Source organism: Biomphalaria glabrata, chromosome 4 (assembly GCF_947242115.1).
Source record: "Biomphalaria glabrata chromosome 4, xgBioGlab47.1, whole genome shotgun sequence".
Taxonomy (NCBI): Eukaryota; Metazoa; Mollusca; class Gastropoda; family Planorbidae; genus Biomphalaria; species Biomphalaria glabrata.
In genome coordinates this window covers 22,721,693-22,789,282 of record NC_074714.1, presented here as the reverse complement: position 1 = coordinate 22,789,282, position 67,590 = coordinate 22,721,693, and the positions used below count along the sequence as shown (strand labels likewise).

The window sequence follows — 67,590 nt, the reverse complement described above, 5'->3', positions numbered from 1 at the left end:
ATTGACTAGCCAAAGCCGAGCCTAATACAATAATAATATATCTTGTTATATTAACAGAGGGGATAGTGGCAAGTGAACTCGCTGGCACCTTTGAGGCCCTAAACATCCTTAAGAAGATTCTCGTTGTCTGTCAGAGGGCGGTATCCAATGCTGCTGACCGGCTACATCACCAGAGAATTCCTCAGTGGACACTGTGCTACATGTAAGGGACTGACAATGAAGTGTATTTCATCTCAACGAAACTCGACCGTGCCAGGAAATACAAACGAGTTCATTTCTAACAATAACAATATTGAAATATAAAAACAAAATAATGAAGAGGGGTGGAAGGGCTTTCAGTATCGTTCAATTCAATGGCTATCGTCTGCTAATCATTCTCTTGCTGCCCTTCTAGTTTTTTATTTGTCCCCTCCAACGGCGTAGCAAGGGATTTTTGGTCCCGGTTGGGGAGGGGGGATTGGCCTCTTTAGGAGCCCATGCATTTTGACATTCAACATCATGGCATGACATTATGTACTTATACATATATGTCTAGTGTGTTGAATACATGCAACATGGTCACTAATTTACAAAACAAGACGAATAGCAAGATAACATGGCATTGGCTTAATATTTAATGTAAAAAAAAAAAATGGGACACTCAATTGGGGGACCCTCAAGTTGGGGATCGGGGAGGACTTTCAAATTTGTATCCCCTCCCCTAGCTTTGCCACAGTTCCACTCCCATTTTTGTGTGAAGTTTCTAGTTCGATCTATGTTCTTGCATACGCATGTCATGATCTGCCAAGACGCTTTTCTGATTCGTAAGGTCAGCCATTAACACTAGATCACAGTATACAAGTTTTGGACTGAATTAATTATAAAATGTTTTGGACACAGTGTGTACCTTTTCCAATAAATTGTATAGCATATAAGAATTATGTTATGTTACCGTTACAAAGTCAGTTTGTTGAAATATAATTTGCTCAAAGTCATGTTAACGGTTTCCGGTTAGAATTGCTCTAGACGAAAATAACCCTTTTACATAACATGACATTTTGCCAAAGTGAATTATTGCGGCTTATGTAAATATCGATCTGTGGCATGACCCTCCTCCCCTTCTCGCTTTTTTTTTTTTGCTATGTGCCACGCCCAACTGGCGGTAAGGTCAAAATATAGAATAATGTCCGGCCCAGGGCAGACAGTTGTGTAAACAAAATAAAACAAGCGAGCAGATAAATAAGAAGAGGTCAGAGTAGAGGGCCTCAATGCGACATGTGTTATCGTGTTCCCTTGTCACTGAGCGCATTCCATAGTTTAATTAACAAGGTAGTGCTATAATTTATAGTTTGATAATCGAGTCACCAAGGGAAGTAAAAAGTAACGAGGCTATTACTTGCTGAGTCAAACAGGACATCAGTATGAGTAGGTGAGCTAAAAATAGACCAGCAGCTCTACCATGACATTATGCTGTGACATGATTGCTCATATGGGGGATGTGCTTAGTTGTGGACCATGGTGCACGTTTGTTCATGGTTCTAGCAATATAAGGCAGGTCAGAGGGGAGTGCTGTATTTCACTTGTCTACGCAGTCCTAGCTGTGATTTAACACTGGCTACTGGCTGTCCATATGAAAAGATGACATTCTAATCTCCATCCGCCTCTAATTACAAAATATTTTTCACATATTTCAAGTATTATTCTCTCCCTTCCTAGTTGATATTGATGTGATTCTCTCCCTTCCTAGTTAATATTGATGCGATTCTCTCCCTTCCTAGTTAATATTGATGCGATTCTCTCCCTTCCAGCGTACAAGCTAAGCTGCTCTTTTTTTCCCGAAATGCGACGCTAGTACCAAATGTAGATCCCACAGTCCTTGTAGGTTATTTATTTTAAAATTAATTCTTCGGATAAACTGTATTTATTATATTCGCTACCGTTTTTCTTTTCAATAGAACAAACAAACAAAAACTTTTCAAATATGAAATATTACAACTTGGTCTTATTTTACAAAGTCACATTTGTCATTGTGAATGTCCATCGTGTGCCCACACAAGGACTCATAGTCAGGTGTATTCGACCAATAAATTACTAACTGTTACTAAATGGTATTAATTGACTGTACCATGTTTGCCTATAGTTGATGTCATTCTTCCAAGGAATATTCCCTCCGCCCCCAACCACACTGCTAACTAAAGCAGGGGAAATAACTCTTTTTTTTTCTCCCCTTATGCTTAGGGCAAACACTACTACAAGAATTATTTCCACTTTAGAATTTCTTGCAATAAGTTTGTGATTAATGAAGACAAAAATGTTACTATATATAATGGCTTGCGATAAATAGTGATAGGTTTCAATTCTTTTGTTATTAATGTAGTCAATGGTGTTGAAACATTTCATTTACAAATGTAACTAAACTATAGACTATAGACTTTAGATGTTATTGTTCTATAAAGCCGCACAGCTCATATGGTGATTCTTCCATTTGCAACCTTACCTACATCAGAACGGATTGTAAGAACCCACCAATACTATCCTCACGGATCTGCTAGAGAATACCAGCTACGACCTCAATAATACATTTCATTAAAGACAGACCAGTTACGGACTCTATGGCCTTCCTCGCCTACATACGGGCCAGCTAGAACCCCATGAATACTATTCTCACTTTCTGATCTACCCAGCTTCTACGATCCCAATAATATTCTCACATAAGAAGACCTACTGGCTTCCATAGCAATAATAATCTCTCCAGAAGAACGATCAGCTACGATCCCAATAATATTCTAACCTAAAGACCTACTGGCTTCCATAGCAATAATAATCTCTCCAGAAGAACGATCAGCTACGATCCCAATAATATTCTCACCTAAAGACCTACTGGCTTCCATAGCAATAATAATCTCTCCAGAAGAACGATCAGCTACGATCACCTGGGAGACAGAGGCACATGACAGATCATCATGGCGTCGCGCTGTGAAAACTGGCGCGCTAGTTGCCGAGGAAAAGAGAACAACGCTGGCAGAAAAAAAAAAAAACGCCAGAAAAGAAAAGCAAGGCCAATGACACTAGCTCCAGCTGGAATAACCTGCCCAGTGTGCAGCCGAACATTCTGGGCTCACATAGGTCTCACCAGCCACACGAGGAGGCATAAAACCCCAGTGCGAAGCCCTCACCGCCCTGGATGACGAAGTGGTCATCATCGAACCACGATGAACGAACTATATCATCTAAAGACTGATCAGCTATGATCCCAATAATATTCTAGCTTAAAGACCTATCAGCTACGATACTGATAATATACCCATCTAAAGACCTAACATTAGTAACGTCTACTATCCAATTAATATTCTCATCTACAAAACTCGCCTTCTCCAGAGACAGGCCAGCTAGGACCCTTAGACGCTATTGTCAACTTCGGACCTATCAGCTACGATCCTAATATAATATTGTCACATAAAAACCTATTAGCTACGATTCTAATAGTATCGTCAACCAAAGACCGATCACTACGGCCCCTAAAGTTGTCCTCAAATAGAGATCCACCAGCTATACCTCCCAAACATGCAATGTATAAGAAGACACGTTTTCAAAAAGCTACAAGAAGAGGATCCTTCAATTACAGCCAGGGGCGGACTGGCTAAATGGGCCTTCGGGCAAATGTCCGGTGGGCTCGGACCGAATTAAGACAACTAAAAAAAAAGTGACAGCATCAAGAAACAGATGCCCAAACCGCCGGAACAAGCTTTTTTTTTTATATATAATTAATTTTGTTTGGAATTGAACAAGAATATCAAATCTTTACACAATACAAACTGTACTTATTATCATTTGCAAAACGTTAGACCGTATTTTTTATTTTGTACGAGCGGCATGGACTTCAACACTGCTTTGATGTATCGAGGTTGTGCTTGGTGGATCATTCTGCAGGTCGGCGTGGACGTTTGATGGCACCCTCATTTGTTTTTGTTCCTTTCCTCCCCCCCCCCCCGGGTCTTTCAATGTTTCTATTGATAATGTTACCGAAAAAGGGGATGAGAGAGGAGAAGCTAGAAACCTTTAATGTAACGCAGCAAAAAATTGGGGCGACAATTAGCTCTTTAACATTAGTTACCGATACTAGGAATAAACTTTAAGACAAAGCTGCGAAATTGCAAACCACCCAGTTTATTCAAAGCTCAATATGGGTATAGAGTTCTTCTTTCTGTGTTATGTAGAGGGAAAAGTAAGCATTCCATAGAATCGTTAGTAGATGCTTTCAATTACCGTTTTCGTGACTTAGTTACATAAGAGCAAGAATTTTCGTGTTTTGTATCTCCATTCTCATTGGATTCTGAAAATGCTACTGGAAATGTGCAACTAGAGCTGATAGAATAGCAGTCAGATTCTTTGTTGAAATCGAAGTATATTGAAATGGCTGTGCCAAAATTGTAGAGCTATTTACCCTGAACGGTATGTTGAATTGCGGAAATTTGCAGCCAGAATTCTAGCATGCACTGAGCAGTTCTTTTCTATAATAAAAGCTACAAAAACACCTCACCTCACCGTTCGAGATTATCTGATCAAAATTTGTCATCTGTGATGAAAGCGTTAGTGGCAAAAAATTTCAACCTAACATTAATACAATCGTATCCCAGAAAAGGTGTCAAGCATCAGGACAAATAAAATAATGCGTAATCAAAGTATTTTTTTTACATAAGAAAAGTTAATGCATTTGAATTTGAAGGTGCAAAAATTGGCTAGAATTCGGCTACTCAGAATCCAGGGGGGTGCACGTGCACGACCTTGTCCCCCCACGGCGGGCGCCCATGGCCTTACCCTCCACAAACTCAAAATTATACACTTCTTAAAACTAAAATTTGCATATCAAATGTTTAAAAAAATGGAAATTGAGATTAAATTTACCATGTTTTTAGACATAAGTATTTTTATTTTCTATACAAACAGTTTTTAATTAAACAAGAAGATCCTTGAGACATTTTACGGCGCGACAGTACAAAATCTGCTAACATACGGAATAAGTTGTTGGCAAGGCAACGCCTCATCTAAACTGTTGCAACGTCTAGAAAACATCATTAAAAAAGCATAAAAAATTACACTCACAACATTACCACATTTAAAGGAACTTTTTGAACAAAAGTGCCTAAGAAAAATCGAAAACATTTTGGAAGACAACGGCCACCCGCTCCATCAGAACTACGCCAGGTCGTCGCGAAGTGGGCGACTGCTGTCAATCAAAACAAGAACGGAGCGGTACAAAAACTCGTTCGTACCTCACTAGGTCAGACTCTATCACCGCCACTCATTGATCAGGGAACATGAAATGCACCAAGATACCTGTGTGTAGTCGCCGAATGAACTCTTTATGTTGTCTGATGTATTTATGTGTATTTTTCTGTTGTGTTGTCTTTATATGAGAAACGAGTCCTTGTAATCACAACAAATTTCCGTAAGGATCAATAAAGCAGTCTTAGTCTTAGTCTTTTATTTATAAGTGGAATTTCATTAAAGCTTTTGAAAAACTGTAGAGGCCTTCACAAAAATCCTGCCCCGGGGTCTCCACATAATTAAATCCGACCCTGTAAGTAATGGGTCATGATAGATTCATATAAAAATCTCGTTTTTGTGAATGTACTAAGACGAAGCAAGAGCTTTTCACATTAAGTTATTGCCTCTCTAACCTTACCCTTACCCAAACGTGCAGTTTGACATGCTTGATTTAGGGCTTACAAAAAATTTATTGTTGGCTATGTTTTTAATAATCGAAATCTAGATCTAAATCCAAAACTTTTGTTTTGTTTTTGCTAATGGCAAACTTTTCTAATTAGTATGAAGTCATTAATGAGGGACTGTAGTAAGATCACAGCTCTCCGGCAAGCTCTCCATTCACCTGACACCCCATTGCGATGGCTCTCCAAGCTTTCCCTAGCAATGGAGAGATCACTCCTTCTCAAGTTGTAAAGGGAAAAGATCTCTTGAGAACTAAATGCCACAGACATGGTCGGCCATCAACTCCTGTTTAACTTATTTAGTCTACTACAATAAGAGCTTATCCTTGCAACTGTACTTAAGTGAACGCATTCCTGGTTAAGTTGCTACTTTCAAGAAGTTCATTGATTTTAAGGTGCAGAGAGGGGGGTGCACGTTTGTTTGTTTGTTTTACATGTTTCGGATGTTCCTTCAGAGTTGAAGATAGTTTACTTCCTAGTCCAAACCTCCCGCAGGACGACGGGGATGGGAGCGGGCAGGGTTTGAACCCGGGACCATCGATAAATCCAAACGACAGTCCAACGCGCAAAACGCACCACCAGGCAGCCATGTGGGGTGTAATGCACACATTTAAGAAAATTTCCTTCTCGATAATAAACATTAGTTTAATTATTATTGTTATTATTATAGTACAATATTACATCCTTACAACTGTACTTCAGTGGAAACACTATGGTTTCTACATAAGAAAAGTTAATGCATTTGAATTTGAAGGTGCAAAAATTGGCTAGAATTCGGCTACTCAGAATCCAGGGGGGTGCACGTGCACGACCTTGTCCCCCCACGGCGGGCGCCCATGGCCTTACCCTCCACAAACTCAAAATTATACACTTCTTAAAACTAAAATTTGCATATCAAATGTTTAAAAAAATGGAAATTGAGATTAAATTTACCATGTTTTTAGACATAAGTATTTTTATTTTCTATACAAACAGTTTTTAATTAAACAAGAAGATCCTTGAGACATTTTACGGCGCGACAGTACAAAATCTGCTAACATACGGAATAAGTTGTTGGCAAGGCAACGCCTCATCTAAACTGTTGCAACGTCTAGAAAACATCATTAAAAAAGCATAAAAAATTACACTCACAACATTACCACATTTAAAGGAACTTTTTGAACAAAAGTGCCTAAGAAAAATCGAAAACATTTTGGAAGACAACGGCCACCCGCTCCATCAGAACTACGCCAGGTCGTCGCGAAGTGGGCGACTGCTGTCAATCAAAACAAGAACGGAGCGGTACAAAAACTCGTTCGTACCTCACTAGGTCAGACTCTATCACCGCCACTCATTGATCAGGGAACATGAAATGCACCAAGATACCTGTGTGTAGTCGCTGAATGAATTCTTTATGTTGTCTGATGTATTTATGTGTATTTTTCTGTTGTGTTGTCTTTATATGAGAAACGAGTCCTTGTAATCACAACAAATTTCCGTAAGGATCAATAAAGCAGTCTTAGTCTTAGTCTTTTATTTATAAGTGGAATTTCATTAAAGCTTTTGAAAAACTGTAGAGGCCTTCACAAAAATCCTGCCCCGGGGTCTCCACATAATTAAATCCGACCCTGTAAGTAATGGGTCATGATAGATTCATATAAAAATCTCGTTTTTGTGAATGTACTAAGACGAAGCAAGAGCTTTTCACATTAAGTTATTGCCTCTCTAACCGTTCTGCGTTCTCTAATCTATAAATAGAATGGGTTGTTTGAGTGAGCCAGGAAAACCAATGACCTACCAGAGTGATTGCCTCTCTAACCGTTTTGCTTTCTCTAATCTATAAATAGAATGGGTTGTTTGAGTGAGCCAGGAAAACCAATGACCTACCAGAGTGATTGCCTCTCTAACCGTTCTGCTTTCTCTAATCTATAAATAGAATAGGTTGTTTGAGTGAGCCAGGAAAACCAATGACCTACCAGAGTTTAAGTCACAGATCAACATGCATGACTAGAATGACACATGAAATGCGAAGGACGCAATTATCTTCTTTTTTGAAGTAACGTTTGTAATCTATAAGTAAAATCAAAAAGTTTCCAAAACATTTAATAATATTGTCACGAATCTAGGGTAAACACTCAATGAAGAATAAAGGTGAAGAATGGAGAGATGTTTATCTGCACGATATTATTTTACAAGATATTAGACGATCAGAATTAACATAAATGTCTTATGTTGTCTATGTATTCATTTAGCTGCTCTGGCCTGCATGGTTCTCTGCCTTTCACTAACATACACCGTTCACTGTTGCCGCCTATGTCTCTACGTTCCAACAGGGTTCTCTATTTTGCCACTAACACAGGTCACATTACTGTCCTAGGAACGATAGTATAGGCCTAAATACACTAAAAGGAATGTCTTCCACTAACAGGAACGACCCTTTCCACAGTTTCCTCACAAGACTTCTTCCTGACCAGCCAACCCGCTTTTCACCCGCTGACCACACTGGCAATGATCTCTTCTACAACTTAGGCTGTTCTAAACTTCTAACCTATCTTTAGTTCTGTTTCTCTATCTACGTATCCGGAATCAACAGTCCACCATCTTGTTTCTAACCACTCACTCGTCTTTAACAGTGCCCTGGTGCGCACCATACGCTTCAATGTAGGAGCAGAGATATAACAATATATTCATTTCAAACTTGTTAAGGTTGCTATTGTACTGTTAGTAGTTTTCAGACTGCGTACATGTATAAATAAGATACAGTTCGTAATCATACGCCAGCATCCGGTCTCCGATATATTATCAAACTTTATCTACATATATTATACACATCTAGTATGATATGCCATTTGTGGGCCGGGTTATATGGAAAATACCCGGGACGATTTTGATACCCAGTCCGCCCCTGATTGCTGCCCTCTAAAAGGCGTTAGGTTTGTCTCACTTTTTCTTTATAAAACACAATTGATTAACTGATTGATTAACTAATTTTATATTTTCTTGTTAATTGATGTGTTGTCTTCCACAGTGAATAATTCTTCGACATTTCAATTTCATCCAAGAGTAGGAGATGGGAGAAAGAAAAAAAAACATATCAAAGAATCAACTCAGACAGACAAGCTGTGGAATACGATAAGAAACAGATGAAAAGACAGACAATTTATTCATTTGCATCAGCAGTTTACAGTTTATTTTCTTTTATAGGTAGGGTGTAACCTGGAAGAAAGAGGAGAAAAAAAGTTTGAAATCTTAAATTATATCTATATATATAATTGAAATATAATGTGATTCACATAGAGTTTGAATTTCTCTGGTTGCTACTCACCTCACAAATGGATAAAATGCCTTTCATTATCCTAGGGTAGCAACAGGACAATTTCTTTCGTCAGAATTGTCACCACAGTCATCTACACCGTCACAGAATTTGCTGTTTGCAACACATTTTTTGACACTGGTGCAGAAGCGATGACCTGCCCCACATGAAACTGTCAAAAGAAAGGATGGTTTTGATTCGAAGTGCGTTTTTCTTCTAATAAAGATCTAGCTATTGGATTAGTTTATAGAACTTATTTTTTCTCTCGGTTATACTTGGCAATTCGGCATGTGAGTTATGACGCAAGATGTTTTGCTACAATTTCAATAATGTAATTGATACTTATAAACTATCGATAATATTATGAATTATTAATATATTTTCTTTTTTAAACATAGAACAAAAATCGAATTAATAGTTTGGGCGCTTTAACCTGATTGTTGTATTTTTATAGTAATCGGACCAATGTATCTTCTCTGAAAGAAAAGTGCAAATGTTGAGTAATTTCGAAAAAAAAAATGTTGAGGGGGGGGGGGGGGGGCTAAACTATACATCCGTATGCATCTTGAATGTCTGAATGTCTGTCTGGTAAAACATTGAACATTTTTTTTGCTCCCACTTCGGATTAAGCTAAAACTTTGCACACTTATTCATTGTTACTGACAAGACATGAATCAATAAAAAAATTTAACAATTATTTAATAATTATTGGTGATTAATTATTTTGTTTGATATCTAAATAAGGGGAATACTTAATGAGATTTGTGTTTGTGTATATGGATTTAATCCCCTTATTACTATTTGACACGTTTTTTCCACACTTCACACTCTCGGATCGAGTTGAAATTTTGCACAATTATTCATAGTCGATGACAATACACGAATCAATAAAAAAAAAAAACCAATTAGTTAATGAATTAGTACTAGTTTTATTATTATTTTTTTTATTCTACAGAAAAGGAACTAAACCCAGCCATTTTCAGATGAATGACAGTAATTAGCGGTTATTTCCCTTACTTAACCTTTTTTTTTTTTAAATTATATATTTTCTTTCGCTTTTTTTTTTAAATAAACAAGTCGTTTGATTTTAGCCCATGCTTGATACACTTAGTATCCCTTAGGATTATACCGTTATAATTACATATAGAAGAATGGTAGGCTAATAGTATTTTTGTAACTTACGACACGTTGCCTCATCAGACCTGTCAGCACAGTCAGCTACGTAGTCACACACCTTGCTCAAGGCTACACACTGGCGGCCATCAAAACATTGGAAAGACCCTGGAGCGCAGGTAGCTGCAAAATAATAGGTTATGTACAAAAGCGTATCAAGGTAACCGTAGCCCAGATTCTGCTCATCCCCACTCTTGTTTTTCAAAGCGTGTAATAAAAATAGTAAATTTCCCTTTTAGACCTTTGAATCTATAGGGCAGATGATGTAAAGATCGACTCCTTCTGTGGCCCAGGGTTAACGAGGATGTCAAGTGGTCAACACAATGACCAACCGCCTTAACCTTTTCCCAACTTATGTCGGGTACGCATTAGAGCTCGGTTTCGAAACCTGGTTCGAAAGCTAAGCGCCTTACCACTCAGCCACCTGCGCTTCCTTCAATGCGAGAACGTCTTCTTAAAAGTACTAAACAGCAATCGCCTACATGGGTCCCAAATCGTCATAGGCCCGGACTCCATGAAACTCTTTGCGCGATGGCTGGTACGCCAATAGTTATGTGTATTTATTTCTTCCGGAAACCGAGTACCCTCTCGATGTTTAGATTTATTATTCCTGTAAGCTAGAATATCATTAAGTAGTTTCTCTTCAGGTTGAGTGCAGCTTTAAGTGTATTTGTTCTTGAAAAGAATATGGCTGAATAAACGCATGCAAATCCTGTTATACATATGTTTTCTTATCTTTGTAGCTACTTAAGTACCGATGTATCTGTATACATATCTGAGCTATCTTTACAAACAAGCGAAATTTAAAATAATTTATTTGCCTCATTTATATTATTATTGTTTGTTTGTAAAAAAAAAACAAAACCTTTACAAAATGACCTTTACATCATCTGCCCTGTAGATCGCAAGGTCTTTAAGGGGAATTTACATTACTTTTTTTTTTACTTCATAATTCTTGACAATTCGTCATCTCCAAACATCACTTTTAATTATTATATCAACTTATTCTGTCTGTCTGTCTGTCAGTCTGGTAAAAGGTTTGTACACGTTATTTTTCCCACACCCAATCTAGGATCAAGTTGAAATTCTGCACAGTTATTTCTTGTAACTGACAAAACAAAAAATCAATAACAAACAATTAACCAATTAGTTTAATAACTATTGCTAATTAATTATTTTGTTTGGTATCAAACAAGGGAAAGAACATGTACTAGACAGATATGTTGGTATAAGTTGAACTAGTCCCCTTGAGCCCTGAGTTCAAATTCAAGTCGCAGAACATTTTTACAAAGCTTATATCAACTCACTCTGTCAGTCTGTGTGTCTATATGTCTGTCTGGCTAAAAGTTTGTACACGTTTTTTCTCCGACACCCAATCTTGGATCAAGCTGACATTTTGTACAATCTTTTCTTTTACCTAACAACACAAGAGTCAATTTAAAAAAATTAATTAATTAACTATTGGTAATAACATTTTTCGGGGTATCTCAGACAAGGGAAAGAAATAGTACTTGACTGAAGTGGTGTTGTTTGAGGCTTATTACAACTTTAATGACATGTGTGATCCAAACTAACAGAGACACTTTATATTAGCTTTGTTTTTGTTTTTTTAAACATTTTTTTTATTTTGCTTGTTTTTAATGCATAGCGTGGTCGAGAGGTTTGGTGCCTTGAACTTGGCTTGGCTACCTATGAAGGGGGCTCGAGGCAGAATTGTGTTTACTGAGCGCCTGAAGGCAGCACGGAAAAACCTTCTCCTAGAAACCCCCTTCCCCCCCCCCTTCAGAATTGTGTTTACTGAGCGCCTGAAGGCAGCACGGAAAACCTTCTCCTAGAAACCCCCTCCCCCCCCCCTAATTGGTCCACAAATGAGATTGGACCAAGGCGCTCTGAGCATGCTATAAGCATGAAAGTAGCGCTATATAAAAGCTATAATTTATTTATTTATTTACCTCCTTCTTTCTACCTCACCCCATTGCCATTTACCAACTGATCCAATCAAGTGATGGGGTCATAGCGCATTGAGGGTGCTAAAAGTAAACTCGTTGATACAATTACGCTCAATATAACCTTTTTAATATACCCTATTTTTTTTTCGTTGTTTCATTTTGTCATGGACCGCCCCCACCCTCTTTTATTTGTAGGCCGAATACACTGTGCAGTTTGTTGGATGATTTTAATTCCTTAAAACTATTATTTTCATAACATAAACGTGGTACAGTATATGGAGAATAAAAAAGGTCGTCCAAAGAAAAGCTGGTGAACGGGAAAAGTGGATCGAGCTATGTGTCGTTACACGAATCGTCACATCACCTTTACGACGCAATTCAAAGGACTGGTGATACTGCAGGTGAAAGTGCTTCATAAATTGAACCAATAGAAATTCTTAAAGTCTCTCAAAACAAAATAAAAGCTACATCTTTGTCATCTGTAAACCTTTAGTCATTGAATCTTACTATATGAGCTTATCTCTAATTAACCTACTTTCTAAACATACTATTAGTAAGTCAAGTCGAATGTTTTTACAATGATTTCATTCATATAAAAATGTGTATTGATAAAGACGAGTAGATCTATGAATATTGATTAGAGGTAAAGATGTAGATCTACATTACACAAAATATTCCTGCTTGTAACTGTTTACAAACAAACAATCAAGTGACACGATTACGCTAAGACCATTATTACCATGACTGCCACAAAGGAATCCAGTTACAATAACAAGAACGCAAATTACGGCCACTGCCTTCATCCTGGCCACTATCCTACACGGTAGACAAGTTGTGTATGTGTTTATCTAGTTAAGTTAATGTTTGCAGAGATAGTCCTGAACTTTCCATAGCTATATTTAGATCTAGACACATCTCATTGTTTGATTTCTATTTTAACACACTCACACACACACACACAAGGAAAAAGGTTTTAGTACCAAGTAAATCTAGACAGATTGGAATGTTTCTGAGGTTTTATTAATGAAAGCAAACGAAATGTTAATAATAAATTGTTTGACAAGTGTGAGGCGTATTTGTCTCTGTCACATGCTTCTGGATCCTACTTATATAAAACAAAATGAAAAAGAAGTTACGCCGCTGTGTATGCACACATTTTCATTTTCAAGCTACAGCTTTGTACAATTTCTCTATTCAACTTGCGAGTTAATGGTGGAGCGGGGGGGGGGGACTCGGACCTATAGGTAGGCGGCCAAGTATCTCGAAAACGTCTTTAACGATTTTCTTAGAAATTCGACTGATGGTGTATATTATAGCGCATTGCGAAAGTTATCAGTGTGAAATCCCGCTCAACAAATACAATTGGTAAAAACAGTTCTCATTGCGCAAATTTATTATTGTTAATCTAGATCTATTACAAATATACTTACATGACTGATCTAAACTAATTAATACAATTAACTTCGTTTAAGCTTTGTTTTTTTTTTATTAAAGTATTTTTAAAAATGTTTTTCCTGTTTTAAATCTTGTATTCATTAGTTTTTAAGAGAAAAATAATATATTTACAAAAGTTTGTCTGCTGTATAAAGGAGGAATGGAAATTAAAAAAAAAAAGTATTTTTAAAAAATATTTTACATGTTTCTTTCTGTTTAAATAAGTATGGTGGAATAAGTCCGCCGATCAGTCCGTTTGCACTTTCCGGTGGGGATGATGGCCTGCGACTCCAAGGGGTAAAGTCTTAGACCCACAACGTGGTAAATATTTTGTTGGTATTATATAGGCACATAGACAGGCACAAGCAAAACGAAAAGCTTGATGATTTTATGGAAGAACAAATATTTAGTAAAGAATAATTAAGAAGAAATACAATCAGTGAGTAAGGGGTGGGGGATGTACAGAATGATTTAGGATTTTATAACTTTTAAGATAATATCATCACTGGGATGCTGCTCATTAAACTCGAGTATGGTTTGCTTATTCGGCTGTCTTCACTTATCTGTATTCAAGATTATCCTTCGGGGTGGGGTGAGTTGAGGCTCCGTTGTGCTGGTAGCCAGTTGCTGGTGCCCTGCGGGTAGGCAGGCACTAGTGTGGTGAATATGGGGATGCCACGCGGTGGGCTTACTCCCGTAGGTGCAGACCGGTCCTTGGACTTCAGCCTTGAATGCCTTCAGTTCTGGTCGAGTATTATGGGTGACTCACCCTCAACGGGAATGTGTGGAGAGCTGCTGAGGTCTACCTTCAGGCAACAAAACACGCCAGCCCTGATGTAGGAGGCTATGAGATGAGACGTTAGAGGAGCCTGAATTATTAAACCATACAGGCTGGTTGGCGAGGGGCGCATCCTTGATAGGAGCGTCTCCCTCAGACTAACTAAGCTAATCGGCATTTCACTAGGTCTAATAATAATTGTTCTACAAATAATATAGTAACAATAATACAAATACATATATAAATGTACAAGGCAGGGGCATGAACGAGGAGGGAAACAGGGGACCATCTAACAGGGTTGTAGCCCCTGTGACCTCATTGACCCACAGGTAAACAAGTCCACGGTCGCTCGTGACCAGAGGACCGTGACAAGAAGAAGGGAGGGGGGGGGGGTAGAAAAGGGCACTTATAACTATGCAGGCCGACAAGCCGAAAATAGTGGGGTAGACACGCGAGACTGATTCTCGGGCAAGGATGCATGGTAAATGTGTGCACATATACAGGTACATATGCACAGGTAAGGAAATAATCTAGACGTGAGAAGGTCTAGATGAACATGGATATAAATGAATAACAAGTATTTAAATAGACAGTAGGATCCCCTAAATTGTAGGGTGGATGTCTACCGCTGGGAGTACAGTTAACATTGACGAGTAAATGAGGAACAAATATTTATAGATTTTTACAAATGTAATGTTTAGATTTAATTAAGTGCTAACATGGCAATGAAACATGAACATAAATGTTACAGGCGAAGACACACCAAATAATGTTGATAAAGTTTTTCCAACTCACCCGCTCCACAAGCTCCTAAATGAATCGTTGACTTGAGAGTCTTCTGACTTCTCAGTGATTCTGATCTAGAATGGCATTAACCGGAAGCTTTCGTCTCCGGCTTTTATAGGTTCCCGAGCGGTACGTTAGAGAAGTGTTGTGCACATTTCTACTTGATGCAAGAATGGGGAGCGGGAGAAATAACATGTAGACTCAAAAATTCCACCCAGCCGGATAATCACGGCTGAGGAATATAAACCTATTGAGTGTCCTATTGAATATAGTCTTACATATGTGTTATATTCACATTAGTACAACAACAAAAAAAAAAGGAATTTGTGTTTGATTAAAAAAAACTTCATTTACAAAAATATTCATAAAAGCCTTTTAGTAGACCTATTACTATTCAGTACCGGTAATACTTCTGACACTTACGATCTTTACATACATTTACTACATGTAGCCTACTACATTTATAGACAATAATAATAATACACGTGTGAGCTTGCGCTCCCAGAGCGATTTTTATATGTATTTTAATCTTTTCCATTTTATAGGATAAAGCATGGTTAAAGCATGGAACTATACTAATTCCATGGTTAAAGCTATATTTAGTTATTCTTTTATTTTTTATAGGCTAGTGTCAGATTTTATATTTGTACTTCCGCCTAGGGTAGTATGTGTTATTGGCGGGTAGTAGGCCTATCCCATGCTGTTTGTTAACCAGTTGAAGTGTTCAGTTATTACAGTATTTCTGTCAGTGTGACAGTTGATGATCTTGGTGATCTGACGTGTAATTATTTTATATATTCCTGTACATGAGGCAGCCTGTTATTGTTACTGTTTTATTGCTGCTATAAGTGCTGCTGTATTAATTATTGTTGACGTAACCTCTGCTGCTTAACTGCTGTTGTAGTGTTGTATTGTTGCTGTTGTAGATTGTAGTAAAGTGCGTTTTTGTTTTAGTGTTATGGGTTCGTTGTAGAATATTGTAGATCTAGACTAGTTATCATTGGGATGTTAGTATAGATCTAGGTTTAGTGAAGTAAGTAGGAGTAATTTAGTTGTAGTTGGTTGGTTAGTGTTGGTTATGGTAGTAGCATAGGTGGAGGGTTTTCGTTTGTGTTTAGACTTAGTTAACTTAAGTGTACATATATTTTATTATTGATTTATTTTTAGTTTTGTTTAATTTATTTTCTACTAAAGTTTCGTTCTTGCTTTCTTTTAGTTTAGTCTGGTTGCTTGGGCGACTCTAGCCCCTTGGTCACAGACTGAGGTGCACAGATTCAACCCAGCCGGTAATATGAAGAAGCACGAAATACGAAAGCTTGGAGATTAATCGACTATCTTAAAAATATACTCTGTTGTTCTATCAGCAGATGGGATAATAACCCCTGACGTCGCAGATTCTCGTTACCTGTCCGAGGGCGGTATACTGCTGCAAACCAGAACATTCCTCAGTGGACACACTGTTTAAGGGACTACAATGAATTTTGTTTCTCTCTAATGAATATCGACCCTGGCAGAATGAATATTAGTTGTAGACAATAATAATTACAACAATAGAGAATGATTAATATGTCATGTTTCAAATAATAATATTACAAATAAGTCATGGTCTTTGAGTCAGAAGAAAGCTGCACTTTATAGGATATAAAAGACCATATGCAAACTTTGAAAATGCAGCTACACCTCTGTATTCATTCCCTACCTTGAGCTTGTAACACTTTTTTAATTTCAGTTGTATCCTGTTTTACATCTGTTGCAGACGAAGTTGCAGATGAAACCATTTTCTGCTGGTGTCAATGACAGTAATTTGTTATTGGATCTATTCTTCGTTGTCTTTAAAAAAACAAACAGGTTAGGCCGTCTGCTCCACAAATTTAGACCCGCGCTAGCCCTGCGCTCAATTTCCATTGTCAGGACTGATAAGTTGCTCATTAACAAAGTGTTATTGGCCAGTTCTGAGCGTTGCGCATCTAAAGCACAGTTGGTTGTAGTGAGCAGCGAAGGTGTGTGAGAGAGAGGGGGAGAATGTGGTGTATCAGACACTGAATACGCGTATACAGTAAAAAACAAATATTAGACACACTAGCACTAATGGATTGGAGGAGCGGGCGCTAGAAACAATACCACTATGGACAACTAAATGGTTCATGAAAAACAAAACGGGGAGGAGGTTACTTTGTGACGATATGACACGATTTGCTGACTTTATTAGTCAATGTAAATAGCAACTGCTACTTATTCATATTTTCAACATATTCTTCTATTCTATCGCTCTGTCCTCAATAAAACGTCTGCATGCACATAGAATAACAAAAAGGAGAACTAAGTCTTAAGAAGGAAGCTTAAAACTTTCTAGTCTCACCGTTGATTTGTTAATAATTGTCAGTACATTATAGAGTATGAAACTACTTCTCAATATAAACGAATATTCCCATTTGACTATATCAACACCTTTAGTAAAATCACTAAATTTAGTTAGAAAGCCATCAGGATAGAGGACTTAAAAGTAATGTAGCAATTATACATAAAACACTGAACCATAATCTTCAAATACAAGAAAAAACAAACTCAGAATGACACAAATATAAAGGCACATTCCTCGTTTGTACAAATACTCCTTCTTCCCTAGTATTAGAGCATGGAATGGGTTGTCTGAGCCATCCAAGAAAACCAATTACTTGGCAGAATTTAAAGTCATTGGTTAACATGCATGACTAGATTGACCTAGGAACACGCGCAGGACGTAATCATCTACTTTCAAGTAATGTTTGTATTTCATAAGACTGTAACTATCATGTTTCTCACACAACGCCATGTTTCATCGTTCGCGCAACCATATTTGTGAAACTCCATGCATAACATATTATTACGATAGAACGTTTGTGAAGTGCCCGTCACAGCTGATATTAAACCCCTAATTAACATGCGTGATTAGTTTAACACATGGTAGACCTAATTCTTTTTTTTTTTTTTTAATAATTAGTCTGCAATGTATAAAATTCAAGTCTCTCTCACGTGTCCACTTTGCGTTGAGCTGTCAGAAACACATAGGCCAATATTTACAGCAATTTTAAATTTAGAGGCATACCTGTTTAGAAATAAAATTTAAAAAAAAGACAACTTTCTGCTATTAGGGTTCAGTGTTGAAACCAGAAGATAACTAGGTAACCCTATTTCCCAATCTCCAGTTCGGTGTCTGGGGAAAATCTGCAACAGGTGGGGGCTAAATTTAAACGATAAATAAAGAATTAGTAAATTTAAATGTTAGCCTAAACAAGAAAAACATAGTGTGGGTTGGTGGGTTACCTCTTTTAGCGTTTTAAAGTCAAAATTTATTTATTGCTTGTTTAGTTGATTAGATCTATAATAGAACTATCGCATCTCGAAATATAATCCGCTATAATTGTAGTTTAAGCTTCATCTGTGACAGCTTAGGCTAGTAAGGTGATCATAACAATCTGGGTCTTTTGGGGTCTCTTTCAAGATGAGATGGCAATGTCAAATACATACTATTGAGATTAATAGTCAACAAGTCTAGCGTATAAAGTATAAGTCGTATTTTATTTGATGTCGGTTTCATTCTATTACGGAATCAAGATATCATCTCAATTCCATCACCAGGAGCGAGAAGAAGAATCTCCCGTCTGCATGTTTTTATGCACATTAATTTTTGAAGTTTTTTTTCTTAAAAGTTTACAGAAAGAAACTATTAAAAACAGATCAACTTGTAATGCAATTCTCTTGACGTTTATTTTTTCTTTGTTTTGGCCGAGTGGACTGGTAATAAAATTAAATCGCTTGACTTACGAACCGATGCGGTCTCGAGATCGAAATCTCGGAATATCGATCGGGACTATTAAAACTCCCACCCACCCAGGACACCTCTTATGACCAACTTAGGACCATCTTTTATGACACCCTCGTTAATCGACGGCCATAGAAACAGATCTACTCGTATCGTAGGGTCTGAAAGGTGAGCCTTTAGGCATACTTCCTTTTTTGTTTCATATGTAAGTTCAATCAGATTCTGTAATACATTTAAGCAGATCATTAAGAATATTTCTAGTGTTTCAACGGTAAACAAAATGTACAAGCAAGCATCTATTTAAAAACAAATTTATAAGAAAGAAAGAAAGAGAGGCCGATAGTAAGAGAGAAACCGAGATATTGAGGGACATGGAGAGCCATGGAGATTAAGATACAAAGTGAGACACTCATGGAGACAGGGTAAGAGAAAGACATACATAGTTAGATCAAATGTAAAGTAGTGTGAACACGAGTGGGAAAAAGGGATTACTCGATATTTTAAAAGATTTAGTTTTTGAATAGAGATACAAATAGGTACTTTAGGGCACCACGGTAGTGGTAGGGACATTAAACGCAGAGAGAGAAATTGTTAACACTAACCCGAACCCTATGGAACTATAAGAAATATAGGCCTTTAATGTTTGTTAATTGCTTAGTACATAGGCGTAGCCAGGATTTTTTTTTCGGGGGGGGGGGGTTGGGGGGATTTCCCCTCGCCCCCTCCCAGCGGAAAAAATTATATATATGTGTGTGTGTGTGCGTACATAATTAATCTTTATTACATTCTGACCTTTTCGGAAGACGTTTATTGTGCCCTAGAATAGGTACTTCCTGGAATTAGTGGAAGACCTGTAGACTCCCGCACCTTGCTAGCAAGCCCCGCCGCTGAGCACTATTTCTGGTATTGAAAGCCAACAAAATGCATATTCTGAGGTATCTACAGTGCATTATCTTGCTATTAAAAAGTTTTATTTCAAAAACCTAATGTGCTATTCTTACTGACTTAGACCTTCTCACGCCGTTCGGCGCATTTTCCGGCAAGCTGTTTCCACAAAAATATGTCACTGGCAATGTCTGAAGCCTCTTCCCACCTGCTATGAGGACCTCCATGAATGTGTGGCGCTAAGTTGTACTAGGATGTCATTGCAACTCTTATTATGCATAATTCAGTTTGTCGGAGAACATGTCCCGCAAAACCTCATGTGACGCTCTGTCACAACCTTACTAAAGGTTCGACTCCCAGTTCGGCATATGATTTCTTTGATTTAGACCCGATCTCTATAACTGACTCCTAAAATCTGTCTTAGCCATCTTTGTTGAGCCACATTTAGTGTTTTTCAATTTCGGAAGATGACTATTCACACTTTATTAATAGAGCCCGGCCACTGGTAGAAATTTGTAACCTCTCTTGACTACGCTCTTGGAATTACATGCCTGTATTTCGCTTTAGATTTTATATCAAAAAGGGAAGTTTTATCGTCAATCATCTGTTGAGGTGTTTTAAACTAAAAAATCTCTGGAGTTTTTTTTTTTTTTTAATTCAAAACCCCATTTAGCTACGGTCATAGAATTTGGTGACTGTAGTTTGCTTGAAAATAATATTGAAGGGGAGAGATTTTCAACTCCAAACGCTCTGTAGGGGAATTTTAAACTCAAAACCATCTGGAGGGGTTTTAAATTTTTAAAAAAGCCATCTGGAGGAGGAGGATTTAAACTCAAAACCCTTCATTAGCTTAGCTACGCTCAAAAAATTTTAGCGTGTAATTTGCTTTTTTTATATTGAAGAGGTATTTTTTAGCATCGAAACCCTCTGAAGGGGGATTTAAACAGAAAACCCCCTTTGGCTACGCTCATAGTATTTTGAGTGCGTAATTTACTTTTTTTTTTTAATATTGAAGAGATATTTTTCAGCTTAAAACCCCGCAGAAAGGGGGTTTTAAACTCAAAACCCCTTTGGCTGGCTACGCTCATAGATTTTATAGTGTGTAATTTGCTTTTTTTTTATATTGAATAGGTACTTTTTAGCTTCAAACCCCAACTGGAGGGGGTGGGGGTTTAAACTCAAATGTAATTTGCTTTTCTTATATTGAGAGGGGGTTTATCGTAATTTTTGGAGGCGGTTCTAAAGTCAAAATCTTCCTGAGCTGTTTTCTTGGTATTTGGGGATTGTCGTTTGCATTTTTTTTTAGTTTTGTTTATAGAAGAGGTGAATTAACTACAAAACCCCAGGGGTTTTAAAACTCAAAACCCCTGGTAGAGGGTTTTAAACTCAAAACCCCCTGGTAGAGGGATTTTTATCTCAAAACCCCCTGGTAGGGGATTTTAAAATCAAAACCCCCTCGGCTGTGCTCTATTTAGTGATGATTTAGTATTAAAATCTCACCTAAAATAAACAAAATGAAAGCAAAAAATCAGTCACTGAATTCCGTCCCCCCCCCCCTCATTTCGGGGGGGGGGGGGTTGAACCCCAACCGCCCCCCCCCTGGCTACGCCCATGGCTTAGTATGTGCAAGTAATTTGAAACTCACTAGAAGCACTATTTAGGGTACAGTTTAAGGCTAATCAATTATTACGCAAAATGTGTTTGGCTATTAGGTCTATTACATTATAAAGTCCTTTAAAAAGTCTTTCATAAAAGGTAAGGCGATGGCCCATCACAACATTCCGCAGGCACCTTTTATAGAATATAACAAGGAAAAAACAACAACAATACTTAAAAGAAACAAAAACTTACATTAAGTACAGTTGGTTAGTTTCATAGACTATAGCCTATATATATATAGTCTATGGTTAGTTTGGACTTCTGATGTAATTCAGTTTGTAATAGATCTAGACTAAAGGTAAAACGGCATTTATATAAAAATAAAAAAGAAACGGGGAACGACCTGAATTCGAACTCATGGCTCAATTTAATTTTAAGCATTCTCAGACTTTTTCAAGTAGACACCACCTCTGCTAGTGGAGAGCAGGGAAGATTGTATAGTTATCTATTGTTTCTATAGTCTCGTCCTATTTTACACGTTTGTGTTCACTAACACAGACGACGACCTATAAAGGGGACTAATTCAGCGTACAACACCACTTCAGTAAAGTATAATTTCTTTCCCTTGTTCGAGGTACCAAACAACATTATTAATTACCAATAGTTAATTAACTAATTGTTTTTTTTTTAATTCTTGTGTCGTCAGGAAAAGAAATAATTGTGCGAAATTTCAATGGTCCAAAATTCTGTGCGGGAGAAATAACGTGTAAAAACTTTTTACCAGACAGACAGGGTGAGTTGATATAAACTTTGCAAAATCATTTACCATAATATTGAAACCGAAGTAAATTCCAAGGCATTCAATGTGATGATCCACAGTCGATTCGCGACTGAAGGAGAGCCTTAAATTAAAATAAACTTTGGATGTTACCTACACGACCAAAATAGCATCAGTTAAAAAAAATAGCCTACTTTAAAAAACATCAACAAAACAAAGCTTATAAAAGGGAAAGAACTGCTTAATTGTCCCCACATATCTCAATACTGCAAAATTTATTTCTCCTTTTGTTTGTGCAAAACAAAATTAATTAATTACCATTAATTAATTAACAATTGGTTTCACCTGTTGTCATCACAATGAATAATTGTTAAAAGTTTCAATTTGATCAATTGTTAATATAATAATAAGCTTAGTAAAAATATGGGTGATATGCAATCCAGTTTTACTCAACAGGACTGTGGACGCCTATGCTAAGTATACACATGCTGCCCCGCGTGGAGCTTTTAATGCTCTTTAATCTCAATCGATCTATATTATAGTAGGCCTCTATAGACTCTTGATTTAATGATCTACATCTATAATCTACATATATAGCCACACTAAAGCGAGATATTTTCCCCACCGGAATTAGATCTAGACTAGATCTACATCACAACCGCGGAAAAGTTATTTCAAAATAAAAGAATTTTAATCAAGATCTTGTATCTATCTAGATCTAGATTATAGATCTATATCATCTAGATTTATATAGAAAATCTAGATCTTAATTAGAAATAGATTCAATCTAGATTAGTTCATAAGTCTACATCCATATACTAGTAAATAGATCTAGATCCTATCTAGATCTAAACTCGATTCTATTAGATTGCCAGACATTTAGCCTAGATCTCGATCAACTTAGACTACTAGACTCTTTAGTTACTGAATCAAGTGAATCTAATCAAGACTAGAAATACAATACTCTAGATTCTAGATCTATCTAGTAATTAGTACTAGACTAGTATTATAATTATACTAGATCTAGAGTCTATATAGATCTAGATCTATATAAGTAGTAAGTATATAGATCTCTAATCTACTGTCTCTATAAACTAGGCCTATAGCCTATATATATATATAGATCTAGTAGCTAGTCACTATAGATCTAGTCTATATAATATAGAGTCTCATATTAGTATAGGGCCTAGAGTATAGACTAAGACAACAAATGAACAAGACAGAGCGAAGACTTTTTGATTAGGCTATTAGTAGGATATTAGTCTAGATGTAGATATAGATCTATATAAATAGATATCTCTAAGCTCTAGGCTTAATCTAGTAGCCTAATGTGTTGTAGATCTAGCCTAAATCTAGTCTAGATATCTTATGAAGCCTAATCCATTACTAGTCTATAAACTATAGATCTAGATAAGAAATTACCGCAAAGAATGGGATTTTTCAAAGAACTGTGTTTGCTTTTGTGGAAGAACTGGTTACTACAAAAAAGGAAACCGTTTTTGGCCGCCTTTGAGGTTTTGCTTCCAATTGTATTTGCAATAATACTTGTATTAATCAGACTAGCCACTGAGAGTCAACCATTTCCTAGGGGAAAATTTTTTGAGATCAAACCTTTTTCTGTGCCTCCACCTTTGCCGCTTGCATTTACGCCGCAAACCACAGAAACTATTGAAATCACGAAGTACTTAGTTAAAATAATACGCAAAGACTTCGAGAGATTCGGCCAATTGAGCAATGCATTTGAAAGTGATGATGCATTCATTGATGAGTACAAAATTAAAGTTCTATCACTGCTGAATAATACTAATCATTCAGGTAGGTCTTAAGCTCTAGATTTAAAATTAGCAGATTAAGGTATTGATTTCAAGAGTCAAGTGTATAAGGCTATAATGTTTAACTCTGGAACCAATTATACTTTATACTTATAAATCTAGTTTTCTATATCTAGATATTCTAGATCTACATATAGAATAATATACATCTATTAATTTGCTTTGACTAACACTAGAGTACAGATGACTGTATATAGTCTTGGGACATAGTGTTGTTAATTTTCAAATAGTCTTGATTTTTTGACCTATCTAGGTCTCTATAGTCTATAGATCTTTATCGTAAAGTGTAGCCATATGCTATGGCTATCTAAACAAACCGTTTGATCGTCTTAAGAGCTGAGTCGATGGCTCTTCGAGCTCTAAGTTTGAAAAAAAACCTGTTAGAGCGTCAAACAGTAAAAAAAACCTGTGTGAACACACAGTTCTGTCTGGAAGAGACCCAAGTCAATGCCTATGCAAAGCATTGCTATTTCCGATGCATCTGACCCCCAACGCATGGGCTAGACACGGCCAAAGGCCGAGTGCACCGGGAACCTTCGCCATTTTCCTATATTGTACCAAGCTAACCATGGGGGAACTCGCCATTAATGTAACGGTCCCTTGAGGAATGGCGCATAGATTTTCGACAGGACCACGAGAGCTCTATTTCAACCCCGCGCCGTGCAATAGGTAAGATCTCGCCTACCTTTGGACACTCTCACTGGGGATTTTGTTTCGCCATTCATTTAGCCTAACCACTTCCTCTAATGGTCGTTTCCACCCGGGTGCCACGATGAGGCAGAACAGCGTAGGCCTACCCGGGCTCTAACCAAACCACCAAATCCCATATTTACACTTTTGGGTTAAGTCAAGATCCAGTGGTGTAGCAAGGAAGTTAGGGGACCGGGGGGCTTGACCTTTTTAGGGTCCCCTGCATTTTGACATTGACATCATGACATGAGATAATGTACTTAATAAATATATGCAGGGCCGGTCCTAGGGCACTGTGACCTATGCGACCGCAGTGGGCCCAGCACTTTCATAGGCCCCGCGCTAACTCTAGTTGTAAATTATTAAATTAAACCATTTTAACTTATAATATGGTTTCCGCGGTCTCCTGATTTTCCAGGAGCTCCTGGAAATCTCCTGAAAATGCAAAGTATAAGAAAAAAGTCATGAAAATATCCTGAAATTATTAGAATATCCTGAAAACTCAAAACATGTTCCGAAAAATAGACGAAATTGTAATTTTGGTGTGTCATTCAATATGGAAAGCGTGAAACCTACTCGCGATTAAAAAAAAAACAACAACCGGCATTGTCAGCTTTTTTTAAATTAAAATAATTGGGCGAATTTGATTGATGATTGAACCAAAACAGTAAGTTCAAATACTTAATTTACTGTAATAGTCACTGGCATATATATATAAATATAGATCTAAATCTATCTCGATCTCTTTAAAAAAAAAAATCAAAAGCGATACTTTGCTAGTCGATAGTAGATAAGATACTAAATCTAAAAGGCAGATCTGAATGTTTATCGGGCTTTATGTTGGAAATCTACCTGCTATTGTAGATGGCTCGTTAAGTTAAATTGATCTTTATTTTGCACTTAGTAAAGTACGAATAAAATGCAAAGACGAATTTATTTTCTAACAAAAAATCTTAATTTTCACTTAGACTTAGATCTATTATCGTGTTATCCCTACCCAGACTAGGCCCCGCGCAATCCGTTTCGCATACACATAGGGCCCCGCAATCTGTAGGACCGGCCGGCCCGGCCCTGAATATATGTCTATCCTCTATATAGTATATACGATATTCCAATTGGTACACTAGCTGGTACAGTATATAAGTAAATTAACAAAAACATAATCTCTCTGTGCAGCTAATTGAGGCATAGATTGTATCATCCAATGCTGTCTTAATACTATACTCTTAAGTGTCTATGAGTATGAGTTTCTTAAACTGTTTAGTATTTTTGACTAATATTTAATATCAAATGTAAACAAAAATTAGGACATTCATTTGTGGGGCCCCCTGAAGTAGGAGGCTTGGGGGATTTTGGACCCCCCCCCTCTCCCCACCCTAGCTATGCCACTGTCTAGATCAAGTATACAGTCATTTGAGAGGTAGACAATCTATATTAAATCTAGATCTAGTCTTATTCTGGATATATATATAGACATTTCTAGAAATATAAATCATGGAGAGCTAGTCTAGATGTGAAAAAACATTAGGAACTATATCTATGTCTGAAATTAAAAAAAAAAAAAAAAAAATCACAATCACGATCTTTAACAGAAACATATTTTATTGTCAAGGATTTAAAAAAAAAATTATTATTACTACTTTCCTTTTCAGTTTTAATATTAGGATAGAAAACATGTTCACTAATAATTCTTGTCATTTTTTTTAAAGAGTTAGCTGTAGGATACAGCACTGAGGAAGAAGCCCTGAGAAATGGAGTCTTGAATTATTTATTAGTGTTTTCCAATGTGAACGGCAGTATCCATCACTTACCGTGGGACATCAAAGTTACGTTAAGACCACAGAGTAGCTTTTATGGCTGGAGAACACAGTTTACCTACCCTTTTTTTCAGAGAAATTCACCACGAATCGAAGATGGAGATCCTAGTAAGCATCTTCTATCACATGAAATAATAGTATAAAACTGAACATAAAGTTGGAAATAACTTTTGCTATGTAATATTGTAATGACTCTCACTTTCCAGGCTCACTGCAAACTGCACCACACTACACTACCAATCAAGTCCAAGAATTTGACAACTTAGGGCTCAAAAATAATGTAACACTTTAATTTCTAATAAGTTAATAGGCAATATTGTACTATTGGCAACACATAACACTGACTGTACAAAGGCTTTTCCATTGATAACCATACAGCATTATCAACTCTGGTACTGCTAGATCAAACTCCACTGGCTTCTCTGCCTTGTCCTGGACTTGTACTGGGTTCAACTGTTGCAGACTGACTTCACACTGGACTCGCACAAGCCTTGATCTTGAATAATTTCTTGGTCATGAACCATCTTGACTGTGACACCTTCACTTTTTATATAGGGTCCCCCAAGGCCTTCCAGAAATTGACAGAAGGTCACTGCTCTTTTCTGGGCAATCACATGATGTTGCAGACTGACTTCACACTGGACTCGCACAAGCCTTGATCTTGAATAATTTCTTGGTCATGAACCATCTTGACTGTGACACCTTCACTTTTTATATAGGGTCCCCCAAGGCCTTCCAGAAATTGACAGAAGGTCACTGCTCTTTTCTGGGCAATCACATGACCGTATCTGATGTGACTAGCCTGAGTAGTGTTCACAACAGATCTTTCTTCCCCGAGGCCTTCCAGAAATTGACAGAAGCAGGTCACTCCTCTTTTCTGGGCAATCACATGACCATATCTGATGTGACTGGCCTGAGTAGTGTTCACAACAGATCTTTCTCGAAATGATGCCACTCTGCCATTTGCCATGGTTGATTTTCGACACTCATCACAGTTGACCACTCGTCTGTGTCAGCTGACTATAAAACAATGTGTATCTGTAGTAAGAATATGACAATGGCCAATGGATCAATTCTCAAAATTGGTAAATCAAGATATTTAGAAAAATATGTTTTCTATATGACTTGGCTTGTAGTAATATTTTCTAGTGATTTTATACATTTCTATTTGACAAACTAGCTTTACGACTGTGTATTGTATGGTTTAGCCTATTCTATGAAAATGATTGAATTACATAGACCAGAAAAAGGTTAAAAAGAGAAATAGTACTACACAAACTTGTAAGACATGGCATCTGAAGAACTACTTCAATAGTTTTTGTTTCTCTTTCTTAATAAAATATTTGGAATTGGAATAGTAGGCAATAGAACAAAAATTCATTCTCTGTCTAGTTTAATGACGGTCTCAAAGTACATATTTAAGTAGACATACTTTTCATTAAGGGTGGAATAATTATATTTTGATTTTAGTACATAAATTATGTGCAGAGCTTTTTTAAAAAATAAATTGTCATTTCAATTGGTTCTCCAAGTTTTACAATCACCTGCTTGTCTAACACAATAGTTGTCTGATGAGATAATAATAAAACCATTTTTGCAGACTGTAAATTCACTTAACATTCCTCCCTCATTTCTTTAGGCCTAAATTGTATCTTATATTTTATGCTTGTCAACTAACCTAATTTACAGTTCCTTTAGAGTACCACAAATCCTACCTCTCGTGTTTTTTTTATCTGCTTTTATTAGTCAAGCTCAAGTTTATCTCAAATAATCTCTTTGGTGATCAATCTCTTCCACCTTTTTTAAATTTCCCTTTTGTGTGTGTCTATATCTACTGCATGTTGTTGTCAATTTTTTAATTAAATTTTGTCTCTAACTTGTTCCACTTTTCTGGGCTATTTCTTGTGCTTGGTATTTTTCCAGAAGTAGTTTGTGGACATTTATTTCTTGATACCTTTAAGTAAAAGTAAAGTTTCAGACCTTGTGATCAATGGGGCAGATGATGTAAAGGTCATCTGTTTCTGTGGCCCACACAGTTAACAAGGATGTCATGTGGCCAGTACAATGACCAACAGCCTTTACTTTTCCCAAAATAATGTCAGGTACCCATTAAAGCTGGCGCCCAAAGATACAAAAATGAAAAATCCCATTCTTCATCAGGATCGAAACCCTGGACCTCTTGTTTGGAAGCCAGGCACTTTACCACTCATCCGCTGCACCTCTTTCTTGATACCTAATCAGTTGGCAATGTAAATCTCAAGCTTATGTTATTTGTATTCTCATTAAACTCTCAGATTTCCAGTCCCTATTAAGCCGTGCTCATCCAACTTCAATTTTTCAAAACAAAAATGGATTATCACCTATTATTTGTGACATACTTTAATCAACTGGAAAGATAGAAAACTTTAGAACCACTGTGATTCACATAGTCATGAGTAAAGGAGAGAATAACTCATTGAACCTTGGGGTAAGGTTAAAACTGAGTTGGTCAGTGGAGGACCAGAACTCTTGGTGAACAGTCAAGTTATAGTTAGTTAAAAACAAGGCTCAAGGCTATTAGTGAGCAGTTTAGTTGCAGTTACAGACAAGAAATTGAGTTACAGTACTTCTTTATGAATGGCTGTGGTACTTTGTAAAAGCAATTTGTACTTTAATATTATTATCCATTACAAGTTAAACTGGACTTAGTTTACCTATATTTGTCTTCAATCAAGAATATCATCCTGACAAAAATATATTTGCCTACAACTTGATCATACACATATACCAGATAGATCCCTAAGTTAATAAAGAAAAAATTGTGGTTACTAGAGATTTATTTTGAAGCAGTGCTTTGGGGCATATTACATGTGACAGACAAAACATGTATGTCTTTAATTTTTATTTCAGATTATGAGGACTCATATTTTATCTATGTTCTTTACCTTGTGGGTAAAGCGGTAACATTGTACTGGATGAATGAAATTGGAAGTAACACAGATGATTTGCTGAATTTTGGTGTGTACACACAGAGGATGCCTTACCCTCCATACACAGAGGATCCGATGATCATTGTTATACAGAAACAGTTACCATTGTTTATTGTATTGAGCCTCATTCTTAGTGTGGTTATGAGCACAAAACATTTGGTTTATGAAAAAGAAAAACAAGTGAAGGTAACTTTTATGGAATAAAATATAAGAGGATGGCTCCAAATTACAAGTTTGTACAGTATGGTACTGATTCTAAATTATATTTTTCTAGGTACTTTTTACATTTTATTTTAATTGGTGTAACCAGTTTTAAAAGCTAGAAAAAAATTGTCCAGCATCTTGGTATTATTTCTAAACATTAATTTGTTAGCAAAATCGGGAAAAGAAAGTAATAAATATCTGAAAGTTAGTTCTAACATGCATTTTTGGTATTTTGGTTATTTTTTTTTCTGTTATGATTGATTCTTTAAGTTATTCTTGAAGCAACAGTAGGGACAAGTGTAACTCTTAACTTTTTCAATGTTTATATTAAGACAAGTACATTTCTATAATACAGTTCTTAGTTTGAGCTAACTATAACTACTTCAACACTTCAAAAAAATGTTTGGTCTATCAGCTCATAATCATATTTACTCGTTTTATTAACAAAAGGGCATATACAAACAACATTAATCTTTACCAGTTTCTCTAATATACATAAGCAGCAATATTCTTATTCTTCATGGCAATCGCTTCTCACACTCACCCACCCATATCAATTTACCCATATGGCAATAAGCATCTCTTCATGACACTTACTTCTGTGCATTGGGCGGAAAGCTGTCTCCACAAAGATCTGTCACTGGCAATATCTTAAGCCTCCTCCCACTTGGTGTCCACTTTTCTGAGGTCCTCCATGAAGGTGTGGTACCAAGTTATACGAGGACGTCCCTGTTTGCGCTTTCCTCGTATTGGCCTCCATGTCATCACAACTCTTGGTATGCGTAGTTCATTTTGTCGGAGAACTTATCCCGCAAACCTCATGCAACACTCTGTCACAACTGACTGAGACCTACAGTTATATTGTGCTCATATTTCCACAGCCCCCCACACAATATTTACAAAATTAATTCAAATCTTTCAACTTAAAAGGTACTGTTTCTTAGCTGATCTCAGGACCATGTTTCATCTTGTCAAAAAATGTGTCAAACATAGTTAAAGCTTTAAGATATATTGGAATTACTTGTTCTGTTGTTTTTAATTATGTTCAGAAGATATTTGTATTTGTTTATGAAACTTTGTATAATAGTCCTTAATAGTTTTGTATTGAACTGTGTATTAAATGGTTTTTCTAGGAAATTAGCACTGATAATTAACACTGATACATTTATTATATTTATTTTATGGTAAATGAGTACTAACTTTTTTCAGGATGTAGAGACCATTAACAGTTAGATACTTTTAAGGCTGTGCTACATATTTTTGAAGGATACTAATTTTAATAATCATTTTTTAAAATAATTTTTCTAAGGAGTCAATGAAACTGATGGGCCTGTCATCATCAGTCCACTGGATTTCTTGGTACATTACATTTTCATGCTATTTGGTTCCTGCCATGGCTGTCTACACAATTCTCTGCTGTGCTTCTTTAACAAAAAATGGATCAGTTATTGGCAAAACAGATGCAAGCCTTTTGTTTGTTTTCTTTCTGTGCTATATTGTTGCTGTGATTTCCTTTATTTTCATGGTTAGCACATTTGTACAGAAAGGTAAGTTGTTAGTTTTTATATCTTTCCATAATACATTGTTATATTTACTTCTAACCAACTACAAATATCTACTGGCAGTAATAATTAAAAATTCAATACATATTTATCCATGACTGACACATTTCATTTTTCCTGGTTTGAACCATCTTGACTCGTCTGGTGGTCCAGAGTTCAAATTGTACCTACTGTCATTCCTTGAAGTCTTATAGGAGATTTGAACTAAGGGTGACTAACCTTCAAAACTTAAAACATTTATGATGATTGTCAGTATGAAAACAAAACTGTTAAAAAAAAAAGCTTTTAGTGATTCTTAAGTGTTTTTTATGTATTGTTTAAAAATTACAAACAACTTAGAAAAAACCTTTGAACTACCCATGAGACTTAGTTGAGGACTAATAGGTCGAAATAGGCAATAAAAGCATGGAGTAAAACCAGAGACAGGTGCCTAATTTTACTGCTTTTGACCAAGCTAAGATTTCATATGTTGACACTGTGTGTCACAGCCTGGTTCTTGTTGTAGGCGTGATGACGCGAATGTCTCTGTGTGTAGATACCTCTTCTGGTACTACTATAAAGTTCTTCTTAACCAAATACTTTCTTACACGCACTAGATTTGCAAGTGCGTAAGAACACTAATATACTAAACTCTCCAACGACAACATTTAGAATTATTAATAAACACGCTGGTAGCAGACATGGATTTTATTATATCTAAAATAAATTACAAAAGATATTGGCGAGTTTAGCCATCACACATTATACATATCCAAAAGAAATAACTCTGCTTACTTAATAATAATCACTTAGTACTCATACTTTCTACTCGAGGAGATAGCAATGCTCCTCTCTCTACAAGAGTTCCAAATTAACTGACGTGTCCACCTCGTGGTCAGTCCCCGACCAGGAAAAATCTCGTGCTGACTACACAGAATAGTTCAGTGACTACTAGTCACCAAATATTACAGGGGTTCTAAAACTGATACATGACACTGTGTAGAGGTAGAGGAAACTGGTAAATGTCTCCAGAATGCCCCCAGATATATTTGCACAGACTCTAAATATATAAGGCTTTGCACTAATTTTTTGCCAGGGAAGTGTAAGAATTCTTGTCAAATGAAACATTAGCTAACAAAGGCAAGGATTCAATAACTATGACCATCTATTAAAAAAAGCCAACTATCTTTGAGACAATAGAACTCCATAGGTTAGAAGACTAGAGGTAGGTAAGAAGAAGGATGGATACTGGAAGTTAAAGTAGTCTATCACCAGAGAATGCTGACCATGTTAAAGTTAAAGTTGTCTATCACCAGAGAATGCTGACCATGTCAAAGTTAAAGTAGTCGATCACCAGAGAATGCTGACCATGTTAAAGTTAAAGTAGTCTATCACCAGAGAATGCTGACCATGTTAAAGTTAAAGTAGTCTATCACCAGAGAATGCTGACCATGTTAAAGTTAAAGTTGTCTATCACCAGAGAATGCTGACCATGTTAAAGTTAAAGTAGTCTATCACCAGAGAATGCTGACCATGTTAAAGTTAAAGTAGTCTATCACCAGAGAATGCTGACCATGTTAAAGTTAAAGTTGTCTATCACCAGAGAATGCTGACCATGTTAAAGTTAAAGTAGTCGATCACCAGAGAATGCTGACCATTCCTTCAAAACTGTTCTCTTTACCATGAGGCCTGTACAAGACACTGGCCCCCCAATAAAACAATGGAAAGAAAACTATATGGAGAGCTCCCTGATTTGGAAACCATGGGGAATTCATCTCATCTATTGGTCTAGTCATCTGAACGCTCCAACATAAAAATGAGTACAAGGAAAAAAAGAAGAAGAAGAAAGTAGTCTACAAGATACTAGTACTCCTACTTCATCAGTTCTCACACTTTGTTTAATCTCCACAAGACTTCTCTGCAGGAGAAGTGACAGGATAAAGTAAATAACAAACTTCAACCAGTGAAGGTCGAACAATGTGGAAGCCTTGTGTGTATGTTTGTGGGGGGTTTCCTGCTGATTATTGCAATGGGTTGAATTACTTACTAGTAAATTATTCAATTATTTGACTATCAAATGCTAAAGGATGTTGATCTGGTAATAATGAAGTCTAATGCAAAGAAAGTTGTAAAGTTGGCTTATATCTCTGTCTTTTTGAAATAAAAACAATAAAATTCAGTTGAATAATTCACACTAATCCACCCTAAGTCATGATTAACAATTAAAACATTAATACTGCATGTATATATTGTGGGTTGGTAATAAAAAAAAGAGAGCCTGAGATGGATGATAGACAAAATTTCTTATGGCAATGACATATAAAGTTCTATGTCAGCTGTATTCTGTAACCTATAGATCATGTTCGGTTTACACACATCCCATTAAGTGAAAACAATGTGTTTAAATCAAGCCAAGAAAACATAAATATATTACTGGCTTTAATATGTATACCATACTCCATTTCTTGTCTAATTCAAACAGGAAATATCTAGATTAATTTTAGAAAGGGCTTATAATTACACATTTTTTTGTATAAAACTTCATAATAATAGCCAAATGTAGTTTGTTTAATCACAGCAGACAAATATGTTAAATCACAGCAGAAGCTTCAAATTTTAACTTGAGATTTCACATCAAAGACTTAAGATATTTATCTATTTAAAAGTATGACAACAAGAAAAAAAATTTTACATAGTTATTTTCCTTTGTTAGAAAAATGTGTTATTTATACTATAAGTTATTTGTTTAAAATTTCAGCTAATACTGGTGCAACTGTATCTGGAGTTCTGTTTATTGGATTCTTCTTCAGTTACTTTTTTATTCAACGCAATTATGAAAACTATACCATGAATACCAAAATATACATGTCATTTTTGTTCAATGTTGCCATGGCTTTAGGAGTTAACATCATTGGTATCTTTGAAGGAACAGGTACACCAGTCTTTGATTTGATATTATATCTTGTCATTCTTTTCTCATTGAAATTGTGCTTTTAATGAACTGTATGTTTGTAACCTTTCTCTACAAAATTATTTCATTGACCGTAACTCATTTTGAGCTATAGAGTTTAAAAAGTGAAGAATGTATGATATATTGATAATAAATTTTGATGTTTATAATTGCCTGTTCATTTATTCACCCGTAATATATAAAAAATTATAAGAAAAAAAACAAGCAGTAAATTGTTAAAGAGGAAACAAGGTAATCATTCATTATCTGTTCTCCTTATTTCCTCTTAGTGCTTCAGTTAAAAACATTAACTCAGTGAACATTTTGAAAGTGGCCACAAAGTAAAATTTTCCTTTTAACTCACCTGCATCTATGGTCAACTGTAAAGAGCCAGAACAATGACTGACAAATTTTATTTTCAGGGACTCAAATGCTAAAAGCAAAGTACTACTTTTTGGACAATAATGATGAAATAAGACTCATTTCCTAGTGACATTTTGGTTTGTGAAATTTGGTTATCAACATGTCAACTTGACTGCCTGATCATGCAGTATGTGTGTTGTTGGACTGTCATTCAGTTGTTTTGAGTCTTGATGGTCCTGGGTTTATATGCTGCCATCCTCCGACATCCTGTGGGATGTTTGGGATGTTAATCATTTTACAAACATAAAAAAACTTTTTTTTTCATTGCATAAATTGAAATAAGACCATTTTAAATTTTTATTTCTTTAGGTGAAGGGGCTCAGTGGAGTAACTTTCATAAACCTGCCACAGTTGATGACAACTTGAGCTTGTTGGCATGCATGTTCATGCTGCTGGTAGATTCTGGCATTCACTTTATGATTTGTTGGTACTTGGACAATGTCAGACCAGGGGAATTAGGTATTCCTAAACCATTTTATTTCTGCTTTACAGTGAGTTCTTATCAATTTTCATTTTGCTTATAATATATTTGAACGATAATTAGTGGTAGTAATAATTTTCACGCTCTACATTTATGTTTGTCATTTCAAATATGCTTAGTAAAAAAATAGTGTAAATTACTCAAATTATTTTGATTTACAACTTTGATTCTCCTGTGCCTATCTGCACAGCATAGTAGGCAGAAAAAAAGTCTCCCATCACTAACAATCCTCAATCAGACTTTCAGATTTTAATATAGACTTGTATGGCACAAAGGTATAAGGCAAATATTCCTGAGAAGTTTAATAGGAGAACAATGCAAACATCTTTGAGTCTGATGATTAAGGATGAGTGCAGCATAGATTGTGACTTTGCAGATCCCATTGAAAATAGAAACCTTTATATTCTAATAATTCTGATACATGCAAAGTGTCATTGTTTTTCTTGGCTTTATGTATTTGTCTTGAAAAGGGCTTTCCTTTGGGTCTCAGATGTGTGTCCAGGGGAACTTTAGAAGTTAATATGTTGCAAGCTGTGTTCCTCAATGACAGTAAGAGCAAACTGACCCCTGACTTGGTCTTTACAAGACTTCTGGGGGTGGCTCAGTTTCTGTGTCAACCTTTAAGTCAGTCAAACAAAATTTGGCATAGCCACCCATCAAATAAAATGGATATACTATAAGAATGCAATTAAAAAAAAGTACATTCTGTTCCAGCAAAGTATACATGGTCAAAAAGCCACAACATTTAGAGCAAACATAACCATAACCATAAGTAATGCTGGATGTTGCTTTATCTGTTGGCCAGAAAATCAGCTTAAAGAAAAGGGTGACACATTCTTATCATCTGACATACAAAAGCATACAAATTTATAAAATTGCTGCCCAAAGCTTGACATCTAAAAACTGAAGAAAGTGCTCTAAACACAGCAGAAACAGAGTACATTTAAATTTTTAGATTTAGGTATTTGAAGTTGTTTGTTTTTAAACCTTCACAGCTCCACCCCTCCACCACGTTTGTATAAATACAACACAATGTCAAGGTTAACCCTCTGAGATAAATGAAAATGATGTGTCAAAGTTAACCAAAAATATTTTATTTATCGTAAATGCTTTAAAAAATTAGCATCAAAATGTTGTAAAATAGAACACTGACTGCTAACACAGTCTTATCTTTGAGAAACTAGCTATAACTTTTTTGTTGTTGCATTGCTGAAATCAAGAAATCCTATTGGTTTGCTGAAAAAGTCCCAACTGAATCATTTGATAGAAATATGAATCTGAACCCCAAATACTTTGAGAGAGAACCATTATTGAATCCTGGTATACAGATATTTGATTTAAGAAAGGTGAACATTTTATTTTATTAATTCTTTTTCCACTACAATATACATTTTAACATCATTTTAAAGTTAAACAGTCAGCATTTTAAGCATGACCATGTTTGACCTACAATTTTATAGTTACCAGCCTTAACTATTGGTATAGGATTAGTGAGGTAGATTGATGAATAGGACTATTGGTATAGGATTAGTGAGGTAGATTGATGAATAGGACTATTGGTATAGGATTAGTAAGGTAGATTGATGAATAGGACTATTGGTATAGGATTAGTGAGGTAGATTGATGAATAGGACTATTGGTATAGGATTAGTGAGGTAGATTGATGAATAGGACTATTGGTATAGGATTAGTGAGGTAGATTGATGAATAGGACTATTGGTATAGGATTAGTGAGGTAGATTGATGAATAGGACTATTGGTATAGGATTAGTGAGGTAGATTGATGAATGGGACTATTGGTATAGGATTAGTGAGGTAGATTGATGAATGGGATCCAACTTGTGCAGCTTCCACCATAACTACTAAACATTTTTTTGTCTAGCTAGTTAGTTCCTTTTTCATCCAACAATATTTCCATGTTTAATTTATTTCATCAGGAAGCTTTTAGGACCAATATCCATGTTACTACAGTCTAAAAAAAAATATAGAAACAGTTCAAAGATAAAAAAATGGATACCTTTAAGGACATTTAAAAAAATAATAAATCCCCTTTATTTAACTCTAGTGTGCTTATAGCAATCCATATTTAGAAGAAAAACTATTTTATAATAAAAATCTTTTTTTTTTCTGCTTGTACCTTTAGAGAGTAGAGTTTAATTGATTTTAACCTAAATCCCAAACTAATTTTTTTTTGTTTTCATGATCTCCCTTGCAAATGTTCCTCTACAGAATTATATACAAGATTGTATTTTCTTCTAAGAGGATGCTTTAACTTCCTGGTTCAAATCAGGGATTTTTAATTTCAGAATATTTAGGGTGCCCTGAGTTCACCTAATTGATGTCTGACATTAGTTGGAGAAAGTAAAGTTGGTTGACTTTTATGCTGGAAACAGATGACCTTTACATCATCTGCCCCATAGATCGCAAGAACTAAAAGGATACTTTTTTTTCACTTACTATTTTCTTCTCAGTTTAAACATTTGATAGTGAAATAATCGACTGAACCAGCCAGACTAGATGGACATCCCAGATTAGATATATAAATCTGCATAAAATTACATCTGCCAAAAACTAGTGATACCATCATTCTTATTTATTTATGTTTTAATTGCAGTAAAAGTTGTCTTTTTAGACCATGCGGTCTATAGGGCAGATTATGTTAAGGTCATGTTTCTTTGGTCAATGGTTAACAAGCAGGGTGTCATGTGGCCAGTACAATGACCAAACACCTTTACTTTCCCAAATTAAAGTTAGGTACCCATTAGAGTTGGGTGGACTCACGGGGTACCCTAAAAATCCCCAAATTCAAAATCCCAATCTTCACCGAGATTCGAACCCAGAACCCCAGGTTTGGAAGCCAAGTGCTTAACCACTCACCCACCATGCCCCCTTTATATGCAGTAATAGCCTCATTATTTTTTTTTCATGTTCGTTTAGTTTGCATATTAATTCGTACAGAATTATTTGTTTTTTCTTAAGGCTGTTATAATCGTGTAGGACATAAATATATTTTTTTAACTTTCATTTGCAATTAAGAAAATATTTAGAATAATTAGTAGAATAATTAAGCCTTTGAAATTAAAGTTGTACTAAAGAATCTGTAAGAGATTTTGGAAAATAACGACTCAGAAAATTTTATCCTTTCTGGAATAAAATGATAGAATTAAAGACACTAAAGAAACATGACCAGAATGGCTACCTGGTTGTCGGTATGCATGCTGGACTGTTGTTTGGACTTGTCGATGGTCCCAGGTTCATACCCTGCCTGCTGCCAACCCTGTTGTCCTGTGGGAGGTTTGAAGTAAGTAAATTATCCTAAACATATCCAACATTTTACAAACATTTAACAACATTTTTTTTCTGTCAGACCTTTGGTGTTAATGTAGCAGTAAAAGGAACATCTCTGAATATGTATGAAGGTCAGATCACTGTCTTGTTAGGCCACAATGGAGCAGGAAAAACAACAACAATGTCCATGCTTACTGGTTAGTAGATAGTGCTGTGGAAATAGTACTGGTACTTTTATCTTTAATGTCTTTAGACTTGAAATTTTTATATTTATTTCATTTCAAGTTACTCTAGCTTGCTATAATTAATTTAAGCTTGATAAAGGTTTAAATTTATCTAGAACACTATACTCTACAGTTACTTATTTTACAGGGTTCATCCCACCAACCAGTGGGACAGCCATAATCAATGGATATGACATACGCAAAGACATTGTTGGAGTTCGTAAAAGTTTAGGGGTATGCCTCCAGCACAATATATTATTTGATATTATGACAGTGAGAGAACACCTGACATTCTTTGTGAAGGTAGCCAGTTGAGTTTTATTACAACTAAGACACTTAAGAAAAACATGTTCATCGATTTTATTAGTAGGTTACTATAAATATTTTCTTAGATTTCTATCTAACCATTTTTAATTGAATTTTTCAATAGTTGAAAGGTTATACTAGTCCCAACATTGATGCAGAAGTTATTAGCATGGCAGAAGATGTGGGTCTAGCAACAAAGATTGATACAGCATCAGCCAATTTGTCTGGCGGTCAGAAGAGAATGTTATCAGTTGGCATTGCATTAATTGGTGGCTCTAAGGTACACAAGGCAAAGAAAACATAGTTAGTGTGTTAAATAAAATTAACTGGTTTCTAAAGAATAAAAATGTATATCTCTGCAAATAATAAAATGTATACTTAGAGTGACAAAAATGGAGTTTTAAGGTTTCGATACTGAAACAAATGATGAGTAAACATGTCAGGTGACATATTATAGCAGCACTAAAGTACCAAGGTTATTGAAAGAAGTTAAAGATTGTAAAATATATAGGCTTCTTAACCTGGGGTTCTGGGTTTGAATCTCGGTGACGACTGGAATTTTGAATTTCTGGATTTTAAGGGCGCCTCTGAGTCCACTTTACTCTAATGGGTACCTAACTTAAGCTGGGGAAAGTAAAGGCGGTTGGTCATTGTGCTGGCCACATGACACCTTTGTTAACTGTTGGCTAAAGAAACAGATGACCTTAACATCATCTGCCCCACAGATTGCAAGGTCTCAAATGGAAACTACTTTTTCTTTTACAAGATTCTTTTTGGGGGGACTTGGATGGTCAAAGTTGATGTTAGACTGGTACCTGGTCACTGCTAGGCTATGGGGCTGGCGCAGAGGTCCATGAAGTTGTCCTGAGAGATTTCACCATATTTTCTTTACCTTCTCTGAATAACCTAGGTTTCTTAGTGCTGGTATTATATGTTACTTGTCATGTTCACTCATGCTTAGGAAACTAGGGGTTCATTTTGAGAAATTATTGGTTCTGGTTATTTTCTGTTTGTATTTTAGATTGTATTCCTTGATGAACCTACAGCTGGCATGGATCCAGCGGCTAGACGTCAGACTTGGAATGTCCTTCAGTCTGCCAGACGTGGACGTACAATTGTGTTAAGCACGCACTACATGGACGAGGCTGATTTACTTGGGGACAGGATCGCCATCATGGCTGAAGGAGTTGTCAAATGTTGTGGAAGTTCATTGTTTCTCAAGAAACTTTATGGTAAAACTTAACAATAAATGATAGTCTTGATATTCAAAACCTAGTGACAGACTTTATGTACAATAGCAAATGGATTCATGATTATAGATATAAACTTAAGATTTTATTTTTTACTTGTCCAAAACCAGGTGCTGGCTATCATCTAGTTATTGTCAAACATCCTCATTGCAATGTTGGAAATCTGACAATTTTTATTAAAGAATTCATCAACACTGCAGAACTTGAAAGTGTTATCAATTCTGAAGTCTCTTACATTTTGCCAGACAATGAGTCTAGTAAATTTGCTGTCCTCTTTAACTCACTGGATGACAAGAAAGAAATGCTGGGTATCATTAGCTTTGGTACTACTGCCACCACCATGGAGGAAGTGTTTTTAAAGTAGGTAGATAATAAATAACACATTTATATCAATTCTCATTTTATTTTATATTTTCAATATTTTTTGTACACAATTTTATTGCTATTGATTTGTAATCTTGTGTATAATTTTAACATCATTAGAACATTTCGGAAATAAAAGTTAATGACATTTCCAATGTTTTATATTAAAGGCATATGGTAGTTGAAAGTTCCACTTAATATACCAGCTGAAATGAATAAACACTATAAAGGAACACTTTTTTTTTTTTTCCGTAACTTAAAATTATAGTTGTCCTTAAACTAAAACTATCAGTATTTTAGTAGTGGGTAAGACTAAGTTGTACTTCACACAAGTCATGTTTAGTTCAAAGGCTCACTGAATTTCATTAAGCACTTGATTATAATGTATTTGGTTAATTGGTTAAAGAGGAATTCAGTAAAAATCTTTCATGCAAGTGAAAATACTACATTTCTTCATAATCTTCAATCTTGAGGACAATGTCTTATAATTATTATAGTAATTTGATGGTCTTCTAGAAAATGGATATTCAGCAGATTATCAATAAGTATTGAACATTCATGGTTTTTCTTCCATAACCACAGCTTCCTCCATCCAAGCATTTTTACATAGATGACATTAGCTTTGGTACTACTGCCACCACCATGGAGGAAGTGTTTTTAAAGTTGGTAGATTATTAAGCACTTGTCACTTATTTTTTGTTGGGATACTTGTCTTACGTATTAATTTGTTATTCTGTAAAAGTCACCTGGTCAAATACCATCTCCAATGTCCCTTGAAACCTTGAGTTTATTACAAAGCTATCTGGAATTGATAAAAATATTAAACCACAGCAAATAGTGGATTCTTGAACATTTCATAGGCTTGAAATGTACACATGCTGTACTAGTAGTTGTAGTAGTTGTGCTGGTACAGTTTTTGTACTTTGTACAAATATTCACATTAGAAACAGTGCACCTCAATACTGGCATTACTAATTTTTAATAACTAACTTAGTAATATTCCTTTTGTTTTCTCTTATATTAAAAAGATTTTTGTTACTTAAATTTATCTTATCTTATATAATACAGACGTTACTTCAAAAAAGAAGATGATTACGTCCTACGCGTCATGCATTTAGTCATGCATATTAACCAATGACTTAAATTCTGCCAAGTCACTGGTTTTCCTAAAAACCTCAGAACAGCACTCACAAAGCTCAACCACAACAGCAAAAAAACTGTTATTCAATGGATACCAGCTCACATACAACTAGCAGGAAATGAGAAGGCTGACACACTCGCCAAGAGTGGGAGAACAAACTCACAAGTAAACTCTGCACTCTATCCAGAAGAAATGAAGAAATTAATTGTAGATAAAATAAATGAGAAATGGACGAGCTCCCATCCAAATCACAAGAAAGATGATGCTTACTATAAGCTATCCCGACAAGACCAACGTCTAATCTTTCGACTCAGGACCGGACACAACAGAATGCGACAACACATGTTCCGGAAGCTCAAAATTGGAACCAGTGAAATCTGCCCATGTGGAGTATCACCAGAAAATGCCGACCACGTCCTCCAAAACTGCTCTCTCTACCAAGAGGCCCGTATAAGACATTGGCCCCAAATCACCCCAATAGAAAGAAAACTATATGGAGAGCTCCCTGATTTGGAAACCACTGCGCAGTTCATCTCATGTATTGGTCTAGTCATATGAACACTCCAACATAACAATGAGAACGATGAAGAAAAAGAAGAAAAAAACTGGTTTTCCTGGCTAGCTCAGGCAACCCATTCCATGCTCTAATACCACTAGGGAAGAAGGAGTATTTGTACAAATTTGTCCTAGCATATGGGACGAGGAATGTGCCTTTATCTTTGTGTCTTTCAGAGTATTTTATTAAATTTTGTTTTTGTAGTTGAAGATTATGGTTCAGTGTTTTATGTATTATTGCTACTTTACTTTTGAGCCTTCTGTCCTGAAGGCTTTCTAAATTTAGTGATTTTACTAAAGGTGTTACTCTAGTCAAATGTGAATATTCGTTTGTTATGAATCGCACTACTCTATTTTGTGTCTGTTCTAGTTTCTTAATGTTTTCTTGAGTTGAGGGGTCCCAAACAGAGGATGCATATTCTATTATTGGCCTAACCAAGGTTAAATAACATTTTAGTTTTATTTTCTTATTTGATTTATAGAAATTTCTTTTAATAAATCCTAATGCTTTGTTTGATTTTTTTGTAGTTTCATCAATATGTGGATTCCATGACAGTTTTTCATTTATTATAACACCTAGGTATTTTGCGTTTTTAGTCTGTGTTACTGGTTTGCCATGAATAAGATAAGTGGAATTAATTTGTTTTAGTTTTTTTGTTACTCTTAACAACTGACATTTTTCTGGGTGGAAAGACATGCTCCAATTTGATTCCCATTTCTGTAATTCATCTAATTCCCCTTGTAAAATATCTGTGTCTTGTGTTGTTTTTATTGTTCTATATATTATGCAATCGTCTGCAAAGACTGATTACTGTTGAACATTATCCTATTGTTTTCTGAGATACAATGCTTTAGAGACATTCTTAATGTTAGAGACATTCTTAATGTTGCTAAAGAAATTTTTTTTACATCCAAAACACTACTTCTTTGGACCTTGTCAGAATTAACAAGTATAACAATTTAAACCAATGTAATGTGTCAATTATTATAAACAAGTTAACGTGATTACAATGAAGCTCAGCTCATTAAAACCAAGAAAAACTTGAAAAAAAAACAACAGAAAAACTTCAAAGTAATTGTGATACAAATTAGTTTAATCTATGGAATTTTATCAGTATTTTATTTGTATTTTGTTTGTTTTTATCTTTTTATATAATTTGAATTAAGTTGGCCCTCTTTTATTTCCAGGGTCGGAGATAGTGCTTATGATGAAGATACGACAAACATACCCAACAAGGCCTCTGACAAGGGTTCGAATGAGATTATTAATAATAGTTTAATAAATGAAGATAACATAGTTAAAAAAGATATGGATAAAAACTTGAGTAATACTTTATCTCGTGATTCCATCAACTATAATGTAAGGATAAACAGTGAAAACAATAGGATAATGTTCAACAGTAATCAGTCTTTCAATTCAGATCAGCAACTCATTGGAGATTCACAAAAAGATGTCATTGATATATTGGGTAAGTCATGTTGCATGTTATAATGTGTAAGCTATATAGCAAGTTTTTATATGTGTCGAGTTCCTTTTTATTGCTTGGCTTTGGCTTGGCTCGTTAGGGGTTACTCCATTACTCAGATATAATTAATTAATACTTGCTTGGCTCATTAAGTGTTACTCAAATATGAACAATTATCACTAAACAAACTCCAACTCCAAATATATGTAGATAACACAAATAATACTTTAATATTATCCGATAGAGCACAAATAATGACATCAACTTCAATAAATATTTAATACACAAAACACCAGTCCAGGAAGCAACCGTACAACCTTCCTAGACTGGTAACAAGGCCTCACTAACACACTCTCTCGCACATTCAAAGAAGACTAAATCATTCAGTTCATAACGCTTGCAAGACTTCACATTCATAACCTGGGAGTACTTAAACAACTATCATACCAAAATATCAAAGTAACATATTCACTCTCGCCATACCTCCCCCTGACAATATGTTTATGTCATGTTGCAAGTTATAATATTAAGTCATGTTGGAATGTGTAATGTTGGAAGTTATTTATAAAGATGTAAAATGTAAGTCTTGTTTGATCTAATGTGTAACTGTTAGATGTAACATGTAAGTCTTTCTGTCATAATGAATAGTAACTTTTTCTTGTTACAGCTTTCAACAAAACCTTCACCAAAAACCAGGGATTTGATTTACAGTGCTCCAGGTTCTTGGGACTTTTAATTAAAAAAGCTATTCACACCTGGCGCAACCGGCATGTCACTGTGACACAGCTGCTGCTTCCTGCCCTTTTCACAATTTATGGCCTGGCAATAGACGAATCAAGACCTAAGATATCTACCCAGCCAAAACTTGTCTATGACCTTAAACCTTTCACAGATGTATTAATTCCTTATTCTGTAAGGGAAAGGCCAAGTCAAGAGGAGAAAAAGTTCTTAGACCTCTATGCAGCACAGTTTCCTAGTTACAGTAAAGAGTTTTTCAAAACAACTGCTGTACGTTATAATGTATCCTATGATAATTAGAAATGAAAATATCTATCTTATGTAACTAAAGATAGTTTAGTATTTAACATATTACTTACATGTATAATATGTATAATTTATTTCTCTATCTCTTTAATACACAAAAAACATTTTTTATAGGTAATTTATCCTAATTATTTTAATATTACCTTCTATAGGGACTTGGAACAAGATAAGAGCCTGGTAATTGGTCATAGTCAGAAAGTTGTCACCCACACAGCAGTTCCCTCCCTCTCCAAGCAGCTTTTGGTTCCAAACGAATTTTTGATAGCTCACTGCATTTCAGGGTCTGCCAGAGTGTAGCACTAGCTGCCTAATGGAAATAATCTTCTTGCAAAGAATAATATTTTTTTTTTACCATACTATATTTTAGGCAAAATTTAAAGAAATCTTTTTTTAAAAATTTCAGTCCTTTTCTTTTTCCAATTATACTATAAGAAGAGCACAAGAGCTTGGAGCCTCAACATACAACAAGAAGATGGTGATCGGTATGGCACTTATTGAACCTAAATTGGATGAAACTATGGCTGCTGTTGCAGAATACAGTGGGCAACCTTACCATGCACTCCCAGTATCAGTAAGGAGCAAAATATAAAAAAAAATCCTTTTTAAAAAAAAAACAAACTATCTAAATGGGAAGAACTTTGCCATTAAAACTTTATCTATCAATAATGTACAAAGCTATTTCACTTATTTGATATCAAAATAATTAATTACAAATAATTAATTGACTAATTGAGTATTTTTGTTTCTTGATTCAAGTTTTGTTAAGTACTATAAATAAGTGTTTAAAGTATCGATTTGATTGGAGAGTGTAAGGGAGAAATTGCTGTAACAATTATTTAAAGGGACTAAACCAAACAAATTTAGCCATATCTGTGAATGCTTAAGTAGTAGTTTATCTTGTTGGTATCAAACTAAATAATTTTCTAATTGGTTCCTTTTTTTTATTGATTCATGTCTTGTCTGCATATGAATAATTCTGAGAAGGACAACCGGAAGCATTTGCTTTTTGAGCAATATGATATTTTGTAATAGATTTTTTTGTTTAATTATGCTAAGCAATCTATCTGACCTGTTGAGATATCAAATTTACTAAAGAGAATGGGTGTGGGAGAAATAACTTGTACACACTTTTTACCATACAAACAGACTGTGAGTGGATATAAGCTTTGTAAAAAAAACAACTTAAAACAATGTATTATCACATCCTTTTTTTTTTACTAAAATGGAATAGCTTAAGGCTCAAGTCAGTAGTTTCTCCCTTAAAATGAATGCCTTACCTTAGAATGATTTGATTCTCAGTATACATAACATGGCTCTGTGAGCAGATCTGGCATGCTTCTTGTTCATGTAGAATGCACTCTGGACTACCATCTTGATGATCCCAGGTTCAAACACTCTCTGCTACCATCCTCCACCTACCTGCAGGAGGTTGGGGCTTGGGTGTGATAATCTTCATTACTGAAAGAACATCCAAAACATGTAAAATAAACAAACAAGAATTAAATAGCAAGCCTTAGTTTGACGTCACTGATTCATTGGAAGTGCGATTTCTAAACCCATTTCATAGCGTATCCTGAATTAAACCTAAGGATACATTGAGATTTTCGATTACAGCAGATGGTTAAACAAGATGGTATGCCAGAGCTTAATTAAAAATATTGGTCTCAATATTATGAATCATTAGAAAGACACTCATGAAACTACTGCAAAGTTTATCACACATTTAGGTTGTTGTTTTTTTTGGCCTCCCCCATGATGTTACTGTTACAAAGACAGATAATTAAAACTAATACTATGCTAAGACACAGATAGCAAAGACAGACACAAACACTCTTTTGTTCCTCTGGCAATCAAATCATTAAATAAGAACAATCTGATATAAACTTTGTCACATGTAGATTATGAGTGAGTCTGGTGTGAATGTACACTTTGGTTTCTTATAGTTAGAATGTTTTTTGTTTGGTGTAATGCACAAATTGTAAGACAAATTTCCATACGGACAATAAAGATTATTATTATTATTATTATTACATATAAAATGCCTAACCTATCTCTTACATTGATTTGTATTCAATTAGCTTAAAACCAGAAAAACATTAAAAGACAATAATAATAACTTAAAGAATGTATGTAAATCTCTTACAAACTAATAAATATTAGAGTACAAAGAATAGAACATTCTTTTATCCTGCCTGCCCCTTCTCCCTCAGAAACAATCCTGATTAAGTGAATGTATAGATTTAGTACATCTTATAATATTCCAACAATGCCTTGCATTCAGAAAGTCCTGAAAGTGATAGTCCTTTCAAGAATGTGTTAGTCCTTTTAAAACCTATGTTGAACCTAGATCTATTTCTAAATTTCTAGCCAAATTTTAATTTTCTTTCCTTTTATATGAAAAATTATATTGGTCAAACTAGAGTTTTCCCTGTGTTGCCAACGAGCAAGTAAATCTTTTCTCAGCGATATACATCAACTGTTAAATTTCTAGAAAAATCTGTATATAGCTGTTTTTGAGACCAGTGTCTACGTTCTGTGCTAGAAGAAGTTTTGACTTGAATAGAGGTATTGTAATAAAGTTGTATTAGCAACCTCTCCACTTTTGAGGTGCTCTGGTTTTTACATTTTACATTCTCAAAATCTTCTTTCTTTGGTAGACTGACTAAGGCTTATCTCACAGAATGAGCCCAGAGCCTTGGCATTATCTATGGCCAGATTATCTACATAGCATTTCCCTCCTCTCTGTGCACTTGATAGGTGTAAAGAAATTGCAGAGACTGATAGTGTTTCGTATCATCACAGAACCTGCAAGTGTGTCGTTCAATGTGCTACAAATAGACTTATAGCTACAGGTTTCTGATTTGTCCTCATGGTTGAATGCTAAATCCTTACCTAAATTTGGGTATAGCTGAAAATGAGCTGAGTTATGGATTAAAATGTGTCTTTAATTAGGGGGGTGATCAACCATGACTAACTCACTCCTCTTCCTAAACTTTTCTGGTTAAGGTGCTAGTTACTCACATTGAACTCCTCTTCAGTATTCATCCACTGACTTGAACTTGATGTAAAGGCCAGGAGTTGGACTGGTTGTCAGATTTATTGGCTGCATAACTTGTCAGGGAAATTTTTTAATTTATATTTATTTCTTGATTAACTTCTGGTTAAAAAAATAATATTCTTGACCAGGTGAACTATCTCATGAACAGCTTTCTTCAGTTCCACACCAACAGTTCCTTCAGTTTTCAGTCCAGTATCCATCCACTGCCCAAGGATGAGTTAACAAGAGCAGAGCTTGATAGTTTGAATGCTCGGATTTCAAGTTTTACAGTGGGAGTTGTGATCAGTTTTGGAATGGCTTTCCTGACTACTTTGTTTGTCTACTTCCCCATCAAGGAAAGACAGGTAATTAAGTATCAATTCCATATGCATATCTATGAAATTATAGAATGAAAAAAAAAAACTCTAGGTAATTACCTTATCTTGGTGTTAGAAGTAGGACATTCTATTCAATGCAAGTCAGGTAAATTTCATGGTATATAGTTATTAATGACTAGCACTTTACATATAAAAATGATTTTATCACATTCATAACGAAAACAAAATCTATACTTTAAAATTTGGACAATATTGGAAAGAAGATTCATACAAATTCGTTTTATTAATAAATTTTCATACATTGAAAATGCCCATTTTATTTAAGAGAATACCTAGAAATTCTATAGAAAGCCAGAATTTTGACTTTATTAGCTGAATGGGACTTTTATTTTCAAATAAATATTTAGCTGAATTTTTTTTTGTGCTAATATGTTTTATAAGTTTTGTCTGTACAAAGAAACATAAGTTTTCATTGGTTGTGTATTTCCAAAGATTGGGTCTAAACACATGCAAGTGATGTGTGGAATCAGACCTTTTTCTTTCTGGCTGCCAACTTTTACTTGGGATTATATCAATTACATGATACCAAGTCTGTTTCTACTGGTTGTTTTCGCTTCCTTCTCCAAGACTGCCTACACTGGCGATGGACGATGGGGTCTGGTCATTCTGAACCTGGCTGCCTATGGTTGGTCGGTGCTACCATTTATGTATGCTCTACACTTTGCCTTTCAAACCCCTCCTAGTGGTGTAGTGTTTGGTATCGTGATCAACATTTTCTCAGGTATTCCATACCTAATTGATTGATGAATGCTTCGTAATTAATTTTTAATTGTCTGATGCAATACTGGCCCTTAAATAACAGAATGTAAATCTTGATGATATTTGATTTTGAAAATTCCTATTTTAAAAAAGAAAACAAAGTTTATTTCAATGGGAAGAACTGCCCCCTTAAAACTATATCTATCAATAATGTACAAGTTATTACCCTTATTTGATAAAAATAAATAATTACAAATAATTGAATAATTAATTCACTAAGTGGATATTTTTTAAATTGATTCATGATTGTCTATGCCAATGAACAGCCATGACGAAAAAGCCTTTAAGTCTGACTTTAATTAAAGCAGAGATCTAAGCTTATGTCATAAATTATGATTATTTTTATTACAATGGTCCCAAAAGATCTGAGAATGGGTGTGGGAGATGTGACAGGTGGGGAAATGTGATGTGTGTTTGGCGCGTTTAATGTCTAGGGGATGATTATTTTTAAAGCTATCACACACCAACCTATCAGCATATGAATCGGGAGCAGACACGCAACGAGACAAAGCAATGAAAGATAGATACAAAAGTTAAAAATAGAGAATATTTATTTACATAAATATACATATAAGAATAACAGGGGGAGGGTTTGCATCTATCTCTAAATAATATTAGATTTAATCATCACTCTTGCATTTAATAAGAGAGTATGTCACTTTGTCCTCTGACTTAGCTGGTTGTCCTGTTGATGTCGCAGCTGGCTGTGTCCTGGCTTGAGGTTCTGCAGCTGGAGGTGGCGCTCTAGCGGATAGAGGGACGCCAGTGATATAGTTCTTGTGGAGTCTCAATCCCCAAAATCTAATATCTGTAGTGGGCACAGTAGGGCAGGTGGCCGGCTACCGTGGGCACAAGTGTACTGCGGGCAGAGCATATCTGCCTGGGCAGCGTAGTGAACAGGATATGTCCAGTGGGTTGGCGTAGCTATGACGACTCGCACAGATCTGAACCTATAGGGACGTCGCACCTAATAGCTCGGCAGGTGGGCTGTCGAATAGGCGGGCAATGCTGATAGCGCCAAGTGATAGAGTTGAGTGGATCTCAGTAGGCAAAGGCAGTGCTGAATAGCACTAAGCACAAAGATAGTAGGTGATTCTTGATATCAAACAAATAGGCAGGTAAATAGATCGTTGATCCAATAAATAGGTGATTAATCCAATAGATAAAAAGGCAGGTAAATAGGCCGTAGGTGATTCTCAATAGCGAATAAATAGGCAGACACCTGAGGGAGGCTGCCGATAAATAAAGACAAGTTAGGACATGTCTCTCATGCATCTTATCGATGCCCTCGTCTGAGGTGCATTCGTCAGATTGGTAAAATTGCTTTAGAGCATAATAGGGAGATGACGACAAATGGGATTTGGAAAATAGATGGCTGATAGTAGCAATATAAAAAGGTACATAAAAGGGGAAATAATAATCTCAAATAAACAACACAGGTGGATAGAGAAAGAGGGGGGGGGGATGGGCGGTGGTCAGCGACCCAGATGATTGTTTACATATGACCGTGGGTCGAGAACAATGGAGCGTGCTTGAATGGAGAGTGCGACCGTTCAAGCGGCGCAACTCTCGTTAGAGTGAAATGACTACAGGGGAGATAATTCAATACAGGGGAGATAACTCATAACTCTTTTCTAGACGCAGTGTTAGTGCGCTAGTAAAATTATCAGGGTGGTCAACCGAGATAAAGGAAATAGACTAAGATGTACAAATATATACATGGTTGCATCAACGATCAATTGAGCAACGTAGCATTAATAGATTAATGCAATACATAAATAAATACATATAACATGTTTATGTTCTCTACTTATGCCAGTGAGAAATACACAATGCACTAATTAAATATAAATGAACTAGGCAAAATACACATGATAAAATCCAATGGAAATATACACAGAGTAATTAAGATGGAACTTGTGATTAAGTTCGGCTTACCACCAGGTATTCCTCTAGGAGGGAGAATAAATGATATAGTCCAGACTTGATAGCTCAGCTCGAATGAGAAAGAGAGGGTCTGACTTGATTTAATTTACCTTATATACAAAGGCCTGGAAAATGTGAGCGGAAACAGGAAATGTCCTAGGCTTAGAATTATCTCACACGTGGGTGAAGTCCGACAAGAGATGGGATTCGCGCATTGGGAGGTCAATGGGCGTGTTTGTCCTCGTGGTCTCCTAGATCAAAGAGAGACATAGGAGAAAAGGGGGGGGGGAGGAGTGACTTGCATTCCACACAAGGTGGTGTCCACTGCGGCTGTCAGACATCCTGCCGATAAGATCAAAGTCTGTGCGTATCTTTGCCCCGGTCAAGGGAAGATAAATCGAAAGACGTGGCCTAGCTATCTCCAATGTGGCCAACTAAGTCTAGCCTGGAGCGGAAAAGGTGTGGCGGGTGAATAATTTAGGGGTAGGATGGGGAAATAATTAAAATAAAATAAATAAATAATGGAAAATAATAATTAATGCTGTGATAAATTTGAGTGACTCTGACAGCGAGTTTTTGACTTGTCACAGGAGAAATAAAGTGTACACATTTTTTATCAGACAGACAGGCATTCTTCTTGAAACTGTCAGGTAGAGTTGAGCCTTCAGCTCTTGTTGTTCATTGCCAATGTGATCCTATTTTAAATTTTCTAATTTGTGCTGCAGTCTTTTATTTGGTGATACCTAGGATCCTTATTGTATCTTCCTCTCTAGTTCTGCCATTATTGTCCAAGATTAGAAAGCCCACAAGAATGTTGCCATGACCAAAAAGCCTTTCAGTCTGACTTTAATTAATGCAGAGATCTAAGCTTTTGTCATAAATTATGATTATTTTTATTACAATAGTCCCTTAACTATCCTGGGTCTGATTTTTACAAAAAGGCTATACTATGGGTTTTAAAAAAAATATTCCACCTTTTGTAACATCATGGGTTTATCTTATCTTATATAATACAGACGTTACTTCAAAAAAGAAGATGATTACGTCCTACGCGTCATGCATTTAGTCATGCATATTAACCAATGAGTTAAATTCTGCCAAGTCACTGGTTTTCCTGGCTAGCTCAGGCAACCCATTCCATGCTCTAATAGCACTAGGGAAGAAGGAGTATTTGTACAAATTTGTCCTAGCATATGGGATGAGGAATGTGCCTTTATCTTTGTGTCTTTCAGAGTATTTTATTAAATTTTGTTTTTGTATTTGAAGATTATGGTTCAGTGTTTTATGTATGATTGCTACTTTACTTTTGAGCCTTCTGTCCTGAAGGCTTTCTAAATTTAGTGATTTTACTAAAGGTGTTACTCTAGTCAAATGTGAATATTCGTTTGTTATGAATCTCACTGCTCTATTTTGTGTCTGTTCCAGTTTCTTAATGTTTTCTTGAGTTGAGGGGTCCCAAACGGAGGATGCATATTCTATTATTGGCCTAACCAAGGTTAAGTAACATTTTAGTTTTATGTTCTTATTTGATTTATAGAAATTTCTTTTAATAAATCCTAATGCTTTGTTTGATTTTTTTGTAGTTTCATCAATATGTAGATTCCATGATAGTTTTTCATTTATTATAACACCTAGGTATTTTGCGTTTTTAGTCTGTGATACTGGTTTGCCATGAATAAGATAAGTGGAATTAATTTGTTTTAGTTTTTTTGTTACTCTTAACAACTGACATTTTTCTGGGTGGAAAGACATGCTCCAATTTGATTCCCATTTCTGTAATTCATCTAATTCTCTTTGTAAAATATCTGTGTCTTGTGTTGTTTTTATTGTTCTATATATTATGCAATCGTCTGCAAATAATCTGACTTTTGTTCCTGAACTAATGCAATTTGGTAAATCATTTATGTAAATTAAAAATAGTAGTGGACCCAAGACTGTACCTTGAGGTACACCTGAGTTTACTGTTATCGGTGTTGATTTAGAGCCATTTATTATTACAGTTTGTTCTCTCCCTATCAGAAAGTCTTTAATCCACTGATGCAGTGGACCATTAATGCCGAAATATTTTAATTTTTTAAGCAAACTATGGTGGTGAACTTTGTCAAAAGCCTTAGAAAAATCTAGTAAGATAGCATCTATTTGTTCACTATTATCTAAACCTTTTGAAAAATCATCAATTAGTCCTATTAGTTGTGTTTCACATGATCTATATTTCCTAAAGCCATGTTGGTATGGTGTGAGGACATTATGTTTGTCTAAGTGGTTTATGATGTTGCTACATATTATGTGTTCTAGGATTTTACATGTGATGCTGGTAAGTGATACTGGTCTGTAGTTCCCTGGGTCAGATTTTTCTCCTTTTTTAAATAGGGGGGTGACATTAGCTTCTTTCCAGTCCTTTGGTACTCTGCCCTGGTTAAGTGAAGCCTGAAAGAGTATTTTGAACACTGGGGCTAGCTCATTACTTAGTTCTTTGAGTAATCTAGCTGGAATACCATCAGGTCCAGAAGCTTTATTTGGTTTGGTGTTGGCTAATAGTTTCTGAATTCCATTTTCTTGTACTACTATATCTTCTATGTTGTCTACTTGGTTCAAATTCAGTAATATGTCTTTGTCTCCTGGGGCTGAGAATGCTGATGCAAAGTATTTGTTTAGAATGTTTGCTTTAGTTTCATTATCATTATGTATTATGTTATGTTCATCTTTTAATGGCGCTACGCCTGTTGTTTCCATTTTCTTAGACTTAATGTATGACCATAGGTTTTTGTTGTTATCTTTAGATATTACATTGTTTATGTATTCACTCTGCAGCTGTCTGCTTACTTTTTGGGTTAAGTGTTTAATTTTTATATACTTTTTGTAAACTCTTTCTGCATTAGTTTCTTTAAATTTTCTATAGAGGTTTTCCTTCTGTTTACAAAGCTTCTTTAGTCTATTATTAAACCAGCATTTATTTATTTTGTTTGATGTGTATTTAGTTGGTATATGATTTTCTATTATGCTTTTAAGATGGTTTTTAATGAAATTCCAGAGGTCATCGACTGGTTGGTTAATGTCTTTTTCTAATAAGAATGTTTGTTGAAAGTTTAGTGCAGCTTGGTGTAGTTGTGTTAGGTTACATTTATTCCAGAGTAAGATTTTTCTTTTGAGTTTTGTATTGGCTACTGCTTTTATCTGACTGTGTATTTTTATGATCTCATGGTCTGATAGACCAGGGATAATTTCATAATCAACTACACCTGGTTTTCCTGACGCCAGGTGATGTATATGTTCAGTATATGGGTAAAGCATACCGTATAAAGAAAATTATGTCCCATGTTCTTTCTATGGCAGAATATAGTAACAGAATACATATAGATTATTGAGGGAATCATCAGGGAATGGAAAATTGTTATTTGGGTTTTAAAGTGTTAATGAATGTCCTGCAATACTGTTTATGTCCATAAGTAGTGTATGTATATGAAATTAAATACAGCGTCTCCACTTTGCTGAAATTTGCAAAGGGAGTATTATATTGTAAGATCCTTTATTCTAATAAAAATGTTTTGGATGACTTGTCTAGGGTTGATTACAACAACCACAGTGTTCATCCTTCAGCTTCCTAATCTGAAAACTGAACATATTGCTGCAAACCTTGACAACTTATTTAAGGTCATATTTCCTAACTATAACATGGCCACAGCATTCATCAGTATCTATACAAATTATCTCAATCACAAGTCTTGTCTCCCCATTTTAAATGATCCTAGTGGAAAATGTAATTCTCCTTGCTGTCCAGGTAAGTTGAATGATGAATATTTCATTATAATTTAATGCTAAATTTACATTGAGTCCAGGCAGCTAAATTGCTATCATACATAAACTATTCTATACCTGGTATGAAATGGTCATGACTAGTAAGATTAAATTTAAACCTATATCATCACAAGATTATTATCGCCAGAAGTGGAAATATAAAATGCTTCTAATGACATGAATCTCAAATAGTCTCCGACAACCAGTCCAACTACTGAACTTCACGGCTCAGATATTGAGCCTGTGGAACAGTTACCATAAAGGGATCAACTGGTGCCTTAACCAGTAATTTTCAGGCTGGAGAGGCTTGTTAACCTTGGTTGTCTACCCACTAAACTCTGAATCCAAATATCCACTGCCTTGCAGATATACCTGAAAAGTTAAAGGCTTCAGGAGACAACCCTTTCGAAAAATCAAAGCAGCTGACCCTTCTACAGCTTGTGGCACACAGTGCTACAAACTGGCACTTTTGACACATCAGCTGCTTGGAGAGGAAGAAACTGCTATGTGGGTGACATTGTTCTGACCATAAGTAATGTCCAGGTTTTCATCTTTTATTCTACGAGATAAACCATAGTTGTTCTATGACTGAATGAAACCAACCGAAACAATTATCACAGGAAAAGTGGTGGATGAGTGGTTAAAAACTTGGCTTCTAAACCAATATATCCCAGGATCAAATCTTGACTGGGATTTTGAGGACGCCCCTTAGTCCACACAACTCTAATAGATGCCTGTTTTTAGGGCAAAGTACTGGCGGTTCAGTGATGTGCTGGATACATCATGTGTCTTTAACCATCATCCATAAAAACAAATGACCTTTACATTATCTGCCCTATAGATCACAAGATCTGTAATTTTCTTTTCTCTGATATTATCAAGATCTTCTTTGAAATATCTTTCTCTTTTTTTTTATTATTTTTTGTTCCAAATGAGTTAAGTCAGTGATGCTCAGCCTAATTCGACTTGCGGCCATTTTAATTTCGGACACTTGTGTCTCAGGCCACATGACAGAAAAGGTACAAATACGAAATGAAATTGGCCTGAAACTATTTGATTAGAAACTTACATTAATTAATGGAACATTGGAAGTTAATTTATCTTTTTTTTGACGCATCGGAAAGTGGCTTCATTTCTCTACTTAAAATGTGAGCAACATTGAAGCTAGATTTACGACCGACTTATTTTCTTGTCACTTTTTGGTAAATATTCTCATAAATCCTAAAATCTATAAGTGTTCTTAAGAATCTTTTATTCGCGACTGAAACCAAAAATGCAGCCGTATTTGTTTTATGATGCCGTTATTATTTTTTAAAACAGCCACACTTTCTTTACAAATCAAATATAATGGTTGGTTTATTATCATGTTCCACAAAAAATTTAAAGATCCGTTCACATTTCCTGGTAGATTCTACATTCAGAGTCCCATTTTAAAACGCATTAGTGAGGGCACTAATGTAGGAAAAGATGCATATATGAAGGGGGGATTTTCTGCACTTTGTGCCGACGTTTCGGCTGGCCGGATAGAAACCACATCGCGGGCCGGATCTGGCCATATTTTGGGCATCACTGAGTTAAGTAAATGCACTAAGTTACTTGCACAAATATTTGCTACATTATTATTCTTATCCTATCTTACCTTATACATTACAGACATTTCTTGAAAAGAGAAGATAATTATGTCCTACAAGTTTCCATGTCTTAATTTGGTTGTGCATTTATATGAGAGATTTAAAACTCTGCTAAGTCATTAGTTTTCCTGGCTAATGCTCTAATGGCACTAGGGAGAAAGAGCACTTGTATGAATTAAATTCAGTGTTCCCTGTTGTTTCTTCCTATTATATGATTACAGCCTAAATAACTAGATACTTACAACAAATTGATGTAACATCTCTTACAAATTTGTCAAACCTCTTATATTTTGTAAACCTTACACATACAAAGAAAACTTTTTACTATTATGTCAAAACAATACCAAGCCATTTTTTTTTTATGCTGCAAAACTGAATAATAATAGAAAGTGAAATAATTACAATATTTCTATCACTCAGCCATTTGCAAAAAGAAATTTCAATATTGTATTGAATTTCAAGAGAATTATCTGGCATGGGATAAACCTGGTATTGGATCATATCTTGTCTTCATGACTGCTCAAGGATTCCTCTTCTTTGTTCTTGTGTTTCTTATAGAGTATCACATCATCCAACAAATATGGTAATTGTATATTTTTAACTTTTATGCAGTACCTAGAGACAGAGTCTCACTCTGTTAAACTATTTGGTGGGGCAGGATGGATGATATTTCCCAGGACTCCTCTTGATGATCTCTTGGGAAACATTTTTGAGAAGACTAAATATACAAAAAGGAAACTTCTGTCAAACTTGTGTCTAGACCTGTTTAATCTAGCAACCACTGGAATAATTTTTTTCAATATTATTGCATATTGTGCATACCAAAATAGCATATCACATTTTTGTATTGTAGAAATTAAGAGCTTTAGCTAAATTCTCTCCACCTGGGCTTCTTAGTTGATAAGCCAGAAATAAAATTCTAGTGATTAGTTTTTTTTGGGTACCTTTGTAGCTATACTCAAACATGTGAAAGCCTTTGGGAGTCTACCCTGAGAACAAATCATGAGCCAGGCTACATCCTGGTAGTATTTGCAACAACACTGGTCCAAAATTATTTTGATGTATGCCATTTCTGTGGTGACATCATTCTGATCATGACGAATGTACAGATTTTCATATCATTTCTATGAGATGATCCATAGCTGCTTCACAACTAAGGGAGTCATAGATTAGATTTAAAGTCAACATGACATTGTTATATATATATTTCAAATCCCTCTCTCACCCATCACTCATTTGTTCTCCCACTTGCCATAGCCCTGTTATCACTTACCTTTGGTCTGTAACGACTAAGATATTTTCATGATCAAACCAGCTGTTGTTAAATTTACCTAAAACAATTTTTTATTTGCAGTTTGCATGTTTTGAAAGCCAAAAAGTACAAGATTATAATTTTATCTTTAAGCATTTTTCTATTTGTTCAGAATGTCAACTGAAATAAACAATATTCAGTGAGCTCAGTGGGTTGAGCATCGGACTTCAAACCTGAGTCTCAAGTTACCTAATAGCACTGTGACTTTTAAATGTTTTTTTTTTCAAAGCGTTTTTCGCTCACTTTTATTTTAATAATTCAATTTAAATAAAAGTTGAAATGGAATGGAATTTATAACCTAAATTCTAAAATTGATGTAATTATCCTGGCTTTTGCAGATAAAAAGAAGACGGCGCTTAATAAAATATTGATGGCGTTCAATATGTAGGACTTACCTTATAAGAAGGCATATATTGGGGAAAGGTGGGGAGGGAATAAGTGCTATTGGTAATCATTTTCACAATTAAAAAACTGTATGTTTGGAAGGGCTAGTGTTATAAAGCTGGATGTGTTAATTAAATGTGACAGATACCAAAATTTCAAGTGTTTTGAGGGGTGATGTAGAATTCACAGGCCAGATATGAGTGTGTTTTGTACGGTTATTTAAAACGGGCTGTTTCAATTATACCTAACATGTACTAGAATACACCAAAGAGTGTGGGGGGGGGGGTGTTAAAGTGAGGGCAGTTTTATTGAAAGTGCAAATAAATAAGTGTGGTTGGTATGGCCAAAGTATTATGTGAGCATTAGCAGATAGTAATAAAATAAGAAAAAAGGGCCTAGGACAAAAAATATCATAGAACCTATCAAATATTTCAAATAAAAATGAAAAGCAGCAGAATAGAAAATGTTACAAATTATTATTATCACGAGTTTCTTTAAAAGTATGTTAACACATTTAGAATGTTTAAAACATAGGCTATTTCCATGAGAGTCGGTCTGCAACAATATCTACTTCAAACTTTTGTGCTAATGGGATGGCTCTCGACTTTCTTATGATTGTACAATCAAATTTCTAATGAATATTGTTCTTATGATTGTACCATCAAATTTCTAATGAATATTGTACATCGCTCTGTTGACGATTTTTGTGTAACAAAAAAAGTTCAGCGGTAAGTCATCTTGCTAAGCACTAAGATGATCTCACAACAATTAGGCCCATTACAGATGTATGTGCTTTTAAGTTCCCCTTTCAGACCTTGCAATCTATAGGGAAGATGATGTAAAGATCATCTGTTTCTGTGGCCAACGGTTAACGAGGGTGTCATGTGACCAGCACAATGACCAACTGCCATTACTTTTCCCTGACTAATGTCAGGTACCCATTAGTGCTGGGTGGACTTAGAGGTGCCCAGAGATCCCGCAATTAAAAACTTTGTTCACCATAATTCAAACCTAGGACCCCCGGTACAGAAGCCAAGCGCTTTACTGCTTAGCTACTGTGCCTCTATGTGCTTCACATTTACTTCTGATTTTCTTATATAATAGTTGGCAATTTTGTCCAGTGTTCCCTATTTGTTATTAGACTTATCATGTAATGTTTAACCAGGATGAATACTGTGCTCTCCACACTTAGAGAATGCATTTTTCAGCTCTGATTGCAAGAAAACATTGAAATAATGGCCCATCCCAGCCCTCATTACTTTTTCTGACATGCCCTCTTCTTATTGAGACCTCCAGCTGGATATGGGCATTCGGAATAAAATTTTGTTCATCTGTGGGGGCTACAGAAAAAAAGGATTTTTTTGTCAAATATGTGTTTGTTTTGTTTGTAAAATGTTTTACCTTTCAGATGCTCCCTTTGTTTCTGAAGATTATTACACCCGAGCCCAAACCTGCCACTGGACAGCAGGAGAAGGCAGTCCAGAGTGCATAACACACGACCAGGCATACTATTCAGAAATTAAGTTTTTTTTTTCTTAAACTTGCAATGAGTCAGAGCAGGGCTCACATTTTTTTTACTTTATTATTTTTGTTTTATGTAAAAACTGAAGCAAATGATCATCTTACAGGAGTTATTTATGGGGGATGTTTGTATCAGATTCAATAGGACCATCTCCTGTTCATTTACCAAGGAAGAATGAAGATAGTGATGTGGCCAATGAAAGGAGGAGAATAAATTTAAATTCAGTGTCAGTTTTATCAGAAACAGGTTTGTGGTTTCCCTTTTTTTTTAATGTAGTGGATTTGATCAATTAGCCCTGGGAGGCAATAGATGCAACTAGACCTCTATAATTCACATTCTTGGACCCCAGTGATCATGGTCCCTCTCTAGGACTTGGTGGTGTCATTTGAAATACAAGCTAAGAATTACTTTTAGAATGAACTGCAGGAGTTTAAAATAAAATGCTAAGTTAATTCCAATACTTCAGGGCTCTGCGTCTACATTTTCCCAAAGTGTACTCCTTGAGCCATTGCGCTGTAATGCATTAGAGTGACCTTGCTCCTAGCCCCAGAACAGCTCTTGTGTTGAATTTGGCTATGAGTCTCTTTGCTAATCAGAAGTGTAAACAGTAAGAGCTTAACCCTACTCACTTCCCTATAAAATGACAAATGTAAACTGGACATTAACAATTTATTATTAGTTCATTCATAAATCCATTTTTATTTACTTGCATTTGAATTCTGATGTGAAGTAAAATAATGTTATTTATTTATGGTTGATAAATTATTTCCATATTATCCTAAAGAAGTTAATTTTAGCTCATTGCTGCTTTAACATATTTTATGCTGATCAGCTTTGTATACAATTGGTTACATTTTTTGTTACTTATTTGCTAGTGTGATACTATGAGGGCTGAAAGGTTGTAGTTTTGTGTGATTGCATTTTCCACTAAACTCTAAATGTTCACTTCCCAGATGCATTACTTCTAGTCAACCTAACCAAACACTATGGGAACTTGATAGCAGTAGATCACATCTGTCTGGGTGTACCTGAACAGGAATGTTTTGGTCTGTTGGGGCAGAATGGTGCTGGGAAAACTACAACTTTTAAAATGTTGACTGGTGATGTGATGGTGACTGAAGGAAATGCTTACCTGAAAGGTTTTGATATCAGGAGTGATATTAGAAACGTAAGATATACTCAGTGGATACAATTGACTTAGTAAACAAATCATTTTCAAGCTATTAAAAATAATCATATTTAATTATAAGACACTAAGAGGACTGTGATAAACTTAGCAGGCTTTAGTACTAGTACTCAGGGTCGGATTTAAAACCCTGGGGCATCCACAAGAAAGGAGCCTCCACAAAAGAGATAAAAATATATCTGATTTTCGACTGACAGAAACTGTAAAGTTTTTTTTCTAACCTTTTTGTTTCAATTTTTAAAGATGGCAAAAATTTAATGATTAAGAAGTGTATGCTTGTATGGCATGTTTGGAATAAGTAAATATATTTCTGGATTTACTTCAGTGCATTTACCAAGGGTCTTACCCCCACAAACTAAAAAAATTATACTTTTTAAAACTAAAATAGGCATATTACATATTTTTTAAATTGAAAGTGAGATTAAATTTACAAGTACTCTATTACGTTTTTCTAAAACTGAGCATGGTTTTTAGTTATAAGTATTTTCATTCCTAAGTTGTTCTTTATTTAAAAGTGTAGGGGCCTCCACAAAAATCCTGCCTCTGGGCCTCCACGTACTTCAATCTGGCCCTGCTAGTACTTGTGATGTCCTTTGGTAACTGTCTTCAGCTGGATTGGAGTTCATTACTCTCTTCCATTTTACTTGTTAGGTCCAAGCCAACATGGGTTACTGCCCTCAGTTTGATGCTTTAATTGATCAGATGACTGGAAGAGAAACATTATACATGTATGCCAGACTTCGTGGTGTGCCAGAAAAACATATCTCGAATGTAGTCAACAATTTAATTGACCTTTTAATGTTTTGGCCACATGAAAACAAACTGGTAGGAGCTTATAGGTGAGACATCAAAACCACTTTTTACCTAGATGCTTCTTTATTTTTGTTTGACAAGTGAAAAGACCTTGGTCTGTCCAAACATAGTTTTTAAACACAATGGTCTTTCTACTTGCTTATGAGATGTTACCTTTACCTATGCCTTAGTCTGTTGGACTGTTGGGGCACCAAAAGATTTGTTGACCGTCTTTCTCCATTCCTCTCTGTCTTTTGCCTTAGTTAGTCTCAAAGATTTGTAAAGCATTACAAAGCTAGATGAGGAGTTGTTTACTATAGCATCCACGCCTTAATTTTTCGTTTTATGTTGGGTTTTATAATTTATAGGCTCATTTAATTTGAAAACTTACTTACAAAAACTATTTTCACTTTAAATATATTATTTTATAATTTAGGTAATTTTAAGAAAACATTTGAACCTACTTTAAATAAGTTTTAAACAACATTTAATGATTGAACTATATTTTTTTTTAGAAAACCTTTACAAAACTTAAATGCGCATTCCCATGTTTTGTTATGTTATTATGTACTAGCAAAACACCAGTTCTGCCCGTTGAAATTTTTCCAGGCTATTGTTTTTTAATATTGTTTATTACGGTTTAAACAGCCCCTTTTTACAAAGCTTATATCAACTCACATTGTCTGTCTGTGTCTGGTAAAAAGTGTGTTCACATTATTTTTCCCACACCCATTTTGGATCATGCTGAAATTTCACTCAATTATTCATTGACATAGACAAGACATCAATCAATAAAAAAAAGTAAGCAATTAGACAAATAATTACTGGTAATTAATTATTTTGTTTAAATAGCAACAAGGGAAACTAATACTTCAGTATTCACAGATATGGCTACATTTATTGGGTTTAGTCCCCTTAAATAATTGTTAAGGCATTCTGAGATCAAGTTGATACTTTAAAAATTATTTATTGTAGCTAACAAAACATGAATCAATAAAAGAAATACCCAATTAGTGAATTAAATATTGGAATTAATTTTTTTTTTGGATATGAAATAAGGGAAATAACTTGCACATTATTAATAGATATAGTTTTAAGGACTAAATTCTTCCCCATTATATAGGCTTTGTTTTTTTTTTGCTTTTGGGCCTTATTTTAATGATTAACCCAACATACCTTTTTATGCCTTGAATTAGGGTATCTGTTACAATAAAATTTCAAACTGGTCATTCATATCCTCTATGACATTTCTTTACTTTCTCAACTCAATCTATAATATATTTCGACTGTGATACAGGAATATTTTTGACAATAAATAATTTATAATTGATTTTTATTTGTTCTCAGTGGAGGCAACAAAAGAAAGTTGAGCACAGCAATAGCTCTAATCGGAGACCCTCCATTTATTATGTTAGATGAACCTTCTGCTGGTATGGACCCTAAAGCTAGAAGACAACTTTGGAATGTTTTATCTCAAGTCAGAGCTTCAGGACGTACACTGGTCTTAACTTCTCACAGGTACTTGTTATGAATCTGTATAGACAGGCAAAATTTGCCTTAAAGTAACATTTTGCATACAAGTAAACCTAGTGAAGAGTGTTTTTTTTTTTATTTTTGGGATGCCATTGAGTTCACCCAACTCCTATGGGTACCTGACATTAGTTGTGGAAAGTAAGGCAGTTGGTCCTTGTGCAGGCCACTTGACACCTTTTTTAACCATTGACCATAGGAACTAATGACCATTACATAATCTACCTCATGGAATGCAAGTTTTGAAAGCAGAATTGGGGTAAATTTTACATTTAATTTGTCAGAAAAGATTTTTCAAGGATTAAGAAAATCTAAAAAAAAATTTGGAACTTTTAGAATAAGTTAATACATTTATGTTTTTAAAAATAATGGAATGGAAAGCCACATTTTTTTTTTACATCGCTTCAAGAAAGGAAGTACTCAGCTATACAGGCTTTAAATGGAAGATTGTAAAACTATCTCTATAACTTAGGGTAATAGTAGGGAAGAATATGTCCATTCTTAGAATATGTATATTTTTCTTCCGTATGTAATAATGTGAATTTCTCTCTATACCTTATCTTTGTATTTCCTCAGTATGGAGGAATGTGAAATTCTCTCTACATTATCATAACAAATCTCTTTTTATTTCATCAGTATGGAGGAATGTGATGCCCTCTGTACACGTATTGCTATTATGGTGAATGGTAAATTCATGTGTCTTGGAAGTCCTCAACATTTGAAAAACAAATTTGGTCAAGGTTACACATTGATTGTCCAGCTTGGGACTTTGCCAGATGGAACCATAGCACCAAATGAACCAGTTGTGGATTATATTTTAGAAAATTTCCCTGGTACAAAAGTAGGTGATTTTCCTTGGAAATAATTATTGTTAAAATGTTAGTATAGTTTGTTTAAGTATCGATACTGTAAAACTTCTTAAGTTAAAAAAAAAAAGCAAGGCTAATTCTAGAAATGCTCTCAACAATATTAGCTCTGTCAACAATAGTTTAAAAGCCTATATGTGCTCACTAATCTATAATATGTTAAACTGGAAACTAATCTAAAAAATAACCCTATCAACTGACAAAATCATATAATAATGTTTTTTAGAAAATCTCCAATTGATGTTAGTTTTCTTTTTAAATCATTGTTAGTCTCAACTGCACACCATGGCTATGAGCTTGTAATCAAGATATCAGTCAATTTTTTTGTTTATTCAATGGAAACATCATTGCTAGAATATGTTTCAGGCCAGATCAAGCTGGATAATTGTCAGATGAGGAACATCATGAAAGATTTTGAACTCATCTTTTTGTAAACAAAAAACAACATTTTTCAGACAGTTTAAAGAGTTGAGAACAATGTAATCATCTAGGGAAGTCTTTTTGGGAGAAAATTAAAAAGAAAATAAGTCGAGCTTTTGTTGGGCCAATTAGTCATTGCTTAGTAGTCAGTAGTTATTAGACAATATTTCTTGTTCAGTGTGCTTTGTTTAACATTGATAACTTTTGTCATTCAAGTTATTTTACTACTCATGACTACAAGCCATTAGTGGTTGATGTAAATATTTTACATCACTGAAGTATTTATTTCATTCGACTGAGTTTGAAGACATTAAACTTTAAGTGATTTTTTTTTCAACACCCTGTTTTTTCAGTGTGTTACTATAGAGGCACTTATAATCCCAACCTGCAGATGTTATATTACTTTGACACAAATGTATTTAATACTGAGATACTCCTTTTCTTTAGTGTGTTAGTGTATATAGTGTAGTGTACAGTAGCCTGCTTTGCGCTATTAGAAACCAAGTCTTTGTTATGTTTGAGTAAAAATGGCAACTGTTTATTTTTGTTTGAAGGTTATTTATAAGGCAATTAATACTGGGATCCACAGGTGTTTGATGACCATCAAGGCTACATTCACTTTCAAGTTCCAGATACCAGGGTCAGACTGGCTGATGTGTTTACACTGATGGAAACCACAAAACTCAATTTAAATGTTTCAGACTACTCTGTCCACCAGACCACACTGGAGCAAGTCTTTTTGACATTCACTAAAGGGCAAGTGGTACCTATAGAGGAGATGGATGCCAGTCAGCTCAAAAAAAATGTTTTTTTTATTTTTAATTAAAAATAATGTTTTCATTTACATTAAAATTAGTGATTGGGTCTGTAGAGAATAGGATGTGAATTAATGCCTTTAACTTTTATTTTACTCACATGATTACTTGTAATTTAAGGTTTCAGAGGTTATTAATAGCCTCTTTGCTATAAGTATCTAGGTAACCATAGCTGTTGACCTTACAAAATTGTCTTTCTCATGTATAATGTTGTGCATTATTTCTATCTTCAATAAAGAAATATTGGTATTTTTGTTTGTTTGAAATGCTAGATCAATACATGCTAATCTAACTTAAGATAATCATTTTATCTTCAAGATCTTACCTAATCTTTATTCTAGTATCCAAGTGAAGATGCTAACACTATTTTGTTCTTGGGTATACATTCAAAGCAAAAGGTAACTGGCACTGGTGAGCAAATATCTTGCAGAATTGTCTATCCTTCACCTTTGTGGAAGTGTGCTTTGCTGCCATCCTCAGCCCCCCCCCCCCCCCCCTCAGTCAATCAATGGCCCTCTATGTGTTAGTGTTTTCTTTGTGTTGTTTGCCTCTTTCCATTTCCTAATACTCTCATTTCTTTTAAACTATCTTAACGAATCAATTATCCTGAATAAAATGCTATCCACATCAGACCCCACCCCCCACCCTGCATAATGATTCTGAACTGTGTTCAACAGGCTAATTCTCAAATAAGACCAAGTTCAACAGAATATACTCAGAATTATAAAGTGGGTTATAAAATCCCACTCTTTCAAGGTCTTGTAAAAGATATCAATACAATGGTCTTTAGCAAGCCTAGTGAAAATCAGACTCTAGACTTTCTTTCCCAGTCCAGACAAGAATAACACAGTTCATCTGATTTTGCTTTTCTGTCTTTTTGTCATTTGACTAGACTAACAAGACATAGAAAGTATTTTTGTATCTGTCAGTGCTGACCCAAGTTTTTAGAGAACCAAATATTGTATGTGATACTACAGATTCAGAAGTCAAATCTAAACAAATCATTTGATTGCTATACAAACACAATTCTATGAAAGTGTCAGAAACATGTTTCTTTTTAGAAATGTAATACAGGTATACCAAACCTAGTCTAGGCTGACAATAAAGTAAGAGAAATACTGATGTGTTTTATTTTTTCTTGAAGGAACTATTTTTATGTACAGCATTACACATGGAAGTTTAATTGAAACTTTAAGAAGCCTGATTCATTTAAAAAGCAAGGTACGTAGACCAAGTGAAGAATTATATAATTCCCAAATGTCTTTGCATTCCTTTTTTTCTTGTAAAGGGTGAATTGTTACTGTTTCTAGTGCTCTTATCTTATATATTACAGACGTTACTTCAAAAAAGAAGATAATTATGTCCTATGCATTTCATGTGTCAATCTGATCATGCATGTTAATCATTGACTTAAACTCTGCAAAGTCATTATGGTTTAGTGTTTTATGTATTATAGCTACTTTACTATTAAATCTTCTGTCCTGAAGTGTCTCTAAGTTTAGTGACTTTTCTAATGGTGTTACTCTAATCAAATTGGAATATTCGTTTGTTATTAATCTCTCTGCTCTATTTTGTATTTGTTCTAGTTTCTTAATGTTTTCTTGAGTTGAAGAATCCAAACAGAGGATGCATATTCTAATATTATCCTAACTAAAGTTAAATGGTATTTTAGTTTTATGTTCTTGCTTGCTTTGTAAAAATTTCTTTTAACCCTTGTGTCTAGCGTGATTTTTTAAATAATTTCATCAATATGAAGATTCCATGATAATATTTCAATGCTTATTACACCTAGATATTTTGAGTTTTTAGTCTGTATGACTGGTTTACCATGAATAAAGTAAGTAGTTTTTGATTTAGTGTTTTTGTTATGCTTAATAACTGAAATTTTTCTGGGTGGAAAGGCATACTCCAATTTGATTCCCATTTCTGTAATTCTTCAAATTTGTTTTGTAAAATTTATGTATCTTGTGTTGTTTTTATTGTTCTAAATATTATGCAATTGTCTGTAAATAATCTGACTTTGTTGGTAGATCTATGATGTAAATTAGAAACTCTAGAGGGCCTAAGACTGTTCCTTGAGTTACAACAGAGTTTACTATTATTGTTGTTTATTTAAAGCTTATTATTATTTCTGTTTGTTCTCTATTATTGTAATGAACCATTAGCCTGTATTTCCTGAAGTCATGTTGGTATGGAGTGAGGACATTATGTTTATCTAAGTGATTTATGATGTTGTTACATATAATGTGTTCCAGTGTTTTACATGTCCTGCTGGTGAGTGATACTGGCTTCTTGTTCCAGAGATCATATTTTTTCTCCCTTCTTACTTTCTCTGACATGTGTTTATATAGCATATGTACTCTTACTTTCTCTGACATGTGTTTATATAGCATATGTACTCTTACTTTCTCTGACATGTGTTTATATAGCATATGTACTCTTACTTTCTCTGACATGTGTTTATATAGCATATGTACTCTTACTTTCTT

At 35.2% G+C, this 67,590-nt stretch overlaps 1 protein-coding gene and 2 long non-coding RNA genes across 8 annotated transcripts; 1 reads left to right on the top strand and 2 right to left on the bottom strand.

Annotated features, from left to right (window-relative positions):
- Positions 1-8,831: 8,831 nt before the first annotated feature.
- On the bottom strand, positions 8,832-15,144 carry LOC106053632 (uncharacterized). Its single transcript, XR_001215290.2, has 5 exons — positions 15,130-15,144; positions 12,862-14,400; positions 10,183-10,296; positions 9,013-9,172; positions 8,832-8,903 (listed from the first exon to the last, which is right to left on the bottom strand). It is a non-coding gene; the product is annotated as an uncharacterized LOC106053632 (long non-coding RNA).
- A 7,689-nt stretch (positions 15,145-22,833) lies between these two features.
- On the top strand, positions 22,834-66,219 carry LOC106053561 (phospholipid-transporting ATPase ABCA3-like). Of its 5 annotated transcripts, none has more exons than XM_056026522.1 (26): positions 22,834-23,241; positions 23,589-23,999; positions 26,416-26,631; positions 29,413-29,678; positions 31,006-31,243; positions 33,996-34,169; positions 34,920-35,101; positions 36,312-36,437; positions 38,459-38,576; positions 38,752-38,906; positions 39,034-39,189; positions 39,931-40,141; positions 40,270-40,519; positions 43,407-43,687; positions 44,352-44,692; positions 45,132-45,299; positions 47,915-48,130; positions 48,596-48,884; positions 54,411-54,626; positions 56,695-56,857; positions 59,599-59,738; positions 60,446-60,660; positions 61,330-61,517; positions 62,818-62,988; positions 63,637-63,841; positions 64,876-66,219. In XM_056026522.1, the coding sequence occupies exons 2-26, from the start codon at positions 23,615-23,617 to the stop codon at positions 65,110-65,112; spliced, it is 5,307 nt and encodes a 1,768-aa protein (XP_055882497.1). In that variant the 5' UTR covers positions 22,834-23,241; positions 23,589-23,614; the 3' UTR covers positions 65,113-66,219. The 5 variants fall into 5 exon arrangements, with proteins under 5 accessions (XP_055882497.1, XP_055882496.1, XP_055882498.1 ...); XM_056026521.1 differs by having other exon boundaries at positions 23,575-23,999; XM_056026525.1 differs by lacking the exons at positions 22,834-23,241; positions 23,589-23,999 and adding exons at positions 25,532-25,614; positions 28,684-28,772.
- LOC129925810 (uncharacterized) lies at positions 34,165-47,915 on the bottom strand. Of its 2 annotated transcripts, XR_008777494.1 has the most exons (5): positions 46,006-47,915; positions 44,872-45,035; positions 41,269-41,324; positions 38,291-38,376; positions 34,165-34,817 (listed from the first exon to the last, which is right to left on the bottom strand). It is a non-coding gene; the product is annotated as an uncharacterized LOC129925810 (long non-coding RNA). The 2 variants fall into 2 exon arrangements; XR_008777495.1 differs by lacking the exon at positions 41,269-41,324.
- Positions 66,220-67,590: the final 1,371 nt, after the last annotated feature.

What these genes read in the sequence shown, in the direction of transcription:
- LOC106053561 (XM_056026522.1), top strand. Translation starts at nt 23,615, where the DNA reads ATGGGATTTTTCAAAGAACTGTGTTTGCTTTTGTGGAAGAACTGGTTA. An exon ending in ATGGAGGAAGTGTTTTTAAA is followed by an intron (nt 40,520 to 43,406) that starts GTAGGTAGATAA and finishes TTTTATTTCCAG; the next exon opens with GGTCGGAGATAGTGCTTATG. An exon ending in ACCATGCACTCCCAGTATCA is followed by an intron (nt 45,300 to 47,914) that starts GTAAGGAGCAAA and finishes ATTCTTGACCAG; the next exon opens with GTGAACTATCTCATGAACAG.